At 40.6% G+C, this 72089-nt stretch overlaps 3 protein-coding genes across 3 annotated transcripts; all 3 read left to right on the plus strand.

Annotated features, from left to right (window-relative positions):
* The first annotated feature begins 4951 nt into the window (after positions 1-4951).
* Positions 4952-19638, plus strand: LOC121394508 (mucin-3A-like). The gene is made up of 2 exons (XM_041565676.1): positions 4952-5101; positions 10973-19638. Exons 1-2 carry the CDS (start codon positions 5041-5043, stop codon positions 19636-19638), a joined length of 8727 nt encoding a protein of 2908 aa, XP_041421610.1. The 5' UTR covers positions 4952-5040.
* Positions 19639-19678: 40 nt separating this feature from the next.
* Positions 19679-33857, plus strand: LOC121394509 (mucin-2-like). The gene is made up of 3 exons (XM_041565677.1): positions 19679-26912; positions 31694-31767; positions 33089-33857. The coding sequence occupies exons 1-3, from the start codon at positions 19679-19681 to the stop codon at positions 33197-33199; spliced, it is 7419 nt and encodes a 2472-aa protein (XP_041421611.1). The 3' UTR covers positions 33200-33857.
* A 19816-nt stretch (positions 33858-53673) lies between these two features.
* Positions 53674-66315, plus strand: LOC108718617 (mucin-2). The gene is made up of 4 exons (XM_041567008.1): positions 53674-53846; positions 57919-62934; positions 65395-65468; positions 66057-66315. Exons 1-4 carry the CDS (start codon positions 53786-53788, stop codon positions 66171-66173), a joined length of 5268 nt encoding a protein of 1755 aa, XP_041422942.1. The 5' UTR covers positions 53674-53785; the 3' UTR covers positions 66174-66315.
* The last annotated feature ends 5774 nt before the right edge of the window (positions 66316-72089 follow it).

Genomic DNA, 72089 nt, shown 5'->3' on the forward strand with positions numbered 1-72089 from the left:
GCCTAACTGCCAGTTGATCCAGAGGAAGCAAAAAACCCATCTGAAGTCTCTCCAATTTGCCTCAGAGGGGAAAAAATTCCTTCCTGACTCCAAGATGCAATGGGACCAGTCCCTGGATCAACTTGTACTATGAGCTATCTCCCATATCCCTGTATTCCCTCACTTGCTAAACACCATCCAACCCCTTCTTATACCTATCTAATGTATCAGCCTGTACCACTGATTCACTTCCCAGCTCTCCCTGTAACACCCCTTTCCCTCCTCTAATCTCATTGGCTCCCTCCTGTCTGCTGGGAGGAGCTACTGGTGAATAAAGCATCCGACCCTTCCTTGTACCTATCTAATGTATCAGCCTGTACCCCTGATTCACTTCCCAGCTCTCCCTGTAACACCCCTTTCCCTCCTCTAATCTCATTGGCTCCCTCCTGTCTGCTGGGAGGAGCTACTGGTGAATAAAGCATCCAACCCTTCCTTATACCTATCTAATGTATTAGCCTGTACCACTGATTCACTTCCCAGCTCTCCCTGTAACACCCCTTTCCCTCCTCTAATCTCATTGGCTCCCTCCTGTCTGCTGGGAGGATCTACTGGTGAATAAAGCATCCAACCCTTCCTTATACCTATCTAATGTATCAGCCTGTACCCCTGATTCACTTCCCAGCTCTCCCTGTATCACCCCTTTCCCTCCTCTAATCTCATTGGCTCCCTCCTGTCTGCTGGGAGGAGCTACTGGTGAATAAAGCATCCGACCCTTCCTTGTACCTATCTAATGTATCAGCCTGTACCACTGATTCAGGGAGACAATTCCACATCTTCACAGGTCTCACTGTAACAAACCCCTTCCCAATATTTAGCTGGAACCACTTTTCTTCTAATTGGAATGGGTGACCTTGTGTCAGCTGGAAAGACCTACTGGTAAATAAATCATTAGAGAGATTATTATATGATCCCCTTATATATTTATACATAGTTATCATATCTCCCCTTAAGCGCCTCTTCTCCAGAGTGAACATCCCCAATTTGGCCAGTCTTTCCTCATAGCTAAGATTTTCCCTTTACCAGCTTAGTTGCCCTTCTCTGTCCCCTCTCTAATACAATAATGTCCTGTTTGAGTGATGGAGACCAAAACTGTAGGGCATATTCTAGATGGGGCCTTACCAGTGCTCTATACAGTGGAACAATGACCCCTCCTGTGATGTACCAGTTTGGTCCCCAGTGGGGTCAGGAGGCAGAGAGAGACTTTATTAAACTGTAATCCCATTTATTTGGCCCAGGGCCCCAAGCAGAGAATTGACATGAACATGTGAGTGGTTTGTGTGTATTTGGTGTCAGAATTGCTTAGAAACCCGTCTGTTTGTCCAGCGTTACTGTGTTTGGCACATTCCACATTTACTGAGGCTTTGGCACAATGAGTTTATTCACCCCCTGCGGTGGCACCGCTCCATCAACAAACACAAGGAAGTCACTTTAATATTTACTGCCAGTTACTCATTAAGCCGGTAAATCGGCATCTATTTAATCGTTACTTTATCTTTTATGGCAGATAAACTGATAAATTGATGCCATTATGTTCCCCACCCCAGAGCTGATGTCACTCGCCTGGTGGTTCAATAGGATATAATGGGTTATCTGAAAGCTGGAGTAACCTAATCCTAAACTAGTAAAGATGGAATATCTTGGGTTAGGAGAGGAAAAAACACAGATATTTTCTAACAGATATAAGAACAGTTTTGGCAAATCTTTGGAAGGGTTATGTTATGGGAATGCAGAAAAAATTTGCAAGAAGGTTTCAGTTGAATAGGGTGGGAGGTCAGGGAGAGGGTTTGGGTCGGTGGGGTCCCTCTGGATTTTCCCAATATCCCACTGGCCCAGTCCGACCCTGCTATACTATACCTGCTATACTATAGTGGCACTCGCTGACATTAACATAAGGTTGCCACCTTTTTACTGGCCAGGATCTGGGCAGGGGGCAGGTTGGTAACATCACGGGGGCAGGTCAGTAATGATTAATGAGCGTCATGTCAATCGAGGGGGGTCCTGCCCTGTTAGTCTTGACCCAGGCAACCCTTCTGAAAACCAGGCTGTCCCAGACAAAACTGAACATTAACAAAAGAATTAAAAAAAAGCTTCTATGTGTTTGTTTCTATATAATCTATAAAGACTATTAATAAAGATCCAATTTAAATGAAAATACAATTGGAAGGGATACTGGGGGCTGTAGTTCAATGGGAGCTGGGGGCTTCAAGTTTGACATCCCTAAATTTTATCTCCCAAGGTGGAGGTGCTCTATCCTTCCTGCACTGGGAGGTGCACCCTTCTCTGGCACCCACCTCTAGGGGTCTCTACACTGTCACATGGACCCAGAGCAGCCAATCAGCTCTTTGTTTTCACTTTCAATCCTGTTTGAGCCTGATGAAGAGCACTGGCTGGTTGGTTGCTGTTGGTAAGTGCACTGTCGGGGGTTAAAAAGCGTAGTTGCACCTTTGTACTCGAGTCACATGAGTGACATGTGCTAGAGCCTCGGCTGATGGAAGAATGTGATTATTATGGGCTGGTCAGAGATGTATGTAGGGGTCACAGAGCTGACAATCATGTTTCATAGTGAGCAGTAGAGATGGGAAACAAAGCACATGGGACAACCCCGCGAGTTTGTATATAGAGGTGAGACCTTCTGGTCACATGACTTTATCTACCCTCTCTACCTTGTACTTACCTCCCTGTTTCACTTGCAATTAAACGGACACCCATTGACTTTAATGTGCGTCAGATTACACCGGCGTTGGAATCGTCGCTGGCGTCAGATCCCTAACAGCACTCATTATGTATTCAGTGGAACCTCAATTTCACATGCCCTGATTATAAACTTTGTATAATGAATTTCAGTGGGTCCTTTTCCCTGATTTTACAGCAAAATTGTGTATCCTTGCAGTGCTAAAATGTAAATCGCCGGCGGGGAGGCAGTTAGGAGAGATTAGTCGCCCGAAGAGCGACTAATCATCCCAAATCTACCTGTGTGGGCCTGTGAGTTGAGAGACCTGAGGCAATTGCTTTATATGAATGACTCAAGGCCATAAAATCTAATGTAGAGACAAAAGAGGTTTCTATGGGAGTAAAATGAGAACCTGGAAAACCTGTTCAGGGAGATAAAGAGTATTTGTGTGCTGGTACTGACCCAGTCACATTCAGTGTCCTGCCTGTAACATACACCTGTGACTGACTTCTTGCTCATATCTGTTGTGTATTTAATGTTTTGTAACATTACAGGGTCCCGTGCAGCTCAGTGTCAATCAGTGGTTGCTGTGGTTTTGGTTCTGGTCTCTCTCATAACAACATTAAAGATATAAGAAACACTCATGTGTCAGCCATTGTTCCAATAATATCTATGGAATCCAAGAGCAGTCCAGTCTGTCTACATGAGTGATACTCAGAGTTCCCTGTATAACTCAGCCTGCAGCCTTGTGTCTTTATATGGTCACAGAACAACCCCTCAGTGACTTCTAATATCCTTATCATTTACAGTAGGGGGTACATTATCCCTTATAATACATGAGTGATACTCAGAGTTCCCTGTATAACTCAGCCTGCAGCCTTGTGCCTTTATATGGTCACAGAACAACCCCTCAGTGACTTCTAATATCCTTATCATTTACAGTAGGGGGTACATTATCCCTTATAATACATGAGTGATACTCAGAGTTCCCTGTATAGCTCAGCCTGCAGCCTTGTGCCTTTATATGGTCACAGAACAACCCCTCAGTGACTTCTAATATCCTTATCATTTACAGTAGGGGGTACATTATCCCTTATAATACATGAGTGATACTCAGAGTTCCCTGTATATTTCAGCCTGCAGCCTTGTGTCTTTATATGGTCACAGAACAACCCCTCAGTGACTTCTAATATCCTTATCATTTACAGTAGGGGGTACATTATCCCTTATAATACATGAGTGATACTCAGAGTTCCCTGTATAACTCAGCCTTGTGCCTTGTGCCTTTATATGGTCACAGAACAACCCCTCAGTGACTTCTAATATCCTTATCATTTACAGTAGGGGGTACATTATCCCTTATAATACATGAGTGATACTCAGAGTTCCCTGTATAACTCAGCCTGTAGCCTTGTGTCTTTATATGGTCACAGAACAACCCCTCAGTGACTTCTAATATCCTTATCATTTACAGTAGGGGGTACATTATCCCTTATAATACATGAGTGATACTCAGAGTTCCCTGTATAACTCAGCCTGCAGCCTTGTGCCTTTATATGGTCACAGAACAACCCCTCAGTGACTTCTAATATCCTTATCATTTACAGTAGGGGGTACATTATCCCTTATAATACATGAGTGATACTCAGAGTTCCCTGTATAACTCAGCCTGCAGCCTTGTGCCTTTATATGGTCACAGAACAACCCCTCAGTGACTTCTAATATCCTTATCATTTACAGTAGGGGGTACATTATCCCTTATAATACATGAGTTTCTTTCATATGAATAATTTTATGGTTTTAAACTCATTATCCGCTCGTTTCTCCAGCTCCTCGTGTTCGCACAGTTACTAATGTATCACTATTGCCCGGGGCACGGGAAAGGCCCCTGATACCTGAGTGTCCCGTGTATAGACTGAACGATCACTGCAATATCTCATTACACCGTGTTCTTTGGCAGCAGGAATGGAAAAAATGTTATGTAAGTTAAAGTTCCCTCTAAACCCCCAGTGTGCCAGAGATCTAATATTCTTCCTTCTCAGAGGGACAGTCCAGAGAGAAATAAAGGACAAGTTTGGAGCAAAAGGGCAGGTAATTCCAGTTCTGCAACACTGTGACCATCACTATTTGTTTTCCTTTTTTCCCCAAAGGCGGGTGATAACATTCCCTTCATGTGGATATAATTACAGGTTGTGACACGGGCCGGCCCACCCAGAGCCTGGACTAATAAGCTGAACTGCAATGCCCTGCAGTAAGGATGAACTCATGACACTGAAAGGAAACATTTGGGGAAAGGAGCTCGATACTTGTGTGCATCGCTGCATTGAACCATGGACTTCAAGCTGGACCTCTGTGTTTGGATCATGGTGTTCTTCCCTTTGCTTTTACATGGTACGTTCCATTTGTCTCCTTATGTATTTCAAAATCTGCTAATTATAATAATTAATTGCAATCATACTCTTTACTGGTGTGGATTGACTTTCCCTTTACTTTCTTATAACTGTACATTAAAGCACACAGACTTGTGTTATTCTTCCTTAGCTTTGTCTTTTGATTAATATGGAAATAAAAGAAATAGATTTCAGGCATATGGGCTGCCCAGATTCTGCTGAAATTCATATATAAAGCAGAAAAATGAGTTTTTGTCCTTTTTTATATATTTAATCTGTGTCTATAGCTCATGACATTGTTTGTTAGTGGAGTTACAATTCCCTGATTAGTGAGTCGGGTGTATAGAAATATAATAAATAACATAAACGTGTGATTACTGAGAAAAGGGAACTGCACCCAAAAACTGTATTTGATAAGTTTACGTATAAATGTAAAACACATTCTGTTCTCTGGTTCCAACTCAGTTCTCCATCAGGTCTGCTGGTTATTGCTAACTGCTTTCTGGAGTCAGAACCAGCAGTGCAAAGACTAAAACCGACACGTTTAATATTGGGAAGTTGCACAGAATCCTCTTATCTGTTATTCTCTATGGGGCAGGAATAACACGACTAGTGACGAGCGAATCTGTCCTGTTTTGCCGAAAAATTTGCGAAACCCGCCATAACAATTTGCAAAGTGGCAAAAAATTCGTAAAACGCATTGAAATCAATTAGCTTTTAACGCGGACAGTTTTTTACGTGAACGACAATTTTTCTCTCTCCAAATGCATTAAAGTCAATGGGCGTTTTTTCTTAAGGCGACTTCTTTGTCCTAATGCATTAGGGAAGAGACACACGCTCAGATTCGGGGAGATTAGTCGCCTAGCAACAATTCTCCTCTTCTTCAGGGTGACTAATCTCTCCGAACTTCCTCCCGCCGGCTAGAAACGAAATCGCTGACGGGATGGTACTGAGAGCACTTTGTTATCCGAAGTCGCCTGAAGTTGCCTCATGAGGAAAGATTGGGCGACTTCGGAAAATGAAGTGCTCCAAGTGCCATCCCGCTGGTGATTTAGATTCTAGCTGGTGGCATGAGGCAGTTCGGGAAGTTTAGTCGCACTGTAGAAGAGGCGATTTATCGTCGGGCGACTAAATCTCCCCGAATCTAAGCGTTTGTCTTTGCCCTTAAAGTCAATGGGTGTTTTTTCTTATGGCGACTTTTGTCACGTTGCATTAAAATCAATGGGTGTTTTTCTTATGGCGACTTTTTTGTCCTAATGCATTAAAGTCAATGGCTGTTTTCTCTTATGGCGACTTTTGTCACATTGCATTAAAGTCAATGGGCGTTTTTTTGGGGTTTTTTATGGCGACTTTTTTGTCCAAATGCATTAAAATCAATGGGCGTTTTTTTTCTCTGCAGATTTTTTACGCAATAATTCTCACATGATGAAATTCGGAATTTTGCCGCAAATCCATGGCTGGCGAATAAATTCTCTCATCACTAAACACGGAATACTCTGTGTATTATTCAGCACTGAGCACAGTCATATAGAAATGTATAATTCATATATACGAATATATATATATATATATATAGTAATCTGCTATGGAGTCATACCAGTACTCACGAGAAAAGTGATTAACTTCGACTGGCTGCAAGTAATATTATTAGAACTGTCAATTCGTTTAAAATACCGCAATTATAATTTATTACACTTAGCGGACTGACGTTTCGGCTGTAACAACAGCCTTTTTCAAAGTGTTAATTAACTATATTTGAGTGGGCACTGAACAGTTAATTAACACTTTGAAAAAGGCTGTTGTTACAGCCGAAACGTCAGTCCGCTAAGTGTAATAAATTATAATTTTTTAAGTCCTGTGAGTGCAGTATTTTGAACTATATATATATATATATATATATATATATATATATATGTATATACATAGTAATAGTTTGTATTTTATTTAGCCATGTTATTTTGCAAACTGAAATATTTTTATACTATGACTTTAGCAGTCCCCAGTTTAAAGACCACAAATAGAATATGTTGGGGCAGGAATGGGGAATACATAGAATACATAGAGGGTGCAGGGAATCCTTTATTCAAAGATGGGGCAGACTAGATCATTCTGATGGTATTTTACAGGGGGAGGGGCAAGGAGTCCATAATTCCAGGAGTGGGTGGGACTAGATCACTCTGATAGTATCTTACAGGGGGAGGGGCATGGAGTCTAGAATTTAAGGAGTGGGTGGGACTAGAAAACTCTGATAGTAGTTTAAAGAGGGAGGTGCAGGGAGTCTAGAATTTAAGGAGTGGGTGGGACTAGAACACTCTGAAGGTAGCCTTCAGTGGGAGGGGCAAGCAGTGGGCCGGCCTAAAAAACAATGATGGTAGTTTATAATTTGAGGAACATGGAGCCTTGTGAGGCTGATAGAAAGTGACAAATGTTCAATTTTCTCCATAGAACAATGTCTATAAAAAGCCCCAGTCAGAGGTGGAGAATTAGAGATTAGAACTCAGGTGGATCATGACAAGTGAGCAAAGGGGAATTTACATGTGAAAGCATTAAAAGGTATCACTACAGAGATTAACTGGCCCCTGCATTGTTTAGACCTCAAATTCATAATTGAATCCTCTGTATTGTTCACACCTGTAACACCTCTATTGTTTATATCCTAAATCCCTGTACTGTTCCACCTGAGACCCAGAATGAAACTGCCACATTGTTCTCCTGTTCTCACTCTTATAAACTGATCAAGGGGCACCAGCCCTGTGTCACTGTATGTAGTACAGTATTAACTGTCCAACTAAATCTGGTCATAGACACAAAGATCTGATCGTTGGAATCCTCGAACCATCGGACGTCCCCATCTCCCGACCTGCCACTAACCATTCAGATGAAATAAAGTAGTAAAAGAACAGATCAGCTGAAATTCTGCCCCTGACAGTAATCGTATGATATCTATGTCCGACCAAAGCTAGTGACAATCTCCCACTGAAAATCGTATGATCGGCAATACACACAGAGATATTATCGGCAGGCGACAGAAATTATGTAACCTGTCCGATGGACCAAACAACGATCTCCACCGGACGAAAATGTCGGGACTCTCCACACACAGTCCGAAAATCCTTTGAATCCTCAATTCGTATGATCGGATCTTTGCGTCTATGGCCAGCTTTAGAGTCCTGATAGGTTACCCTGTCTCCTGCTGTGTTCTGCCTTCCCTATGCTCCCTGTGTGTGCCATACTCTGCTTGCCCAATGCTGCTTGTGTGTGCCATTCCCTGCTTCCCCAGTGCTGCTTGGGTGTGCCAATTTCTGCTTGCCCAGTGCTGCTTGGGTGTGCCATTCTCTGCTTGCCCAGTGCTGCTTGTGTGTGCCATTCTCTGCTTGCCCAGTGCTGCTTGGGTGTGCCATTCTCTGCTTGCCCAGTGCTGCTTGTGTGTGACATTCTCTGCTTGCCCAGTGCTGCTTGTGTGTGACATTCTCTGCTTGCCCAGTGCTGCTTGTGTGTGACATTCTCTGCTTGCCCAGTGCTGCTTGTGTGTGACATTCTCTGCTTGCCCAGTGCTGCTTGTGTGTGACATTCTCTGCTTGCCCAGTGCTGCTTGGGTGTGCCATTCTCTGCTTGCCCAGTGCTGCTTGTGTGTGACATTCTCTGCTTGCCCAGTGCTGCTTGTGTGTGACATTCTCTGCTTGCCCAGTGCTGCTTGGGTGTGCCATTCTCTGCTTGCCCAGTGCTGCTTGTGTGTGACATTCTCTGCTTGCCCACTGCTGCTTGTGTGTGCCATTCTCTGCTTGCCCAGTGCTGCTTGGGTGTGCCATTCTCTGCTTGCCCAGTGCTGCTTGGGTGTGCCAATTTCTGCTTGCCCAGTGCTGCTTGGGTGTGCCATTCTCTGCTTGCCCAGTGCTGCTTGTGTGTGACATTCTCTGCTTGACCAGTGCTGCTTGTGTGTGACATTCTCTGCTTGCCCAGTGCTGCTTGTGTGTGACATTCTCTGCTTGCCCAGTGCTGCTTGTGTGTGACATTCTCTGCTTGCCCAGTGCTGCTTGTGTGTGCCATTCTCTGCTTGACCAGTGCTGCTTGTGTGTGACATTCTCTGCTTGCCCAGTGCTGCTTGGGTGTGCCATTCTCTGCTTGACCTGTGCTGCTTGTGTGTGACATTCTCTGCTTGACCAGTGCTGCTTGTGTGTGACATTCTCTGCTTGCCCAGTGCTGCTTGTGTGTGACATTCTCTGCTTGACCAGTGCTGCTTGTGTGTGTCATTCCCTGCTTGCCCAGTGCTGTTTTGGGTTTGCCATTCTCTGTTTGCCCAGTGCTGCTTGTGTGTGACATTCTCTGCTTGACCAGTGCTGCTTGTGTGTGACATTCTCTGCTTGCCCAGTGCTGCTTGTGTGTGACATTCTCTGCTTGCCCAGTGCTGCTTGTGTGTGACATTCTCTGCTTGCCCAGTGCTGCTTGTGTGTGCCATTCTCTGCTTGACCAGTGCTGCTTGTGTGTGACATTCTCTGCTTGACCAGTGCTGCTTGTGTGTGACATTCTCTGCTTGCCCAGTGCTGCTTGGGTGTGCCATTCTCTGCTTGACCAGTGCTGCTTGTGTGTGACATTCTCTGCTTGACCAGTGCTGCTTGTGTGTGACATTCTCTGCTTGCCCAGTGCTGCTTGTGTGTGACATTCTCTGCTTGACCAGTGCTGCTTGTGTGTGTCATTCCCTGCTTGCCCAGTGCTGTTTTGGGTTTGCCATTCTCTGTTTGCCCAGTGCTGCTTGTGTGTGACATTCTCTGCTTGACCAGTGCTGCTTGTGTGTGACATTCTCTGCTTGCCCAGTGCTGCTTGTGTGTGACATTCTCTGCTTGCCCAGTGCTGCTTGTGTGTGACATTCTCTGCTTGCCCAGTGCTGCTTGTGTGTGCCATTCTCTGCTTGACCAGTGCTGCTTGTGTGTGACATTCTCTGCTTGACCAGTGCTGCTTGTGTGTGACATTCTCTGCTTGCCCAGTGCTGCTTGGGTGTGCCATTCTCTGCTTGACCAGTGCTGCTTGTGTGTGACATTCTCTGCTTGACCAGTGCTGCTTGTGTGTGACATTCTCTGCTTGCCCAGTGCTGCTTGTGTGTGACATTCTCTGCTTGACCAGTGCTGCTTGTGTGTGTCATTCCCTGCTTGCCCAGTGCTGTTTTGGGTTTGCCATTCTCTGTTTGCCCAGTGCTGGTTGTGTGTGCCATTCTCTGCTTGCCCTACACTACCTGTGGGATTTAAGCCTGGTAGGGGTTTGTTCTGGGGGTTGTTAGCATTTGGAAATAGTTGTTAGGGGCCCCTAAGGTGTTTAATCATGTGTTGGGGGACTTCAATTTTTCACATGAATGATAAGGGATCACCAACCATTTGGTTTTTTGGTGTGTTACCACCGTTAATGTGGATATGATCTTAAAAGTTCTTGGGGTAATGTGGGTGTGGTTTACAGTGGGTGTGGTTTAAAAGGGGGAGTAGTCAACACTGACTTCCATTATCGGCCCACGCTACCACAGAGGTCTTTGCTCACTAGTTTAATGGAATACAATTTGTTCAATGGTCTGTGTGATTGGAAGAGAATATCAGTCTAAGTTGATTTATACCTGCAAAGAATAGGTGATATATGTGTAATATACCAATACTATTATATACAAATATTATTTACATGGTCCCTTTGTGGGTTTGTATAATTTGGTGAAAGGTCTTATATAGTGGGTTAAATGTTAGTTACTCAATGGCTCTCTTTAAGGAATCTCTCAGATCTCTATAAACAAACAATTTCAAAATATGGGCCTCCTCCCTATCTTCAAGTCAAGTTGGAATGTTGTGATGGTTTAGTTCAACCCTTTATTAAAAACATATTTTTCTTGATTTGACAGAACTTTCCACCGAGGGGACAAGTGAAGTCAGTGCAAGTTTTTCTGATACAGATTCTACCAGTACAGCACCATATACACCTGTACCTGCAAATTCATTTTCAGAGTCTATAGCAGTGAATGAATCTGGGTTAAATATAGTTACAACAACTGCCAACACTGAAACAGAGAACTCTACTGCAATGCCATCAACTAACAGCTCCTCATCAGAACCCGAGACTTTGCCAACAACACAACCTACCACTGATGCTCCTTCTACAGTGTCTGAAAGTGGGTTTTCTACAGCAGATCTGTATTCTATGAGATCTACTGATGCAGCAACAACTGAATCCACTACAATGGAAAGTACTGAGCTCCCCAGTGGTGCACCTTCTACTACACTTTCCACCACAGGACATATTATAATGGCATCAGCTAATGCCCCCACATCAGAGACTGTTCTGGTAGATACCAATGAATTGAAAACCAAAGTTCCTTCAACAACTGAATTTCCCACAGAAATCACTTCTAAAACTAGTGAATTTGAACATTCAACTATAGAACCTTACATAAAGGAAACACCTAATGCCTCACCATCAGAATCCACTTCAGGAGGAACAACTGAAGAGCTTTCTCCAACCATTGGAACTGAAGTTGCAACATCAGAACCTTATACAAAGGAATCAACTGATGCCTCAACATTTGCTACCGTGGAAATAACAGAATATTCCACAGCATTGCCTTTTACAACTGGACAAACCGATTATTTCACTGACAAACTTTCTAAAACTTCTGAGAGTTTCACTACAGAACCTTATACAATGGAATCAGCTGATAACTCTAAATCAGACTCTGCTTCTGAGGGAACAAATGAATTTACAAAAACTCCAGCAACTGTCTTTTCCACTGTGGAATCTTCTTCAACAGAATTAACAGCGACATTAGAATCGACTACAAAGGAAACAACTGAGCATATGATTGAAGAACCTTCTATAACTGCTGAATTTTATACTACACAAACCTATACTATGGAATCAACTGATATTTCAGCCTCAGAATCAGCTACTGTGCAAACAATTGTGACAGAGGTATTGTCTATTACTACAGATCTTTATACAATGGAAACCAGTGATACTTTAATATCAGAATCTCCTACAGTGCAAACAACTGACCTGCCCACAAAAGAACCTTCAATGACTCCAGTCACCAACATTCCTACTACAGAATCATATACAGTGGAAATAGCCTCAGAATCTCCTACTGTGGAAACAACTAAGACTTTGACAGAAGAACCTTCTGTTACTACTGAAGTTTTTACTACAGAACTTAATACAATGGAAACAACTTCAGAATCTCTTACTGTGAAGACAACCGAGAGTTTGACCAAAGAACCTCCTACTATGGAAACCACTGAGAATTTGACTGAGGAGCCTCATTTTAGTACTGATTCTTATACCACAGAAATAGCTTCAGAATCTCCTACTATGGAAACCACTGAGAATTTAACAGAAGAAACTTTTATGATTACTGAAGTTTTTATTACAACAACTGAGATTTTGACAGAAGAACCTTTGTTTACTACTGAAAATTTTACTACAGAACTTAATGCAGAAAAAACAACCTCCGTTGACACAATTGGGAATTTGACTGAGGTACCTCCTACTGTGGAAACAGCTGGGACTTTAACTGAAGTACCTTCTGTTACTACTGAAGTTTTCACTACAGAATTTTATACAATGGAAACAACCTCAGAATCTCCTACTGTGGAAACAACTGAGACTTTGACAGAAGAACCTTCTTTTACTACTGAACCTTTTACTACAGAATTATTTACAATGGAAACAACCTCAGAATCTCCTACTATGGGATCAACTAAGAATTTTACTGAAGAGCCTCCTACTATGGAAACAACTGAGAATTTTACTGAAGAGCCTCCTACTATGGAAACAACTGAGAATTTTACTGAAGAGGCTTCTTTTTCTACTAAACCTTTTACTGCAGAATTTTATACAGAATCTCCTTCTGTGGAAACAACTAAGACTGAAGAACATCCTTCTATGGAAACAACTAAGAGTTTGACTGAAGAGCCTTATTTTACTACTGAACTTTTTACTACAGAATTTTTTACAATGAAAACCACTTCAGAATCACCTAATGTGGAAACAACAGAGACTTTGACAGAGGAGCCTTCTTTTACAACTGAAATTTTTACTAAAGAAGAAACAACCTCAGAATTTCCTACCATGGACACAACTGAGCATTTGACTGAAGAACCTTCTGTTACAACTGATGTTTTTACTACAGAATTTAATACAGAAGACACAACATCAGAATTTTCTACTATGGGAACAACTGAGAATGTGACTGAAAAACCTCCTACTGTGGAAACAACTGAGAAATTCACTGAAGAAACTCCTACTATGAAAACGACTGAGAATTCGACTGAAGAGCCATCTTTTACTACTGAACTTTTTACTACAGAATTGTATACAATGGAAACAACCTCTGAATCTACTACTATGGAAACGACTGAGAATTTGACTGAAGAGCCTTCTTTTACTACTGAACTTTTTACTACAGAATTTTCTGCAATGGAAGCAACTTCAGAATCTTCCACTGTTGAAAAAACTGAGAATTTGACCAAAGAGCCTTCTTTTACTCCTGAACTTTTTACTACAGAATTTTTTACAATGGAAACAACTTCAGAACCTCCCTCTGTAGTAACAACAGCGACTTTGACAGAGGAGCCTTCTGTTACTGCTGGAAGTTTTACTAGGGAAGAAACAACCTCAGAATTTCCTACCGTGGAAACAACTGAGAATGTGACTAAAGAATCTTCTGTTACTACAAGTGTTTTTACTACAGAATTTATTACAGAAGACACAACCTCAGAATTTTCTACTATGGAAACAACTGAGAATGTGACTGAAAAAACTCCTACAATGGAAACAACTGAGAATTTGACTGAAAAGCCTCCTTTTACTACTGAACTTTTTTCTACAGATTTTTTTACAATGGAAACAACCTCAGAATCTCCTACTATTGAAACAACTGAGAATTTTACTGAAAAACCTTCTGTTACTACTGAACTTTTTACTACAGAACATTATACAATGGAAACAGCCTCAGAATCTCCTACTATGGAAACAACTGAGACTTTGACAGAAGAACCTTCTGTTACTACTAAACCTTTAACTACAGGATTTTTTATAATGGAAACAACCTCAGAATCTCCTACCATGGAATCAACTGAGAAATCTAATGAAGAAACTCGTACTATGGAAACGACTGAGAATTTGTCTGAAGAGCCTTCTTTTACTACTGAACTTTTTACTATGGAATTGTATACAATGGAAGCAACTTCAGAATATCCTACTGTGGAAACAACAAAGATTTTGACAGAAGAGGCTTCTGTTACTACAGAACTTTTTACTACAGAATTTTATACAATGAAAACAACTTCAGAATCTCCTACTGTGGAAACAACTGAGACTTTGACTGAAGAACCTTCTTTTACTACTGAAATTGTTACTACAGAAGAAACAACTTCAGAATTTCCTATCGTGGAAACCAATGAGCTTTTGACTGAAGAACCTTCTGTTACTACTGATGTTTTTACTACAGAACTTAATTCAGAAGACACAACCACAGAATTTTCTACCGTAGAAACAACTGAGAATTTGACTGAAGAACCTCCAACTATGGAAACAACTGAGAATTTTACTGAAGAGCCTTCTTTTACTACTGAACTTTTTACTACAGAATTTTTTTCAATGGAAGCAACTTCAGAATCTCCTACTGTGGAAACAACAAAGACTTTGACAGAAGAGCCTTCTGTTACTATTGAAATTTTTAATACAGAAGAAACAACTTCAGAATTTCCTACCGTGGAAACCACTGAGCTTTTTACTGAAGAACCTTCTGTTACTACTGATTTTTTTACTACAGAACTTAATACAGAAGACACAACCACAGAATTTTCTACCGTGGAAACAACTGAGAATTTGACTGAAGAACCTCCTACTGTCGAAACAACTGAGAATTTTACTGAAGAGACTTCTTTTACTACTGAACTTTTTACTACAGAATTTTTTACAATGGAAGCAACTTCAGAATCTCCTACTGTGGAAACAACAAAGACTTTGACAGAAGAGCCTTCTGTTACTACTGAAATTTTTACTACAGAAGAAACAACTTCAGAATTTCCTACCGTGAAAACCACTGAGCTTTTGACTGAAGAACCTTCTGTTACTACTGATGTTTTTACTACAGAACTTAATACAGAAGATACAACCACAGAACTTTCTACCGTGGAAACAACTGAGAAATTGACTGAAGAACCTCCTACTATGGAAACAACTGAGAATTTTACTGAAGAGCCTTCTTTTACTACTGAATTTTTTACTACAGAATTTTTTTCAAGGGAAGCAACTTCAGAATCTCCTACTGTGGAAACAACAAAGACTTTGACAGAAGAGCCTTCTGTTACTACTGAAATTTTTACTACAGAAGAAACAACTGCAGAATTTCCTACCGTGGAAACCACTGAGCTTTTGACTGAAGAAACTTCTGTTACTTCTGATGTTTTTACTACAGAACTTAATACAGAAGACACAACCACAGAATTTTCTACCGTGGAAACAACTGAGAATTTGACTGAAGAACCTCCTACTGTCAAAACAACTGAGAATTTTACTGAAGAGACTTCTTTTACTACTGAACTTTTTACTACAGAATTTTTTACAATGGAAGCAACTTCAGAATCTCCTACTGTGGAAACAACAAAGACTTTGACAGAAGAGCCTTCTGTTACTACTGAAATTTTTACTACAGAAGAAACAACTTCAGAATTTCCTACCGTGGAAACCACTGAGCTTTTGACTGAAGAACCTTCTGTTACTACTGATGTTTTTACTACAGAACTTAATACAGAAGATACAACCACAGAACTTTCTACCGTGGAAACAACTGAGAATTTGACTGAAGAACCTCCAACTATGGAAACAACTGAGAATTTTACTGAAGAGCCTTCTTTTACTACTGAACTTTTTACTACAGAATTTTTTTCAAGGGAAGCAACTTCAGAATCTCCTACTGTGGAAACAACAAAGACTTTGACAGAAGAGCCTTCTGTTACTACTGAAATCTTTACTACAGAAGAAACAACTTCAGAATCTCCTACCATGGAAACCACTGAGCATTTGACTGAAGAACCTTCTGTTACTTCTGATGTTTTCACTACAGAACTTAATTCAGAAGACACAACCACAGAATTTTCTACCGTAGAAACAACTGAGAATTTGACTGAAGAACCTCCAACTATGGAAACAACTGAGAATTTTACTGAAGAGCCTTCTTTTACTACTGAACTTTTTACTACAGAATTTTTTTCAATGGAAGCAACTTCAGAATCTCCTACTGTGGAAACAACAAAGACTTTGACAGAAGAGCCTTCTGTTACTACTGAAATTTTTAATACAGAAGAAACAACTTCAGAATCTCCTACCATGGAAACCACTGAGCATTTGACTGAAGAACCTTCTGTTACTTCTGATGTTTTCACTACAGAACTTAATTCAGAAGACACAACCACAGAATTTTCTACCGTAGAAACAACTGAGAATTTGACTGAAGAACCTCCAACTATGGAAACAACTGAGAATTTTACTGAAGAGCCTTCTTTTACTACTGAACTTTTTACTACAGAATTTTTTTCAATGGAAGCAACTTCAGAATCTCCTACTGTGGCAACAACAAAGACTTTGACAGAAGAGCCTTCTGTTACTACTGAAATTTTTACTACAGAAGAAACAACTTCAGAACTTCCTACCGTGGAAACCAATGAGCTTTTGACTGACGAACCTTCTGTTACTACTGATGTTTTTACTACAGAACCTAATACAGAAGACACAACCACAGAATTTTCTACGGTGGAAACAACTGAGAATTTGACTGAAGAACCTCCAACTATGGAAACTACTGAGAATTTTACTGAAGAGCCTTCTTTTACTACTGAACTTTTTACTACAGAATTTTTTACAATGGAAGCAACTTCAGAATCTCCTACTGTGGAAACAACAAAGACTATGACAGAAGAGCCTTCTGTTACAACTGAAATTTTTACTACAGAAGAAACAACTTCAGAATTTCCTACCGTGGAAACCAATGAGCTTTTGACTGAAGAATCTTCTGTTACTACTGGTGTTTTTACTACAGAACTTAATACAGAAGACACAACCACAGAATTTTCTACCGTGGAAACAACTGAGAATTTGACTGAAGAACCTCCAGCTATGGAAACTACTGAGAATTTTACTGAAGAGCCTTCTTTTACTACTGAACATTTTACTACAGATTTTTTTACCATGGAAGTAACTTCAGAATCTCCTACTGTGGAAACAACAAATACTTTGACAGAAGAGCCTTCTGTTACAACTGAAATTTTTACTACAGAAGAAACAACTTCAGAATTTCCTACCGTGGAAACCACTGAGCTTTTGACTGAAGAACCGTCTGTTACTACTGATGTTTTTACTACAGAACTTAATACAGAAGACACAACCACAGAATTTTCTACCGTAGAAACAACTGAGAATTTGACTGAAGAACCTCCTACTGTGGAAACAACTGAGAATTTTACTGAAGAACCTTCTTTTACTACAGAATTTTTTTCAAGGGAAGCAACTTCAGAATCTCTTACTGTGGAAACAACAAAGACTTTGACAGAAGAGCCTTCTGTTACTACCGAAATTTTAACTACAGAAGAAACAACTTCAGAATTTCCTACCGTGGAAACCACTGAGCTCTTGACTGACGAACCTTCTGTTACTACTGATGTTTTTACTACAGAACTTAATACAGAAGACACAATCACAGAATTTGCTACACTGAAAACAACTAAGAATTTGACCGAAGAACCTCCTACTGTGGAAACAACTGAGAATTTTACTGAAGAGCCTTCTTTTACTACTGAACCTTTTACTACAGAATTTTTTACAATGGAAGCAACTTCAGAATCTCCTACTGTGGAAACAACAAAGACTTTGACAGAAGAGCCTTCTGTTACTACTGAAATTTTTACTACAGAAGAAACAACTTCAGAATTTCCTACCGTGGAAACCACTGAGCTTTTGACTGAAGAACCTTCTGTTACTACTGATGTTTTTACTACAGAACTTAATACAGAAGATACAACCACAGAACTTTCTACCGTGGAAACAACTGAGAAATTGACTGAAGAACCTCCTACTATGGAAACAACTGAGAATTTTACTGAAGAGCCTTCTTTTACTACTGAATTTTTTACTACAGAATTTTTTTCAAGGGAAGCAACTTCAGAATCTCCTACTGTGGAAACAACAAAGACTTTGGCAGAAGAGCCTTCTATTACTACTGAAATTTTTACTACAGAAGAAACAACTTCAGAATTTCCTACCATGGAAACCACTGAGCATTTGACTGAAGAACCTTCTGTTACTACTGATGATTTCACTACAGAACTTAATACAGAAGACATAACCACAGAATTTTCTACCTTGGAAACAACTGAAAATTTGACTGAAGAACCTCCTACTGTGGAAACAACTGAGAATTTTACTGAAGAGCCTTCTTTTACTACTGAACTTTTTACTACAGAATTTTTTACAATGGAAGCAACTTCAGAATCTCCTACTGTGGAAACAACAAAGACTTTGACAGAAGAGCCTTCTGTTACTACTGAAATCTTTACTACAGAAGAAACAACTTCAGAATTTCCTACCGTGGAAACCACTGAGCTTTTGACTGAAGAACCTTCTGTTACTACTGATGTTTTTACTACAGAACTTAATACAGAAGACACAACCACAGAATTTTCTACCGTAGAAACAACTGAGAATTTAACTGAAGAACCTCCTACTGTGGAAACAACTGAGAATTTTACTGAAGAGCCTTCTTTTACTACTGAATTTTTTACTACAGAATTTTTTTCAAGGGAAGCAACTTCAGAATCTCTTACTGTGGAAACAACAAAGACTTTGACAGAAGAGCCTTCTGTTACTACCGAAATTTTAACTACAGAAGAAACAACTTTAGAATTTCCTACCGTGGAAACCACTGAGCTCTTGACTGACGAACCTTCTGTTACTACTGATGTTTTTACTACAGAACTTAATACAGAAGACACAACCACAGAATTTGCTACACTGAAAACAACTAAGAATTTGACCGAAGAACCTCCTACTGTGGAAACAACTGAGAATTTTACTGAAGAGCCTTCTTTTACTACTGAACTTTTTACTACAGAATTTTTTACAATGGAAGCAACTTCAGAATCTCCTACTGTGGAAACAACAAAGACTTTGACAGAAGAGCCTTCTGTTACTACTGAAATTTTTACTACAGAAGAAACAACTTCAGAATTTCCTACCGTGGAAACCACTGAGCTTTTGACTGAAGAACCTTCTGTTACTACTGATGTTTTTACTACAGAACTTAATACAGAAGATACAACCACAGAACTTTCTACCGTGGAAACAACTGAGAAATTGACTGAAGAACCTCCTACTATGGAAACAACTGAGAATTTTACTGAAGAGCCTTCTTTTACTACTGAATTTTTACTACAGAATTTTTTCAAGGGAAGCAACTTCAGAATCTCCTACTGTGGAAACAACAAAGACTTTGGCAGAAGAGCCTTCTATTACTACTGAAATTTTTACTACAGAAGAAACAACTTCAGAATTTCCTACCATGGAAACCACTGAGCATTTGACTGAAGAACCTTCTGTTACTACTGATGATTTCACTACAGAACTTAATACAGAAGACACAACCACAGAATTTTCTACCTTGGAAACAACTGAAAATTTGACTGAAGAACCTCCTACTGTGGAAACAACTGAGAATTTTACTGAAGAGCCTTCTTTTACTACTGAACTTTTTACTACAGAATTTTTTACAATGGAAGCAACTTCAGAATCTCTTACTGTTGAAACAACAAAGACTTTGACAGAAGAGCCTTCTGTTACTACCGAAATTTTAACTACAGAAGAAACAACTTTAGAATTTCCTACCGTGGAAAACACTGAGCTCTTGACTGACGAACCTTCTGTTACTACTGATGTTTTTACTACAGAACTTAATACAGAAGACACAACCACAGAATTTGCTACACTGAAAACAACTAAGAATTTGACCGAAGAACCTCCTACTGTGGAAACAACTGAGAATTTTACTGAAGAGCCTTCTTTTACTACTGAACTTTTTACTACAGAATTTATTACAATGGAAGCAACTTCAGAATCTCCTACTGTGGAAACAACAAAGACTTTGACAGAAGAGCCTTCTGTTACTACTGAAATTTTTACTACAGAAGAAACAACTTCAGAATTTCCTACCGTGGAAACCACTGAGCTTTTGACTGAAGAACCTTCTGTTACTACTGATGTTTTTACTACAGAACTTAATACAGAAGATACAACCACAGAACTTTCTACCGTGGAAACAACTGAGAAATTGACTGAAGAACCTCCTACTATGGAAACAACTGAGAATTTTACTGAAGAGCCTTCTTTTACTACTGAATTTTTTACTACAGAATTTTTTTCAAGGGAAGCAACTTCAGAATCTCCTACTGTGGAAACAACAAAGACTTTGACAGAAGAGCCTTCTATTACTACTGAAATTTTTACTACAGAAGAAACAACTTCAGAATTTCCTACCATGGAAACCACTGAGCATTTGACTGAAGAACCTTCTGTTACTACTGATGTTTTCACTACAGAACTTAATACAGAAGACACAACCACAGAATTTTCTACCGTAGAAACAACTGAGAATTTGACTGAAGAACCTCCAACTATGGAAACAACTGAGAATTTTACTGAAGAGCCTTCTTTTACTACTGAACTTTTTACTACAGAATTTTTTTCAATGGAAGCAACTTCAGAATCTCCTACTGTGGAAACAACAAAGACTTTGACAGAAGAGACTTCTGTTACTACCGAAATTTTTACTACAGAAGAAACAACTTCAGAATTTCCTACCGTGGAAACCACTGAGCTTTTGACTGAAGAACCTTCTGTTACTACTGATGTTTTTACTACAGAACTTAATACAGAACATACAACCACAGAATTTTCTACCGTGGAAACAACTGAATATTTGACTGAAGAACCTCCAACTATGGAAACAACTGAGAATTTTACTGAAGAGCCTTCTTTTACTACTGAACTTTTTACTACAGAATTTTTTACAATGGAAGCAACTTCAGAATCTCCTACTGTGGAAACAACAAAGACTTTGACAGAAGAGCCTTCTGTTAATACTGAAATTTTTACTACAGAAGAAACAACTTCAGAATTTCCTACCGTAGAAACCACTAAGCTTTTGACTGAAGAAACCTCTGTTACTACTGATGTTTTTACTACAGAACTTAATACAGAACACACAACCACAGAATTTTCTACCGTGGAAACAACTCAGAATTTTACTGAAAAACCTTCTTTTACTACTGAACTTTTTACTACAGATTTTTTTACAATGGAAGTAACTTCAGAATCTGCTACTGTGGAAACAACAACGACTATGACAGAAGAGCCTTCTGTTAATACTGAAATTTTTACTACAGAAGAAACAACTTCAGAATTTCCTACCATGGAAACCACTGAGCATTTGACTGAAGAACCTTCTGTTACTACTGATGTTTTTACTACAGAACTTAATACAGAAGACACAACCACAGAATTTTCTACCGTGGAAACAACTGAGAATTTGACTGAAGAACCTCCTACTGTGGAAACAACTGAGAATTTTACTGAAGAGCCTTCTTTTACTACTGAATTTTTTACTACAGAATTTTTTTCAAGGGAAGCAACTTCAGAATCTCCTACTTTGGAAACAACAAAGACTTTGACAGAAGAACCTTCTGTTACAAATGAAATTTTTACTACAGAAGAAACAACTTCAGAATTTCCTACAGTGGAAACCACTGAGCTTTTGACTGAAGAACCTTCTGTTACTACTTATGTTTTTACTACAGAACTTAATACAGAAGACACAACCACAGAACTTTCTACCGTGGAAACAACTGCGAAATTGACTGAAGAACCTCCTACTGTGGAAACAACTGAGAATTTTACTGAAGAGGCTTCTTTTACTACTGAATTTTTTACTACAGAATTTTTTTCAAGGGAAGCAACTTCAGAATCTCTTACTGTGGAAACAACAAAGACTTTGACAGAAGAGCCTTCTGTTACAACTGAAATTTTTACTACAGAAGAAACAACTTCAGAATCTCCTACCGTGGAAACCACTGAGCTTTTGACTGAAGAACCTTCTGTTACTACTGATGTTTTTACTACAGAACTTAATACAGAAGACAAAACCACAGAATTTTCTACCGTGGAAACAACTGAGAACTTGACTGCAGAACCTCCTACTGTGGAAACAACTGAGAATTTTACTGAAGAGCCTTCTGTTACTACTGAATTTTTTTCAAGGGAAGCAACTTCAGAATCTCCTACTTTGGAAACAACAAAGACTTTGACAGAAGAGCCTTCTGTTACCACTGAAATTTTTACTACAGAAGAAACAACTTCAGAATTTCCTACCGTGGAAACCACTGAGCTTTTGACTGAAGAACCGTCTGTTACTACTGATGTTTTTACTACAGAACTTAATACAGAAGACACAACCACAGAATTTTCTACCTTGGAAACAACTGAGAATTTGACTGAAGAACCTCCTACTGTGGAAACAACTGAGAATTTTACTGAAGAGCCTTCTTTTACTACTGAATTTTTTACTACAGAATTTTTTTCAAGGGAAGCAACTTCAGAATCTCTTACTGTGGAAACAACAAAGACTTTGACAGAAGAGCCTTCTGTTACTACCGAAATTTTAACTACAGAAGAAACAACTTCAGAATTTCCTACCGTGGAAACCACTGAGCTCTTGACTGACGAACCTTCTGTTACTACTGATGTTTTTACTACAGAACTTAATACAGAAGACACAACCACAGAATTTGCTACACTGAAAACAACTGAGAATTTGACCGAAGAACCTCCTACTGTGGAAACAACTGAGAATTTTACTGAAGAGCCTTCTTTTACTATTGAACTTTTTACTACAGAATTTTTTACAATGGAAGCAACTTCAGAATCTCCTACTGTGGAAACAACAAAGACTTTGACAGAAGAGCCTTCTGTTACTACTGAAATTTTTACTACAGAAGAAACAACTTCAGAATTTCCTACCGTGGAAACCACTGAGCTCTTGACTGACGAACCTTCTGTTACTACTGATTTTTTTACTGCAGAACTTAATACAGAAGACAAAACCACAGAATTTTCTACCGTGGAAACAACTGAGAATTTGACTGAAGAACCTCCAACTATGGAAACTACTGAGAATTTTACTGAAGAGCCTTCTTTTATTACTGAACTTTTTACGACAGATTTTTTTACAATCGAAGTAACTTCAGAATCTCCTACTGTGGAAACAACAAAGACTTTGACAGAAGAGCCTTCTGTTACAACTGAAATTTTTACTACAGAAGAAACAACTTCAGAATTTATTACCGTGGAAACCACTGAGCTTTTGACTGAAGAACCTTCTGTTACTACTGATGTTTTTACTACAGAACTTAACACAGAAGACACAACCACAGAATTTTCTACCGTAGAAACAACTGAGAATTTGACTGAAGAACCTCCTACTGTGGAAACAACTGAGAATTTTACTGAAGAGCCTTCTTTTACTACTGAATTTTTTACTACAGAAATTTTTACAATGGAACTAACTTCAGAATCTCCTACTGTGGAAACAACAAAGACTTTGACAGAAGGGCCTTCTGTTACTACTGAAATCTTTACTACAGAAGAAACAACTTCAGAATTTCCTACCGTAGAAACCACTGAGCTTTTGACTGAAGAACCTTCTGTTACTACTGATGTTTTTACTACAGAACTTAATACAGAAGACACAACCACAGAATTTTCTACACTGAAAACAACTGAGAATTTGACTGAAGAACCTCCTACTGTGGAAACAACTGAGAATTTTACTGAAGAGTCTTCTTTTACTACTGAACTTTTTACTACAGAATTTTTTACAATGGAAGCAACTTCAGAATCTCCTACTGTGGAAACAACAAAGACTTTGACAGAAGAGCCTTCTGTTACTACTGAAATTTTTACTACAGAAGAAACAACTTCAGAATTTCCTACCGTGGAAACCACTGAGCTTTTGACTGAAGAACCTTCTGTTACTACTGATGTTTTCACTACAGAACTTAATACAGAAGACACAACCACAGAAATTTCTACCGTGGAAACAACTGAGAATTTGGCTGAAGAACCTCCTACTGTGGAAACAACTGAGAATTTTACTGAAGAGCCTTCTTTTACTACTGAATTTTTTACTACAGAATTTTTTTCAAGGGAAGCAACTTCAGAATCTCTTACTGTGGAAACAATAAAGACTTTGTCAGAAGAGCCTTCTGTTACTACCGAAATTTTTACTACAGAAGAAACAACTTCAGAATTTCCTACCATGGAAACCACTGAGCTTTTGACTGAAGAACCTTCTGTTACTACTGATGTTTTTACTACAGAACTTAATACAGAAGACACAACCACAGAATTTTCTACCTTGGAAACAACTGAAAATTTGACTGAAGAACCTCCTACTGTGGAAACAACTGGGAATTTTACTGAAGAGCCTTCTTTTACTACTGATTTTTTTACTACAGAATTTTTTTCAAGGGAAGCAACTTCAGAATCTCTTACTGTGGAAACAACAAAGACTTTGACAGAAGAGCCTTCTGTTACAACTGAAATTTTTACTACAGAAGAAACAACTTCAGAATTTCCTACCGTGGAAACCACTGAGCTTTTGACTGAAGAACCTTCTGTTACTACTGATGTTTTTACTACAGAACTTAATACAGAAGACACAACCACAGAATTTTCTACCGTGGAAACAACTGAGAATTTGACTAAAGAACCTCCTACTGTGGAAACAACTGAGAATTTTACTGAAGAGCCTTCTTTTACTACAGAATTTTTTACTATAGATTTTTTTACAATGGAAGCAACTTCAGAATCTCCTACTGTGGAAACAACAAAGACTTTGACAGAAGAGCCTTCTGTTACTACTGGAATCTTTACTACAGAAGAAACAACTTCAGAATTTCCTACTGTGGAAACCACTAAGCTTTTGACTGAAGAACCTTCTGTTACTACTGATGTTTTTACTACAGAACTTAATACAGAAGACACAACCACAGAATTTTCTACCGTGGAAACAACTGAGAATTTGACTAAAGATCCTCCTACTGTGGAAACAACTGAGAATTTTACTGAAGAGCCTTCTGTTACTACTGAACTTTTGACTACAGAATTTTTTACAATGGAAGCAACTTCAGAATCTTCTACTGTGGAAACAACAAAGACTTTGACAGAAGAGCCTTCTGTTACTACTGAAATTTTTACTACAGAAGAAACAACTTCAGAATTTCCTACCATGGAAACCACTGAGCATTTGACTGAAAAACATTCTGTTACTACTGATGTTTTTACTACAGGACTTAATACAGAAGACACAACCACAGAATTTTCTACCGTGGAAACAACTGAGAATTTCACAGAAGAGTCTTCTTATACTACTGAACTTTATTCAATGGAAACAGCCTCAGAATATCCTACTGTGGAAACAACTGAGACTTTGACAGAAGAACCTTCTGTTACTACAGAATTGTATACAATGGAAACAACCTCAGAAGCTCCTATTATGGAAACAACTGTTAATTTTACTGATGAACCTCCTACTATGGAAACGACTGAGAATATGACTAAAGAGCCTTCTTTTACTACTGAAATTTTTACTAATTTTTTTTCTACAACAGAAACAACCTCAGAATCTCCAACTGTTGAAACAAATGAAAATTTGACTGAAGAACCTCCTACTATGAAAACAACACACAGTTTGACAGTAGAGCCTTACGTTACTACTGAACCTTTTACTACCAAACTTTATTCAGTGGAAACAGCCTCAGAATCTCCTACTGTGGAAACCACTAAAAATTTGACCAAAGAACCCTCTATAACTACTGAACTTACAGCTACTTTAAAAAACCCAACTACTACAGCAACAACTGGGACTAATAATTCCACCGCAGCAACCATGTCAAAACCTGCAACACTGACAGAAACAGTGCCCTTTACCATACCAGTATCTACCAGTAGCACTACAGGATTACATCCCGCAACCGTGGCAACTACTACAAAACCAACAACAATATTATCTACTAATGCCACTGCAATATTACAGCCCTCGACTATTGCTACAAATCCAACAACTGCAATGGGAACTGCTATGATCTTAACACCAGAAACCACAACACTTTCCACAACAATGTTAAGGACTACAGTGCCAACTATTGTACCTAATCAAACTACTGTTGATGCCTTAACCTTAAATACTACTACAGCAAGGACAGCTTTTAATAATGTTACTTCAACATTTCAACTTACAACACTGGCAATAACGGAGTCTTCAACTACAATGCCAACTACTGTAGCAACAACTAAAACTACTTTAATAAATCCTACTACTATAGCTATAACTGAGACTCCAAATTCCACACCAATAACTACAACGGCATCTACCAATGGCATTACAGAATTAAACCCCACAACAATGGCAACTACTCTAAAACCAGCAATATTATTTACTAATGCCACCACAACATTTCAGCCCACAACAATTGCTACTCTTACAACTCCATCAACAGCAACTACAACGATCTTAACATCAAAATCCACAACCACAATGGCGCCTTCCACAACATCATCAGCAAGAACTACAGAAACTACTATTGCACCTAATCAATTTACAGAGAACACCCTAACCAGTCAGAAACCCAATACAAGTTCAAAATCCACCCTTCCTACTCCAGCACCAGCAGGCATACCAATGAGTAAGTAATGTAATTTGTTAGTCTGATACTTCTCTGTTCTCCCCCTCATTGATATTAACTTTTCAAAAACATATAATTTTTTTCTTATTTGTGATTGCCATTGATAGCAGTAATATTTGCAAACAGCTGTATGCTTTTATGACAGTATAACCACTAGAAGCTTTTTATGTTTAGCTTGCCATATATTTCCAAATTTGATTGGGGAGACTGATAGATGTTGGCTATACTGCCCCACAATACCAGTGTATATTGGGCCTGGGAGATACTTTATCTGATCATCCTGAAATCAATCCTATTAGATCACAGATTACTGGAAATATTTTATAAAAATTATTTGATGATGATAAGTGGGAGCTTAGGGAGCTAAATGTGTGGCTCAAGTTACATAATAACATAGTAAGTTAGGTTGAAAAAAGACACATGTCCAAAAAGTTCAACCTTTCAACTTTTTTAAACTTGCCTAACTACCAGTTGATCCAGAGGAAGGCAAAACAACCCATCTGAAGTCTCTCTAATTTGCCTCAGAGGGGGAAAAAATGCCTTCCTGACTCCAAAATGGCAATGGGACCAGTCCCTGGATCAACTTGTACTATGAGCTATCTCCCATATCCCTGTATTCCCTCACTTGCTAAACACCATCCAACCCCTTCTTATACCTATCTAATGTATCAGCCTGTACCCCTGATTCACTTCCCAGCTCTCCCTGTAACACCCCTTTCCCTCCTCTAATCTCATTGGCTCCCTCCTGTCTGCTGGGAGGAGCTACTGGTGAATAAAGCATCCGACCCTTCCTTGTACCTATCTAATGTATCAGCCTGTACCCCTGATTCACTTCCCAGCTCTCCCTGTAACACCCCTTTGCCTCCTCTAATCTCATTGGCTCCCTCCTGTCTTCTGGGAGGAGCTACTGGTGAATAAAGCATCCGACCCTTCCTTGCACCTATCTAATGTATCAGCCTGTACCAGTGATTCACTTCCCAGCTCTCCCTGTAACATCCCTTTCCCTCCTCTAATCTCATGGGCTCCCTCCTGTCTGCTGGGAGGAGCTACTGGTGAATAAAGCATCCGACCCTTCCTTGTACCTATCTAATGTATCAGCCTGTACCACTGATTCACTTCCCAGCTCTCCCTGTAACATCCCTTTCCCTCCTCTAATCTCATTGGCTCCCTCCTGTCTGCTGGGAGGAGCTACTGGTGAATAAAGCATCCGACCCTTCCTTGTACCTATCTAATGTATCAGCCTGTACCCCTGATTCACTTCCCAGCTCTCCCTGTAACACCCCTTTCCCTCCTCTAATCTCATTGGCTCCCTCCTGTCTGCTGGGAGGAGCTACTGGTGAATAAAGCATCCGACCCTTCCTTGTACCTATCTAATGTATCAGCCTGTACCACTGATTCAGGGAGACAATTCCACATCTTCACAGCTCTCACTGTATCAAACCCCTTCCCAATATTTAGCTGGAACCTCTTTTCTTCTAATCGGAATGGGTGACCTTGTGTCAGCTGGAAAGACCTACTGGTGAATAAATCATTAGAGAGATTATTATATGATCCCCTTATATATTTATACATAGTTATCATATCACCCCTTAAGCGCCTCTTCTCCAGAGTGAACATCCCCAATTTGGCCAGTCTTTCCTCATAGCTAAGATTTTCCCTTTACCAGCTTAGTTGCCCTTCTCTGTCCCCTCTCTAATACAATAATGTCCTGTTTGAGTGATGGAGACCAAAACTGTAGGGCATATTCTAGATGGGGCCTTACCAGTGCTCTATACAGTGGGACCCCCTCCTCCCGTGACTCTCTGCCCCATTTAATACAACTCAAGCCCTTATTTGCCCTTGATGCTGCTGACTGGCATTGCTTGCTACAGACAAGTTTATTATCTACAAGGACTCCAAGCTCCGTCTCCATTATGGATTTGCCTAGTGCAGTCCCATTAAGGGTATAAGTGGATATTGTTACATCCCAGGTGCAGGACTTTACATTTATCAACATTGAATCTCATTTGCCACTTAGCTGCCCAGATTGCCAGTTAGTCAAGATCCTGTTGCAAGTGCCACATCCTGGATGGAATTAATTGGGCTGATAGTTTTGTCTCATCTGCAAACACTGATACATTACTTACATCCCCTCCCCTAAGTCATTAATGAACAAGTTAAATAAAAGTGGCCCCAATACTGAGCCCTGGGGGACCCCACTAAGAATCTTACTCCAAGTAGAGAATGTCCCATTAACAACCACCCTCTGTACCTGATCCTGTAGCCAGTTTCCTATCCATGTGCAAACGACTTCATTAAGCCCAACAGACCTTAGTTTAGAAGCAGTCGTTTGTGGGGCACAGTATCAAACGCTTTGGCAAAATCCAAATAGAACTACTGCCCCCCCCCCCACTGTCCACCATCTTACTTTTAAAGTTTGCCTAATAAAAGAAGCAACTTTCTAATATACATTTATTAAAAAAGTCAGCGCTTTTAAAGTTTTTTGTAAAAACAATTGCTATTGAAATTAACTGCTGCTTGTTCGTTTTTAAAAAATGTTACAACCACCAGTGCAGAGAACAGAAAGGGACGGATACTATAGCAAGACATACACAAATAACTTAAAAACTATAGACAAATTACAATAAATGTATATTGGAAAGTTGCTTAGAATTACGTTTTCTTTTATTAGGCAAAAACATTTTTGGGGGTTGACGTTCTCTTTAATAATAAGTATTTATAAAGCACTAACTCATTCCCCAGTGTTGTACAACATTGATCATACAGATTATATACAAATACTGATACAAGAGGGAAAGAGGGCCTTGTTCATCAGAGCTTGCAATCTACATTTCTAGGCATTTTGTAAGATTCCAGTATTCTTATTTCCACTACGATTTTACTACTATTATAATTCACAGGCAAGTTTACATTGTCTGTATAGAGCAGTCTATGTTGTATATACAATTGATTCCTTCACTCCGTGCAACCGGCTAATACTTAACCAGAGAGAGTTTAATGTTGTCTGTTTATTGGCCAGTTAGACAAGAATGTGGCCCTGCAGGTTCCGGCACATTCCCCATTAGAATTTACTTAGGGCAGGGCAATTCTAACCCCCTGCAGCGACTTGTTAAATCCTGTGTTAAATAATCCACCTGCCAATGACGCAAGAGACACTGGGGCTCTATATAAATGGATAGAACATTGAATGCATCAATTTGATTGGTTGCCATGGGTTACTGCCCATGGGCAAATTTGCCCAGTGTTGATAAATAAGCCCTACAGTGACTTGTGCAGCTGGTTGGAAAAACTGAGCACTGACTGTTGCTGCTATTGACCCAACCCACTGCGTGAACCCCTGGAGAGGACTTGCCCTGCCTCCCTGAGTGACATTCGTGACATCGTGATCTGCGCTCGATAAGTTAAAGGGGTATTAGCATTTGGCCCAAATTGCAAATGAGCCTGTGGGTCTAAATGGAAGGGCCTCCTTCAATTGCGTCAGTTTTGCTCTCAAAATAACACAATAGTACGGGTATAGGATCCCTTATCCGGAAACCCGATATCCAGAAAGCTCCGAATTACGGAATGGATGTCTCCCATAGACTCCATTTTATCCAAATAGTCCAAATTTTTGAAAATGATTTCCTTTTTCGCTGTAATAATAAAACAGTCGCTTGTACTTGATCCCAACTAAGATATAATTAATCCTTATTGGAGGCAAAACCAGCCTATTGGCTTTATTTAATATTTACATGAATTTCTAGTAGACTTAAAGCCAGGGGCGCTCCACCAATGAGGTGAGTTCAAATGCTCGCCTCAGGCGGCAGCGCCAGAGAGGATTCCAGGGGCGGCAAAAAGCCACTCCTGCACCTTTAAGAGCCGAATTTCCGTTTTTTAAACCGGAAATTCGGCTGCGCTATTGCGAGAGAGCGCAATTGCGCTCTCCGCAATAGTGTTCCTGCCTCCCCTCCCGACAGGTAAGTTGGAGCGGGGGGGCGGCATTTCAGGAGCCGCCTCAGGCGCCTTCCTTCGCCAGAACCGGCGCTGCTTAAAGCATGAAGACCCAATATACGGAAAGATCCATTATCCGGAAAACCCCAGGTCCAGCATTCTGGATAACAGGTCTTATATCTGTATAACTCTTCCTACAGTATTCTCATGGGGGTATTTAATAAATTAAAACAAATTCCCATCCACAAATTTAACTCATGTATCAAAAAATCAACCCGAAAATGCCTGGGCAGGAAAAGTCTAGAAACTTATAGAACTTGACACCCAAATCGCACTATTTTTCCGAGTTGTCGCCAGATTATCGAGCGCAGATCCCGATGTCCAGAAATATCTTCAAATTGTAAAAGGGAAATCTGCCATTGACTTCTACATGACCTTGTATTTTCTGATTCGGATTTTTGAATTTGAGTTTTCCACCTAAAAAAACAGAAAAAAAAGCAAGGTTTCATAAATGGGCCCTTAAGTGTCACTGCGTGTCACAACTGTCAGGTCTTTAGGTGAGTTTGGTGCAATATATGTCCAAACTCCTGAAACTATGGGTCCGGTTGTGATTTGTTGGGCATCTGTACCATTTAATAATGAATAACAAGTGTCCTTTGATGCTAATAGTCAATGTGATTCTGTCAATCTCTGTGCCCTTTTCTGCTCAGAATCACTGTGTGATGTAATTCCGTGATCTCTGTGTCATCAGATACTGGGAGTCACTGTGTGATGTAATGATTTCTGCATTATATTATTATTATTATTGTTATTATTATTCTGCATTATTACTATTATTGTTCCCTCCACAGATTCTGCTCTGCTCAGATTTACAACATCTTCTCCTCTAACCTCTGCTGCTGAAATGGACGCACTTGTGCTAAAGGTAATAAATAACTCGATATTCCATGTACCATTTAATAGCTGGATTGTACAAGTGTCAGCAGGTCTGGGTTTCCCATCTGTGGCACCTCTAGGCTTCATGGTCCTGGCTCCCGCCTTAAAGGAACAGTAAGATCAAAAAATAAAAGTGTTTTAAAGTAATACAAATATAATGTAGTGTTGCGCTGTATGGGTTAAACTGGTGTGTTTGCTTCAGAAACACTACTATAGTTTATATAAACAAGCTGCTGTGTAGCCATGGGGGCAGCCATTCAAGCACAGGATACACAGTAGATAACAGATAAGTACTACTATAGTTTATATAAACAAGCTGCTGTGTAGCCATGGGGGCAGCCATTTAAGCACAGGATACATAGTAGATAACAGATACGTACTACTATAGTTTATAGAAACAAGCTGCTGTGTATCCATGGGGGCAGCCATTCAAGCATAGGATACACAGTAGATAACAGATAAGTACTACTATAGTTTATATAAACAAGCTGCTGTGTAGCCATGGGGGCAGCCATTCAAGCACAGGATACACAGTAGATAACAGATAAGTACTACTATAGTTTATATAAACAAGCTGCTGTGTAGCCATGGGGGCATCCATTCAAGCACAGGATACACAGTAGATAACAGATATGTACTACTATAGTTTATATAAACAAGCTGCTGTGTATCCATGGGGGCAGCCATTCAAGCATAGGATACACAGTAGATAACAGATAAGTACTACTATAGTTTATATAAACAAGCTGCTGTGTAGCCATGGGGGCAGCCATTCAAGCACAGGATACACAGTAGATAACAGATAAGTACTACTATAGTTTATATAAACAAGCTGCTGTGTAGCCATGGGGGCAGCCATTCAAGCACAGGATACACAGTAGATAACAGATAAGGACTACTATAGTTTATATAAACAAGCTGCTGTGTATCCATGGGGGTAGCCATTCAAGCACAGGATACACAGTAGATAACAGATAAGTACTACTATAGTTTATAGTCTACTGTATGTGTACTGTATATTGTGAGTGGGTCCCTAAGCTCAGTAAGTGACAGCAGCACAGAGCATGTGAATCAGTGAATCAGCAGAAAAGAAGATGGGGAGCTACTGGGGCATCTTTGGAGACACAGATCTTTACTGCTAAAGGGCTGTGGTTGCCTTGGGCTGGTACAGAAGCACAAAACATCATGTACAACATTTCTAGCTACTTCTTTAGTTAGGATTTAGTTCTCCTTTAAGTCCATCAGCCAATACACACCCAGATATCAGAAACGTCTCATATAAACTGGGCTTTTTCCCCCTATTTTTCCAGATTTGTTCCACTTTTCTTCCAAAATACCAGAGAAGTGACATCACAGTGACCTTGAGGCCAAGCGGCACCGCAGTGAATTGTGCGTCTGTGATTCGCTCAGTGACCCAGTGAATTCTGCCCCCGGGTTCTTTATGGACAGGAGTCAGGACGCTGCAGAACTGACATAAATGCTCCACATCTCCGAGTCACAAGAGAATTACAAAGTATCAGAGTGACTATGAACAATGAAAACACATTTATACACATATTATACACAAAAGCCATGAATATCTTGTAAATTATATCCTTATAAACGGTGAGTTCTGATGTCATCAGTTATAAACGGTGAGTTCTGATGTCATTTCTGTCACATGACTCACTGAAACTTGTGTATTATAATAAATAAAGTCCCCGCTGTTGCAAAATATGAGGATATTAGAAGTTACCTCGGGGGTTCCATGACCTGTATAAAAACACTCAGCCTTCGGCCTCGTCATGAAACTCCCCGGTAACTTATAATATCCTTATAATTGACAAGAGGGGGTACTTTATTCACTATATATTACAGTATATTGATGTAAGGCGGGGGAGGCTTATACCTGTGCACTGTATTATTGTAATTTATTTGTATTTATGGCCTATGTGTGATTAAAGTAAAGTATAGTAAGGGAACGTATGAGATTTATGCTGTGCATATAATAGTATCATTAGTATCAGGTTTCCATGTGATATTTGTAATATGGTTTTTAATAACCCAATGAATAAACGTATTTTTTTCTCTATGGAATCTCTCCCTGTGACTGCTCTGTGCCATAGTTTCCTCCATAAAAGCTAAGGCTGCTGTGCATGCTGGGACTTGTATTCCAACAGGATTGTGCAATGAGCGCTTTGTATTTCTGGTTTGTCAAGCTGTAGCCGGAGCAGGATTAACCCCCACAGTCCTAAGACTACGTGACTGTCCCTTCCTTACCTGTCCATTATCTGCTCAGACCAGGGACGTCTGTGATGAAATGAATGGGGGGTCACACGGTTACAATGTCCTTCTTTTTGCATTAGAAATAACAAGTAATGAAGGGCATGCAGGGTCAGTCTTATCAACTGTGGGACTAATTGGTCCAATAATCTGGAGGCATGTAATGCTTATGCAGGATACAGACAGTTAACATTAATTAAGCTCCCCATAGACGCGACGATTCTTCTTGCCGAACGACCGATTTTAGCGAAGTCCGACCAATCCTTCAAAATTATCGTGCGGTTAGTGGGATTCGAACGATCGTACATCTTACGATTTTTCGGCCGACATCTGTCATGAAATTGATCGGCCAGGTCAAAAAATCTTTGTCGGTCCCAGTGCAATGTATCTACAGTATGTCTGCAGGGCCAAGCAGCTCCCCTTTGTTTTCCTGCCAAATTGGTCTTTTTAGTTGATGGTAAATTCGTACGATCGTACAATCGTTCTGAGAAGATCATGGTCTCACTATCAGGATCTGATCTTTTAAAAATCTCAACATCTATGGCCAGCTTAAGACTTTCCCCATCCTCCTGCCCACTTCCCGCCTGCCTCTGCCCCGCCCACTCCCAGACCTGACTCCGCCCACTCCTGCGCGACTTGCGTCTCCTCCCTCGTTGGTAAGAGAGCGGCTGGGGAGGTGGTTTTTTTTATATTAACTATAGAGGAAACAGACCAGTCCAGGCTCCCCTATTCCCTGGGCTCCCCTGCAATTGTGGGGTCTGATTCGTCTATAGTTACACCACTGTTCAGCACTCAGCACCCCCAGCACATTTTCTATCCATGCAGATTGCAGTCTGTATCTTCTGTGGGCAAATGGGCTTTTGTGTGGGCTCTGAGGGGCTGCATATTGCACCTCGTACCCCTTAGGGCAGAGACACACGTTGACAGCGCCGGATTTCTTTGCAGGCCGCCCCTAGGCCGCACGGTCCGACCAGGCGGCCGCGCAGTCCTATCGCCCGCCTACACTTTCCCTTCCCAGCGCGCCGACGAAAAAACGCCAGCGCAGCTGGTGTAATTGAATGGGGACCCACACGTCCCTATAATGCGGCTGGGCGGAATGCCGTCCCTATTTTTTGCAACCCTAGGCCCGGGCCTATGTGGCCTTGCCGCAAATCCGGGCCTGCACGTTGAGATTCGGGGAGATTACTCACCCAGCGATAAATCGCCTCTTCTTCTAAATCGACGGCGGGATGGCACTTCATTTAAGAAGTCGCCCGAAGTTGCCTCACAAGGAAACTTCGGACGATTTTGGAAAATGAAGTGCTCCGTAATCGCCCGAAGAAGAGGCGATTTGTCGCTGAGCGACTAATCTCCCCGAATCTCAACGTGTGTCTCTGCCCTTATAATGGCAAATGAGCCCTACATTTTTTTAAATGTTATTAAGACATAATATATGTCCCGCGGCGTCATGCGGAAACGAAACATTATTTCCTTAAATCTGTTACCTGGGTGTTTCCCTTTAATACTCACCTACTGCTCATTAAGGGGCTTTTACTTGCCAGAGAGTAACATTTAGGAGCCTAATTATCATACTGGGTAAAACACTGGAGAGAAACATCGCTGGTGCTGTTGCCTATAGCAACCAATCAGCAATTAGATTTCAAAACTCACCTACAAGTTAGAAAAGGATCTGATTGGTTGCTATGGGCAACAGCACCAGCGATGTTTCTCTCATGTGTTTTACCCAGTAAGATAAATAGGCACTTTAGCTAGAAAAGCCGTCACTTCCAAAGAGGAGTTAAAAAAGTTCTGCACTTGGGATGTACAAGCTCCGATATAGGAATCTGTATCTACGAAACCAAAAAACAACCTATTGTTTAATATTGGGGAAGCACCGGATCCAGGATTCAGTTTGGGATTCGGCCTTTTTCAACAGGATTCGGATTCCCCTGAATTCTTCTGCCTGGCCGAACCGAATCAGCATATGCAAATTAGGGGCGGGGAAGGGAAATTTTGTGACTTTTTGTCGCAAAACATGGAAGTAAAAAATATTTTCCCCTTCCCACCCCTAATTTGCATATCCTTTCGCGGAGGATTCGGCCAAATTCAAAATAGTGGATTTAGAGAAAGTAGGATCTCCGTAGCAGGGCTGCCATCAGAAATAACGGGGTCCAGTACTAGAAACTTGGGGTGTTCTTACGCTCTGCCTTTAACGAATTCAAGTCCAAGTGCATCAGTCCTTATCCAGGGCACCGCTATCCCTCGATTTATCTCAAACCCAATAATTGAGGAGAGAACTTCAAGCAAAACTGCTGTGATTCAATTTATTTGTGGCCTACACTTCACACAACATGTTCAACTTGAGAAAGGGCACGAAAGGCCCGAAACATGTTGTGTGAACTGAATGACAGCAGTTTTGCTTGAAGTTCTCTCCTCAATTATTGGGTTTGGGGTCCAGTACTTGAACATTTTCTGGGCCCTTTCCACACCCAACCCACAGCTCCACCCCCACATTAAAAACTATTGGTGGTTAAGAACCTGACATGGTAAAAAAAAACATTGGTGGCCAGACTCTACCCCCCCTCACATGTTTATGTAAAAAAAAAATGTGGCCAGCCCCCCAGAATTTTTAAAAAAATTGGTGGTGGCCAGGGCCCACCCTTCTGAAGTTGCAGTACTACAAGTAAGTACAACACGGCCGGGCCCCCCGGTAAGATCTAACGCCCTCTGGGCCCCAGGACAACACTCCCCCCTGATCCATAGTTCCAGGGTGCTACAGTCCAATGGCTTTAGTCCATCAGAAGAAATGTACTGAAAAGATCTAACACCATCTAGTGGCAGCATTTAGCACTACAAATGGTGAAAGTACTACTATAGTTTATAGTTTAAAGTACTACTATAGTTTATAGTCTACTGTATGTGTACTGTATATTGTGAGTGGCTCCCTAAGCCCAGTAAGTGACAGCAGCACAGAGCAGTATACGGGGGGCTTCATATTTAACATTCTCAGCATCATTGTTTGTCTCAATGATAACTTTATTAAATGTTTCTTTTGCTGCCGTTGGGTCATTACTGTTCATATTCAATTATCTCTTCACTACATCAGTACAGACCCCCCACCTTGTATCTTTGAATAAGGGGGTGCAGATCTGAGTTATTTCCAATAATCAAATGATTCTTCAGGCTTCTTTGATCGGACGGGTTATTATACTAAGCACTGTGTCTAATACATCCCTAACAGCTGCATCTTTCAAACGGGTTTCCATTGAGTAAATTCCTTAAAGGAGAACTAAACCCTAAAAAGGAATGTGGCTAAAAATGTCCTATTTTCTATAGTGAACTTATTGCACGAGGCTAAAGTTTGAGCTTGTCAATAGCAGCAATGATCCAGGACTTCAAACTTGTCACAGGGGGTCACCATCTTGGAAAGTGTCTGTGACACTCACATGCTCAGTGGGCTCTGATTGGCTGTTGAGAAGCTAAGCTTAGGGCTCGTCACTAATTATCCAGCAGAAAATGAGCTTCCCTGGCTGTAATATAAGCTGATGCTATAGGTTTGCTGATTATTAAATTCTGATGCTAATTGCACTGGTTTCTGTGCTGCCATGTAGTAATTATGTGTATTAATTACTAATCAGCCTTATATTGTGACATTTCTATTCTATGTGTACTGTATATTGTGAGTGGCTCCCTAAGCTCAGTAAGTGACAGCAGCACAGAGCATGTGAATCAGTGAATCAGCAGAAAAGAAGATGGGGAGCTACTGGGGCATCTTTGGAGACACAGATCTTTACTGCTAAAGGGCTGTGGTTGCCTTGGGCTGGTACAGAAGCACAAAACATCATGTACAACATTTCTACCTACTTCTTTAGTTAGGCTTTAGTTCTCCTTTAAGTGCATCAGGCAATACACACCCAGATATCAGAAACGTCTCATATAAACTGGACTTTTTCCCAGATTTGTTCCACTTTTGAACATTTCAGCAACATCAGATACCACCAGATTTATTTGAAGAACTATATCAGTGTATAACACATCAGTATATTATATAAAAGTGAGACGACTGTTGATGAATCAGTTTTAGGGAACTCAACAATGAAATCTTCATGAACAGCCTAATGATCTTAACAATCAAATAACTTCCCCTTTGTATATAATAAGTCTGGTTACATCAGCAGGTATAGGATATAGACTTGCCTTATGTATCTCTGAAGTATTTGTCACTAATAAATTGATTTATTTCAGTAACGTCCTCATCACAAAGTCACTGTAGTCATAGGAATAAAGACCCCCCAAAACCCCTTCTGTAACCCCCCCATGTACCTGCTCTGTTCTATCAGGAGGTCGGGGGCACAGTGACTTGGGCAGTAGGTCTGGGCCCATCAGGTTTTCCTCGGTGTCCCACAAGCCCAGTCCAACTCTACAGAGAAACCAAACGTTGCCCAATGAGGAAACACAGGGATGTCCCTTGTTTTATTAACATTTGACTGAGTCCTAAGGTGAAAGTGCAACTCTACAGCTTTGTCTGGAGAATTAGAAAAACAGGAATAAGTTTCATGGCAGTTGAAGGTTCCAGTTTTGTGTCGAGAAACGGAAAATGACATTTTGTTTATTCCACATTATGAGCCATGGAAACTCCTTAAACCACGACATTTGCACCATCTTCTTCCCTGTCAGTGTCCGACTCCTGCTGCTTCTCTTGTGCTTTTTCCACTACAGGATCCAAAGGTTTCCTCCATGGGCTTGTCCCGTCTTCATATCACCTGCCAGAGCAGAAATGTGCAGTGGAATTAGACTCGGCAGAATTTGTAGTGGAATTAGACTCAGTAGAATGTGCAGTGGAATTAGACTCGGCAGAAATTATAGTGGAATTAGACTTGGTAGAATTTGCAGTGGAATTGAACTCGGCAGAATTTGTAGTGGAATTAGACTCAGCAGAATGTGCAGTGGAATTCGATTCGGCAGAAATTATAGTGGAATTAGACTCGGCAGAAATTATAGTGGAATTAGACTTGGTAGAATTTGCAGTGGAATTAGATTCGGCAGAAATTATAGTGGAATTAGACTCGGCAGAAATTATAGTGGAATTAGACTTGGTAGAATTTGCAGTGGAATTAAACTTGGCAGAATTTGTAGTGGAATTAGATTCGGCAGAATTGTAGTGGAATTAGACTTGGTAGAATTTGCAGTGGAATTAGACTTCATAGAATTAGTAGTGGAATTAGACTCTGCAGAATTTGCAGCGGAATTAGACTCAGTAGGATGTGTAGTGGAATTAGACTCGGCAGAATTTGTAGTGGAATTAGACTCGGCAGAATTTGTAGTGGAATTAGACTCGGCAGAATTTGTAGTGGAATTAGACTCAGTAGGATGTGTAGTGGAATTAGACTCGGCAGAATTTGTAGTGGAATTAGACTCGGCAGAATTTGTAGTGGAATTAGACTCAGTAGGATGTGTAGTGGAATTAGACTCGGCAGAATTTGTAGTGGAATTAGACTCGGCAGAATTTGTAGTGGAATTAGACTCAGTAGGATGTGTAGTGGAATTAGACTCGGCAGAATTTGTAGTGGAATTAGACTCAGTAGGATGTGTAGTGGAATTAGACTCGGCAGAATTTGTAGTGGAATTAGACTCGGCAGAATTTGTAGTGGAATTAGACTCAGCAGAAATTGTAGTGGAATTAAACTCGGCAGAATTTGTAGTGGAATTAGACTCGGCAGAATTTGCAGTGGAATTAGACTCAGTAGAATGTGGTAGAGTCCTGCGCGGGTCCATTTTTTGGAACCTGTACCCGACCCGTATCCGCAAACTGCAATCCGCAACCCGGACCCGCAACCCACATTCTTACCCGCTACCCGACCCGCAAGTACCTTATCTGCGACCCGGACCCGCGACCCGCTGACCATCAAGAATCAGGAAGTGCTGTCATTGTAAACCGGAAGTGACATCATCGGACGTAGACGTGATCAGAAAAAAGGAGTAAATGTCACTTTTGATTCCCAAAGTTGCTCTGTCACTGGCAACTGCTGTATATGGAAATGTCAGGCTGAGAGCAGGACAACGGCTAATGAATTATTTATTGGGCATCCACACGACATGTTTGGGGCAGCGAGGGCCCTTTGTCAAGTGTGTATAAGCCACAAATAAGACAGTGTGTTAAAGAACCACACAGGAAGTCCCACCCCTTAATTAAGTGAAGGAGATCACGATTAACCCTTTACAGTGTGGGATACAGTTCAGTTAAGTCCAATGAGTCTTAACAATTCATATTGCCATAAAGGTGACATGAAACGTCATCCAAATCCATCCGCCGTGTATCAGTTCTGGTGTTTGGGTGAATCTTCCCAAGGGAGACCCCAATTGTAGTGATGGGCGAATTTATTCGCCAGGCGCGAATTCACGGCGAATTTGAGCGATTCGCTGCCAGCAAATAAATTTGCGAAACACCCTGGAAAATTTGCGGCAAAAATTCGCCGGCGTCAAGATTTTTTTTTCGAAAAGACGGACGCTGGCGTCAAAAACGGGCGCCGGCGTCAAAAACGAGACACCGGCGCCGTTTTGCTAATTTTTCGCCGTTTCACAAATTTTTCGGCGAAGTGAAACGGCGCAAATTCGCCCATCACTACCCAATTGTACAGTGAAAAGAAACGAGACATAAAAAAATCCATCAGGTAATTACAAGAAGGAACTGCTCAATGTAAGAGACAAACTAGAGATCTCCTTGTTGCAACTGCCCAATCAATCTACATTGAGCTGCCCACGTTTAGCATTAATTGTTACCATCTGAAATGTTCTAGAGCCACTGCTCCATGTTTTCTGATCAGGAGTCAATATGTGAGAAGGAAAAGGATATGAGCAATCTATCATCAAAATGGAGATCAACTCCACTAATCATTCATGAAATTGTAGCAAGACTATAGGGAGAAGTGATGGGCGAATTTGGGGCGTTTCGCTTTACAGAAAAATTTGCGAATTTCCTGCGAAATTCGTGAAACATGAAAAATTTGTTTTTAACACCGGCGTCCATTTTTTTTTTTATTGCCTTTTTTATTGCCAGCAAATTTTTGCGGCGGTTTCGCGCCTGGCGAATAAATTCGCCCATCACTAATAGGGAGAGATCATGATAGAGTCCTGCACGGAACCAATTTCTAAAACCTGGACCCGCATATTCACCCACTTTGATCCGCTGCCCGACTCGGACCCACAACTGCCTTATCCGCAACCCGACCCACAACCCGCTGACCGCCATCAAACAGGAAGTGATGGTGCTGTAAACCGGAAGTGACATCATCAAAAGTAGGCGGGCAGAAATACGTTTTGTAAAACTTTAATAGGAGTAAAATATAGACAATATTACATAAGATAAGAAATTTAGATGAGACCCGCAACCCGACCCGCATCTATATCCGCACCTGAAAATCCTCCCCTCATTCCGCAGGGTGTTTTTGTGGGTAACTCACGGGTACCTGATCCGCTGCCGGACTCTAGATCATAATGCAGAGAGTGATATTTGGAGACAATGTTTTGTTTTTATCATTTCATTATGTGGTTGCTAAGGTCCAGTTTACTATAGCAACTCAGCAGTGACGCTGCCTAAATGCTATAGCCATTTTTTTTTTCAACTTGCCTTCTGTCTTCAAACTTTGAAATGGGTCACCGACCCCGGCAGCCAATACTATTGCTCAGTGGCTAAAACTTTATTGCAGTTGTTGCTTTTCATTAATCTTCCAGCCCCTCATTAAATTCACTAATGAATGGAAAGCTCAATGCAAAAGCCACAATATAAAAAAAAAAAAATCAAGACCAATTGAAAATTGCTTTGGAATTTCACTGTCTGCATCATATGAAAAGTTAATACTATTAATTACTCCTTTATAGTGAACTTTGATTTTTAGGTTTTTTTTGTGCTGCTATTTTCTATCGTATGAGATTTCCTAGTGCGACTCAGTGATTAATTCATTAGCAGACTGAAGGGAAATTAAATGGGGGGTTCACTTTTAAGTTAACTTTAAGTATGTTATAGAATAGCTAATTCTAAGCAACTTTTCAATTGGTCTTCATTTGAAAAGTTGCCTTTGTTATTCTTCTTCTGACTCCATTACTCATCTTTCTATTCAGGCCTCTCCTATTCATATTCCAGTCTCTTATACATATCAATGCATGGTTGCTAGGGGAATTTGGACCCTAGCAACCAGACTGCTGAAATTGCAAACTGGAGAGCTGCTGAATAAAAAGCTAAATAACTCAAAAACCACAAATAATAAAAAATGAAAACCAATTTGAAATTGTCTCAGAATATCCCTCTCTACATCATACTAACAGTGTGTGTTTTTACCTCTTTTTCCTCCAATGATCAGGGAGAGGGGACAGTCCAGGTGGGACGAGGGGATGATCTTGGTGGAGGAGCTGGTCTGGGACAACGAGGCCCACAAAGGCTGGGGACCTCCAGGGTTTTTTCCAGAGTCCCAACACTGGTTACCAAAGCCAGTTTAACTAGTCCTGTTTATAAATAAAGTGCTCATGGCAACTAACCCGACTGCCCTGAATATGATCTATTCTTCTGAACCCCCATCCACCATGATTAGAGAACCCTTGTTGTAATCCTGACAATAGTGAATGTAGTTGTGTTGTGTAGAGAGACGTCTATTATACATTTGTGCAATTCAGTGGTTTGAACTTGCATAATATTTCCTACAGAAAAGACATTCGTTTCCCACACATTGAATGATACATGAATGGAAATATAGGAAACGGCACCCCCAAGTAACACTCACCTTCACAAAGTCCAAAAGAAGATTTGGGGATCCTGCAGAGAAGCTGTAAGTGATTGAGCCGTCAGATGATTTGACTTGGCTTTAATTTGTAGCAGAGATTGTGCCCAGCGGCACTCGAAGTCAAATGGCCCCTAAAAAAACAGAAATATTCAGGGGCCCCTTTCATTGCTCTTTGGTTATTTCCGTGAAATTGCAGAGGTTGAAATTAGAGACTGAGATATGAATAGGAGAGGGTCTAAGGAGAGGGGGTAAGTGACCCCAATGTGACAGCTGGAATGAGGCAGAAGAGGTAAAAAATAACCCAAAACAATTGTGAAAAAAAAAGAAGTTGCTACAAGATGAAAATAAATAAAAGAAAAAACTACAACTCCCAACATGCTCACTATTAGACACACAAAAAGGTCATCAACTTGATATACTGTGTTGTTAATGTAAGTCTATAGTGAATTAGGGCAGCACCTTTCCTCCTGGACTATGAGCTTTATTATTTACTTGCCCAGACTCCCTGTCCCAGGCCCGAGCCCTCGCTGTATTGCAGGCAGGGTGCAGTTAAACTACAATCTTAAGTATCTCATAATAATTTGTGTTGGTGCTTCTTATAGAACCAGAACAGTTTTATTAAAAACAATCCACAATGGAGGTCACAGAGTAACATAAGATCATAAATCCTCATACTCACCATAGAACATCCACCTGTATAGAGCACTTGGACAGGACCAATGAATGTATGTAGAGTTCTCTTTCCTTCTCTTGGAACCTCTCTGGAGTAGAACTATCTCGTCCCTAGATCTTGCACTCTTTTACATTCTCTGTGCATTAATGTCACATGGTCCTTCTAATACTCCTTAGTGGAGCCCAAAACTTCTCATATAAATAGCCCTGAACTAACTGTCGCTCCTAGAGAGACCTATAATAAGAGATAACTTGCCACTCACTAAATCCTGCACTTGTCTGGGCTCCAGTCTTGAGTCTTTTTCACTAGGAGAGTCTCTGGCAAATGCTCTGAAACCGCATGGCTTCCACATCTATATTATATCACACTGACACCTGGTGGTTAAACTGGGGAATAGACTTGACCCAGGAAGAGGAGCCTCTTTCTCCTTCATAAACTAAGGTGCCCTTTTTGGGACAAACTTTAAGGGACTGCAATATAAAAGGGGAAACCATTTACCAGTCCCCTGACTGGGAGTTATATCTGAAGAATGAACAGAACACATGAGCTGATAAAGGTCTCACAATCCATAATGCAAAAGCATTTGCAAAATGTAAATAAAAAACACATTTTCAGCTTCGAAATATATTTTGCAAAAATATTTCCAATTTTAAACATTTCCATTCTAAAGTCCAAAGTTCTGTCGGCATGATCTGTTGTACATCAAACGCTCCTTATAATGTTCTTCTAAACGTACTCAATTCAGTTGTATATGTTCTGACATAGAGAAAGCAAGATTTTTCTTAAAGCACAGGGTTAAAATACTTTATAAAGGAAACTGCAAAGATCATGGTAAGACCTGCCAGTCATAACAATTGTGACATCAACCAACCCAGACACTCAACACCCCAATCTTCTTGGAACCTGACCAGCTAAATGTGAACCAGCCTCCAACTAGTCTAGACCCAAAAGGTGTATTGGCTACAGAACCTATAAGAATTGTAAGAATCAAAACGTCAAGCATGATAGAGACCTTTAGTGACTACACAATACATTTTTTCATGCTGTTTTAAAAATTCCATTTATTGTATCAAATTAAAATACATGAGCCCACATGGAGCCATAGCAGATCATCACTCCATGAGACAAGCAGCCTTATCTAACGACATATTACATCATTTGTAGCCCAAGCAAAGTTGCAGAATGTCCAAAGAAAGTATGGCACCTCCATGAATCGGCTGTCAGGGCCATGTGAGGACTAATGGGCTGGGGCAGCTCTGGAAGTGGCCACTGGGCCCTCTGCATGTGTAAACAGCTGAATTAAGGGGTGACATGCCCCCCCCAACCTCTGCTACCTTTTTTTTTTACCAATATCGCAAAATTGGGAGCACAGGCACGGTCGGACTGGGCTGCGAGGACACCGGGAAAAAACCTGGTGCGCCCCGCTGGCCCAGACCTCCCTCCTGGCCCCTGGTCGGATCAGAAAAAAGGTAGGCAGGGGGGCCTGAGGTATCTGTGTCTTCACCTCTGTGGTGGGGGCCCAAGGGATGCCTGGGGCCCCTCAGTCCGACCCTGAGCACAGGAGATTGAAGTCTCCTGCCCCCTGTCCTGAAATCAGAGGCGTAGGAGAAGCAGCAGACGTGTGGGGAGCGGAAGGAGTGTGACTTGGCCTTTGGGTGCCCAACTGGTAAATCCAGGTCTAGGGACCATGTGGGGCTGAAATGAAGCCAGAAACATGTGACTCAGGCAGAGTTCTGATGTCTATGGATTATTTCTTTCTCCTACTTGCCCTTGTGTGATTGGCCCCAGTTACACTCCCTCTGCTGGGGACATTATTCATATTTATAATTTGTGTCCAAAGAGCTCAAAAAACTCCCAGGAGCACAGGCAGGGGTGTAACTATAGATGAAGTGGTCCTGTAGCTGCAGGGGCCCCCAGAAGGCATAGGGGGCCCCATGAGGCCCAAATAATAAGCGATTTCAACATTTATTGCTAAAATAAGGCAATCTCTGGCTATCTCTGAATTTGCTGTGGGGCCCATAATATCTAGCTACGCCACTGAGCACAGGGTTGCCATTAAATCCTGGGGCCCCAAACTACTTAATTAACTACTTAATCAGACTATTAATCCACATCAAGTATTTAAATGGTATACAAGACACCCCCCTTAAAAACATTAACCATTGCCATACTAGACACATATGTACCACTAAAGAATCCCAAGTGAAGGGCATGCCCACCTCAAAGTTATACATATATTAATTAACTCATAAATACGTATATATTATATAATATTTTACATGGACTAAATAAGTAAAAGGACAAGAGTTTACAATGACACCAGGAAACGAATTCCCAATCATGATTTAATCCTCCGTATATTTCTATAGTCTTGCACTGATACGTGGCAGTTGTCTCTATCACCCCCTCATACATTATGTTTTGGACCATCAATGATCTGAAAAGTTATCCTGGACACACTGGGGCAAATTCACTAAAGGGCCAGATTTCACCTGAGAAGACTTCGCCACACTTCGCACAACTTCACCAGACGTTAATTTATAACGCATGTGCTAATTCATCAAAATGTGAAGTTGCGTCTCGGCAGCAGAACGCTGGTGAGATTGTGAAATCGTGAATTCATCAGCGCGAGCATTTTTATAGAGAACTTTCTCTAATAATTATTCCTGCCTAGTAATACTTCATTAGTATTACTGAATTCAGTTTGAATAGGGCGGGTACATACAGGTCATATATATGTGTCTTTATTAGAGATGTTGGTGCAAATACTTGAAGTGGCCACTTATTATTACACATGTCCAAGGAATCCAAATAGAAGAGGGGGATGGTGGTCAGTAGGAATTTCAAACAAATTGCGTCCAATTCCTTTACGGTTGCTCTGTGCTGCAACTGCTACATACGATCCAAAAATGAAGAAGGAAAAGGAACTGAAGCAGAATTACAGCAGAAAAACGTTAATTCCAAGTAGTGGCAAACAAGAGTTTTTGCCACCACTTGGAATTAGAGTTTTGTTGCAGTAATTCTGCTTCAGTTCCTTTTCCTTCTTCAATTTTGGATGAAATGTCCAAGGAAACAAAATAAAGACAAAAAAGATCCTCTAATGCCCCAGACATGAGCCCACCCTAAAACATATGTGGAATGACCCTCAAATGGTTACAAAAAAATGTTACAACTAGGGATGCACCGAATCCACTTTTTTGGATTTGGCCGAACCCCCGAATCCTTCGCGAAAGATTAGTCCGAATACCGAACCGAATCCGAACATATGCAAATTAGGGGTGGGAAGTGGAAAACATTTTTTACTTCCTTGTTTTCAGACAAAAAGACACACAATTTCCCTCCCCTCCCCTAATTTGCATATGCAAATTAGGATCCAGATTCAGTTCGGCCAGGCAGAAGGAATTGGCCGAATCCGAATCCTACTGAAAGAGGCCTAATCCCGAACCGAATCCTGGATTCGGTGCATCCCTAGTTACAACTTTTAAACACAATTCCACTTTAAAATATGAAATAAACGTTTTTTTTTTTAGAATTGTTTTCGGCATACAGGATATGATGTCACTGACATTAGATTGAGGAGGATGTAGCTTCATCTTATCAGTTCGCCAGGTCTAAGGTGGTGAAGTCAACTCTGGCGAAAGTAATCATCATACTCAATATTAATGTAGTCAGGCAACAGAGACTTTAGGCTAAAGGCCTTCTTAATGCAACATCTATTTACCCAAGGAAAATCAAACAGTTCTCTAGCTTTACGTTTGGTGGCACCTTGTTTAACTAGGAGATTCATTGGGACATGCGCCAACTTAAAATCCTTAGATTCCATGTGCCATGTAGGAGGCTGTAACCTCACAATCATACACACTGTGTCAACCCTTTGTCAGCCAAGAATAAACACATTTGCCACAAACATAGTAATAAGGAGAGAGTAAGGTGTAAGGTAGTAAGTATTGGAAGAAAGAAGCACTTAGTGGCAGGATAACTGTAACTGGCATGAAAGTAAGGGTTCTTGCCTCTTTGGGTATTCAATTCATTTAATCCAATTATGGAAACCTAGACTGATGGAAGTAGTGGACATATTAATACAGATGCCATCAGAACTTATCTGTACCAACTTACAGCAATACTTCTAGTAGCCATATGGATGAGAGTGGTATTGTACTGTAGTGTGACATTACCTTTAGGCATCTTAACTATGTCCTCAGGTGTGAGAGGTTCTGCAACATAAGTCAAGTGTCACGTTGGGCACCCTATATCCAGAACCCAAGCTAAGCTCCCTGGTCTCTGCTCTCACTTCTGCCTTTAACCGCCGCCTTTCACCTCGGGAGGAGCCCTCGGCTAATTGGATGCTGCCAGGTCTTAACAGAGAGAGGAGCAAAGTTAACGGGTCTGGACGAGCAAAAGGGCACGATCATCTCACCAGGATACTGGAAGGAAGAACCACCACCAGGAACAGGCAGGCTGGGCCAGCACAAGCAGTTTGAATAGTCAGACAGGCCAGAATCAGGATAGAGATCATAGAATAGTGGGAGGACAGGCAAAGGTTTCAGGATTGGAGAGGTCAACGTAGTTTCAGACAGGCAAGGTCAGGGTTGGAGAGGTCAGAATAGTAAGCAGGCAGGCAAGGGTCAAACACAGAAGATCAAACAGGAATCACAAGTAATAAACACCCAGGAACAAGCTAATTGAACCTAACAATAGAGATGTCGCGAACTGTTCGCCGGCGAACTTGTTCGCGCGAACATCGGGTGTTCGCGCTCGCCGGAAGTTCGCGAACGTCGCGCGACGTTCGCCATTTTGGGTTCGCCATTGTTGGCGCTTTTTTTTGCCCTCTCACCCCAGACCAGCAGGTACATGGCAGCCAATCAGGAAGCTCTCCCCTGGACCACTCCCCTTCCCTATAAAAACCGAAGCCCTGCAGCGTTTTTTCACTCTGCCTGTGTGTGCTGAAGAGATAGTGTAGGGAGAGAGCTGCTGCCTGTTAGTGATTTCAGGGACAGTTGAAAGTTTGCTGGCTAGTAATCGTTTTGATACTGCTCTGTTATTGGAGGGACAGAAGTCTGCAGGGGTTTGAGGGACATTTAAGCTTAGGTAGCTTTGCTGGCTAGTAATCTACCTTCTACTGCAGTGCTCTGTATGTAGCTGCAGTGGGCAGCTGTCCTGCTTCTGATCTCATCTGCTGACTGCTGCAATAACAGTAGTCCTTGTAAGGACTGCTTTTATTTATTTTTTTGTTGTTTTACTACTACTACTACTACTACTACTATAAGAGCCCAGTGCTATTAGTCTAGCAGTGTTGGGGAGTGGGACTGGTGTGCTAATCTGCTGCTCCTAGTAGTTCAGCAGCACCAACTTTAATTTTTTTTTTTAATATTCATTTTTTTTTATTTTACTTTTTTTTATTTTACTACCGCTGTAGTAGTGTATAAGTTGACCTTTTAGGCATTATTTGCCCTGTAGGCATTATTTGCACAGTGTTTTCTTCAACCCGCCATCGAGCTGTGTGACCTTGTTCACATTCTGTCTAAATATCCATAATATTACCGTCTCCAGAAAAAACACCGGAGTCACTTTTTTCAAGCAGCCATAATATATTTTACGTAATCCGTATCCACCGCTGTAGTAGTGTATACGTTGGCCTTGTAGGCATTATTTGCACACTGTTTTCTTCAACCCGCCATCGAGCTGTGTGACCTTGTTCCCATTCTGTCTAAATATCCATAATATTACCGTCTCCAGAAAAAACACCGGAGTCACTTTTTTCAAGCAGCATTCATATATTTTACGTAATCCGTATCCACCGCTGTAGTAGTGTATACAATGCCTACAAGGTCAACGTATGGCAGTTGTTTAAAGAGAACAGTAGATTACTAGCCAGCAAAGCTACCTAAGCTAAAATGTCCCTCAAATCCCTGCAGACTTCTGTCCCTCCAATACAGAGCAGTATCAAGCAGATTACTAGCCAGCAAACTTACTATCATCTGTCCCTGAAATCACTAACAGCTCTCCCCCTACACTATCTCTTCCAAGCACACACAGGCAGATTTTTCAGATACATTTTTGCCCTTGATCCCCCTCTGGCATGCCACTGTCCAGGTCGTTGCACCCTTTAAACAACTTTAAAATCATTTTTCTGGCCAGAAATGTCTTTTCTAGATGTTAAAGTTCGCCTTCCCATTGAAGTCTATGGGGTTCGCGAACCGTTCGCGAACCGCTCGCGTTTTTGCGCAAGTTCGCGAATATGTTCGCGAACTTTTTTTCCGACGTTCGCTACATCCCTACCTAACAACGGGCAACTTGCTGAAAACTAAATTCCGCTTAAATACTGTTTGAATTTAGCGCCAATGCGCGTGACGTCATCACGCCGGCGCATAAACCAGGAAGCGGCAGAGCAGGAGACAGGAGCAGCGCAGCGGGCGTCCACGTCGAAGGAGCGGCGTTGGACCCCGCTGCCCACTAGACCACCAGGGTAAGGTTCCCTTACAGCAAGCTACAAGCTGTAAAGGGAGAGTGTGTGTGTAGCCAACAATGAGAAACTTCAAGAGTGGCTGCTGCCATGATATGTATTTTAACCAGAGCATTATCATTATCATAAGTCTCTTTTGACCACTTTAACATGACAAGTCAATGAGGCATTGACATCAGACCCAGGAGCAGTTGGTGTGGCTGATGCTTCATTGTTGGAGTGTACGTGACAGATGGGAGAGAGATCCACAAGCACAGAGATAATCACATTAAAAACCACAAGACAAAACATCCAGGCCACACAAAGCAACAGTGTAATGTCTGGGGCCAAAGCATCTAGTCCACAGGGACTTCATAATGGGAAGGTCCCAGGTGGAGTGACAGGACCTAACTGCCTTACCACTGGACACTGAGGTTCCTGGGATTTAGGTGGAGCAGGTAAAAGAGGCGTTATTGTGTCCTGCGCTTACAGGAGAAGGAAAGGTTAAAAGTAAGTGAGCTTTATGAGAAAGGTCTATATAAATACACCAGTAAACCCTCAAAGTAATGCTGCTCTGAGTCCTCTGTCAAAAGAAACAGCACATTTCTTTCCTTCTATTGTGTACTCATGGGCTTCTGTATCAGACTAACTGTTTTCAGCTTAAACCTCCAGGGCTAGGGCTTGAGCATGCTCAGTTTGCTCCTCTCTCCCCCTCCTCTGCTGTAATCTGAGCCCAGAGCTACGAGTGAGCAGGAGAGACTCAGACAGGAAGTGATGTCACACCAAGCTAATATGGCAGCTGCTATCCTAAACAAACAGAGAGCTACTAGAGCTGTTACTCAGGTATGGTAAAGCATTCTGCAGAATAAATATAGCATTCTGTCTTGCACCATTGTGGCAATCTGTTGGCAATAAACTGTCTGGGAGCTTTCCTTCTCCTTTAAACACATCTTACAGTGTGACGCGTGGAGACAATTGGGCTTTGGCTCCACTTTCACTTCAGTATCTGTAATGAGAAGCACTTGAGGTGGTCGTAGCCATGGCTGGAGGGCCTTGGCTACGTGACTTTTGAGGAGGACCCAATCTCCTGGAACAGGGGTGTGTGACCCTGGTACATCTGCTGGATCTCGTAATGAAGAATAAACTTGAGAATGCAGTTTGGTCAGTTCCTTATGTAATACTGAGTTAAACTCCCATAGTTCATGCACAGCAGATCAGCAGGAGGAAAGTATTGGTCCATGTTTGCTGGTCTCCCAAAAAGTATTTCATGGGGTGTGAGCTGTTAGACTGTGAGGAGTGTGTCTAATAGACATGAGAACTAGGCCCAAAGCATCAGGCCAAACAAGTTTAGTTTCTGCACACACTTTGCTGAGTCTATTTTTAATGATACCATTTAACATTTTAACGTTCCCATTAGCTTGTGGATGGAATGTGAAGCTTAGTGTATCCCAATGTCTTTGCAGATTAACTGTATTACCTGTTCTGTGAATGTGCACCTTGATCTATAGACAATACCTCAAGTAACCCAAATCTGCACACAACCTCTGCTAATTGCTTCTTAGCTGTGGCTTCTGCTGAAACCTTCTCAACTGGCCAGGCTTCCGGCCAACCAGAGATTTATTAAACACATACAAGTTCATATCCATAAGTGCAACACTTGGGCAACTAAATATAATCTGCAACATCTGGAATGTAAATACACACAAATAGGAACAAGGGCAAACTCACTGCAATGCTTCTGCGACAACTCAAATCTTTTTCATTTTTATTTCTGGTGAGATCTCAGCATTGGCACAGTCTCCCCTGGATTATATTGTGTACAAATAACACAAACATTTTCAGCTGCAATAGACGTGAACCCTGGAGCAAACTCAAGACTGTGTCACAAATCCCTCCTTGTGAAATGTGGGAAAGACCATGTGAGGCAGCTGCTAAATATAACCAGAGAGTGTGAGATGCAACTGGACAATCGTGAAGGCACCAAACTTGGTGGTGACCATCTTACACTGGTGTATATTGGGCCTTAAAAACCAGTTCAGTGTAAAAATAAAAACTGGGTAAATAAACAGGCTGTGCAAAATAAAAAATGTTTCTCATATAGTTAGTTAGGCAAAAATGTAATGTATAAAGGCTGGAGTGACTGGATGTGTAACATAATAGCCAGAACACTACTTCCTGCTTTTCAGCTCTCTTGCTTTCCACTGATTGGTTACCAGGCAGTAACCAATGAGAGACTTCAGGGGGAGGACACATGGGACATAACTGTTGCTTTTGAATCTGAGCTGAATGCTGAGGATCAATTACAAACTCACTGAACAGTTATGTCCCATGTGGCCCCCCTTATAGTCACTGACTAACTCAGAGTTAGAGAGCTGAAAAGCAGGAAGTAGTGTTCTGGCTATTATGTTACACATCCACTCACTCCAGCCTTTATACATTACATTTTTGCCTAATTAACTATATTAGATACATTTTTTATTAATTATTATTTAATATTTTCTATTTACCCAGTTTTTAATTTATTAACAATTCCTTTAAGCCATTCTTCCTTCTCTTCAGGCACAGCTTGCTCCTATAGGGTTGATAAAACAGCACTAGAAAAAACAGGTATATGGTCACAGAACAACCCCTCAGTGACTTCTAATATCCTTATCATTTACAGTAGGGGGTACATTATCCCTTATAATACATGAGTGATACTCAGAGTTCCCTGTATAACTCAGCCTGCAGCCTTGTGTCTTTATATGGTCACAGAACAACCCCTCAGTGACTTCTAATATCCTTATCATTTACAGTAGGGGTACATTATCCCTTATAATACATGAGTGATACTCAGAGTTCCCTGTATAACTCAGCCTGCAGCCTTGTGCCTTTATATGGTCACAGAACAACCCCTCAGTGACTTCTAATATCCTTATCATTTACAGCAGGGGGTACATTATCCCTTATAATACATGAGTGATACTCAGAGTTCCCTGTATAACTCAGCCTGCAGCCTTGTGCCTTTATATGGTCACAGAACAACCCCTCAGTGACTTCTAATATCCTTATCATTTACAGTAGAGAGAACTTTTTTTTAACTTTTTATCCAAGACTTTCCTTATTTGTTGTTACAACCCATTTAACAGAACATTCTGCTTACTCACTCTTTCTCATTTCTTTCATGTCAAACACTTTATGGCTTTAGACTCATTACTCGTTTCTCCAGCTCCTCGTGTTGGTAACATATTTGTACAAATCCTAATGTATCATTATTGCTCGGGGCAGGGGAAAGGCCAACTTATACCTGAGTGCCGCCATCTAAATACAATATTCCATTAGATCATGTCCAGCCAACAAGTGTTTGTTATCCTCTCAGCTGATACTTTGTATTCAGCACCAATATGTGAACATTGCACAATGTAATGGCAAAGGATAAACATTAGCAATTAATGGGTCACTTCTGGTGCTCATATATACAGTATATATATAATATATAGAGACACAGATGGAAAGCTCAATAATCAGTAACCACATTAGAACGTAGGAACCATTTCTATCATTATCTTGGGATAGAACAAAAATCCCTGAGTCGGGTGAGTAAAGGACAAGTCTGATGAACTGGTTTGATTGGAGTCTAAGGGCAGGTAATTCCAGTTCTGCAACTCTGTATAGTGACCAGCACAATTTGTTTTCCTTTTTTAACAAAGGCGAGTGATAATGTTCCCTTGATGAAGTGGAGACTGGCCCCATGCTCTCCATTACATGGGCCGGCCCACCCAGAGCCTGGACTAATAAGCTGAACTGCAATGCCCTGCAGTAAGGATGAACTCATGACACTGAAAGGAAACATTTGGGGAAAGGAGCTCGATACTTGTGTGCATCGCTGTACTAAACCATGGATCCCAAGCTGGACCTCTGTGTCTGGATCATGCTGATCCTCTCTCTGGTTCTACATGGTACGTTCCATTTGTTTCCTTTTTTAAGACTCCATTAAATAAATGCTAAAAGCTAATTATGATAATCAGTTTCATCCACTGTTTATGGATGATTTTACTTTCCCTTTACTTATAAATGTTCATTAAAACATGCAACTTTCTTCCTTAGCTGTGACTATCGATTAATATGGGAGTGTGGGAGCTGCACACGGGTAACCTAAATACATGTCAGCCCCATGAGGTCCCTTTGCCCAAATCCATATGTACAGCAGAATTTTAGTAAATTTGTGATGGTCCATAAATGTCATCTGTTTCCTTGGCTCAGCTCTCTGCGTTAATGGGGCTGCAATTCCTACCAACTCACCTGTATAAACATATCCCAATGACAATAGCCATAAATATGCTATTAAAGGGGAAAATCACCCAAAAAACATGCTGCACAGTTCTCTGGTCCCAACTCTTGATATAATGTACCAACAGTAAGTTCTCCTCTGGCTCCGTTAATCAGTCGGCTTCTGCCACATACTGAAGCTTAAAGGGATACTGTTATGGGAAAAAATGTTTTTTCCAAAATGAACCAGTTAATAGTGCTGCTCCAGCAGAATTCTGCACTGAAATCCATTTCTCAAAAGAGCAAACAGATTTTTTTATATTCAATTTTGAAATCTGACATGGGGCTAGACATTTTGTCAATTTCCCAGCTGCCCCTGGTCATGTGACTTGTGCCTGCACTTTAGGAGAGAAATGCTTTCTGGCAGATGCTGTTTTTCCTTCTCAATGTAACTAAATGTGTCTCAGTGGGACCTGGATTTTACTATTGAGTGTTGTTCTTAGATCTACCAGGCAGCTGTTATCTTGTGTTAGGGAGCTGCTGTCTGGTTACCTTCCCATTGTTCTTTTGTTTGGCTGCTGGGGAGGAAAAGGGAGGGGGGTGATATCACTCCAACTTGCAGTACAGCAGTAAAGAGTGATTGAAGTTTATCAGAGCACAAGTCACATGACTTGGGGCAGCTGGGAAATTGGCAATATGTCTAGCCCCATGTCAGATTTCAAAATTGAATATAAAAAAATCTGTTTGCTCTTTTGAGAAATGGATTTCAGCGCAGAATTCTGCTGGAGCAGCACTATTAACTGATTCATTTTGAAAAAAAAAATTTTTCCCATGACAGTATCCCTTTAAGGATATTCGAAAAGGGCCGCACTCCAAAATTACTTTTAAAAGCCTTTATTTTTGCCATCTTAATGGCAGGGCAGCATTACAGCAACATTTCGAGCCTGGCACGGCTCTTTATTAAGCTTGATTGCCAGACTCAAAACATTGCTGTAATGCTGCCCTGCCATTAAGAAAAAAGGCTTTTAAAAGTAATTTTGGAGTGCGGCCCTTTTCGACTATTTACAAGTGTTACCTAGTGTGAAAGGACTGTGGGAGGTGCACCCAAACCAACAAGGCTTGAACAAGGTGTGTGCTACCTGAATTTAATTGAAGTACATCGTTTAAGGAGTCAGAACCAGCAGTGCAGAAAATCAAAACAGTCAAATGAATTCTGCTTTCAGTTGCAAATAACATACAAGCATGGAAATGTTTTAATTCATGTCTTTCGGAAAGTTGCTTTGAATTATATTTTGCTCAAAAACACAATAAAAAAAATCAGAAAAAATGTAATTCTAATAAAAACCCTGGTTTCTTCCTTGATTGCTTATAACTATTTAATTAAGACAAAGATATGCAGAGAGCAACATTATAGATGAGTACATTTAGCTAAAATTCAAATTTATTTAATTTTTTTTATTTAAAAAAGTCAACCTAACTCCCATCCATGAATTTAACTCATTTATCAATAATTCTTCTTCTCAAAAAAAGTCGGTGTGAAAAAACATTGCAACAAACTCGTGCTCCAATTCGAATCGTCCAACGTTTTTTTTAACCGAAGCTCAAATTAAGCAGCGACAACTCAAATTTATCTTATTATCAGATGGAAACCAACGTGGATCATGATGTTAAGAAACAACTTCAGGGACATCTGCCATTGACTTCTACATTGACTTCTACATTGACTTCTACATTGACTTCTACATTGACGTCTACATTGATTTCTACATTGACTTCTACATTGACTTCTACATTGACGTCTACATTGACTTCTACATTGACTTCTACATTGACTTCTACATTGACTTCTACATTGACGTCTACATTGACTTCTACATTGACTTCTACATTGACTTCTACATTGACTTCTACATTGACGTCTACATTGACTTCTACATGATCTCTACAGACCTCTGAGATGGAGTATTTTCGGATTTTGAATTTTAGCAGCTTTGAGGATAATAGATCCTATAGGAACAATTAGAGATGAACATATGGGAAAACCAGTAGCAACCAACAAGATTTTTGCTTTTAAGCAGGTGTCCAGCAAAATCTTCCTGCTGATTGGTTGTCATGAGATACCACTTCTGGGAAAACGTAGGGGTCTATTTAATAAACCTTGAATTTTTCTGGGTCGAGTTTTTAAAGAAAAAATTAGAGAAAAAAAATATTTTTAGTGATTTATTATACCCCAAAGCTGCTAAAAATCGGAAAATAGTCCATCTCCAATCTGTCGAGGTCATGGCAGAAGTCCCTGAAGATGTTTCTTGACATCAGGATCGAAATTCAAGTTGTCAAGGCGGCAATTCGATTAATTTTTCAGAGCGTCAATTCGGAAAAGAAGCACGATTCAAATTCAAAAAAAGTTTTTTTGCACTGACTTTTTGGAGCTGATTTTTTGATAAATGAATTAAATTCATGGATAAGAGTTAGGTCGACTTTGTTTTAATAAAAAATTAGATACATTTGAGTTTTAGCAAACACATCCCTCAGGGGCAGATTTACATAGGGTAGAATATCGAGGGTTCATTAACCCTCGATATTCGACTGCCGAATGTAAATCCTTCGACTTCGAATATCAAAGTCCAAGGATTTACCGCAAATAGTACGATCGAATGATCGAACGATCGAACGAAAAATCGTTTGATTGAACGATTAAATCCTTCAAATCGTTCGATTCAAAGGATTTTAATCCATTGATCGAACAATTTTTCTTCGACCAAAAAATTGCTAGGGACCTTCCCCATAGGCTGACATTGCACCTCGGTAGGTTTTTGGTTTGCGAAGTAGGGGGACTAAGTTTTTTTAAAGAAACAGTACTTCGATTATCGAATGGTCGAATAGTCGAATGATTTTTAGTTCGAATCGTTCGATTCGAAGTCGAAGGTCGAAGTAGCCAAAAAAAACCATTCAAAATTCAAAGTATTTGTTCTTCTATTCCTTCACTCCAGCTAAGTAAATGTGCCCCTTAGGGTCAGATTTACATAGGGTCGAATATCGAGGGTTAATTAACCCTCAATATTCGACTGCCGAGTGTAAATCCTTCTACTTCGAATATTGAAGTCGAAGGATTTACCGCAAATAGTACGACGAACGATAGAACGAAAAATCATTCGATCGACCGATTTTAATCCATCGATCGAACGATTTTTCTTCTACCAAAAAATTGCTAGGAAGCCTATGGGGACCTTCCCCATAGGCTAACATTGCACCTCGGTAGGTTTTAGGTGGCGAAGTAGGGGGACAAAGTTTTTTTTAAAGAGACAGTACTTCGGTTATCGAATGGTTGAATAGTCGAACGATTTTTAGTTCGAATCGTTCTATTCGAAGTCGCCAATTTGATGGTCGAAGTAGCCAAAAAAAACATTTGAAATTCGAAGTATTTTTTCCTTCTATTCCTTCACTCGAGCTAAGTAAATGTGCCCCTTAGTGTCTTTTATTACATATCCCCAAAAAAGTATTCTGTAGTTATAGCAGCAAACAATGGGTGATCTAATATACCCTAATCTTCATTTTAAAATGCTTAATTGGAAAGTCTATACATCCGACCAAGTCAGATATTATAATTTAATAATAATTTCAATTCTCTCTGGAAGGTCATATACATTAGTTTAATAGATATTTACTCACATAGTTATACGTTAGATAACAATCTACTGCCCAAGTTGGAATTTACTGTTTTCTTTGTGACAGATTAAAGTGTCAGCTTTTTTAATTTGACAGAACTTTGTGCAGAGGGGACAACTGATGTTGACGCAAGCTCTTCTGATACAGATTCTCTCTGCACAGCACCAGATACACCAGATCCACCAGATCCATCCTCGGAGACTATATCAGTGAATGAATCTGGGATTCATTTAGTTACAACAACTGCAACCATCATAACAGAGAATTCTATTGCAAAGCCATCACCTAAAAACTCCTTGTCAGAATCTGTGCCAATGTCCCAGCCTATCACCAAAACACCTACTGAAAAGTCTGAAATTGCATTTCCCACGACAGATGTTTATACTCTCAGTTCCACTGATGCAGTAACACTTGGATCTACTATGAGGGAACGTACAGAGCTCCCCACCGGTGATGCACCTTCTACAACTGCTAAAACTACACTTTCAACCACAGAACTTTTTACTTATGACTCAACATCAAAAGCAATTTCTGTAGTTGTAGAAAATGCAACTAATACAATAGAAACACCAGAATCCTCAACAGCAACCTCAACTGTTACACGCCAAACAACTGACCTTGGGACTAAACCTCCTACAAGTAATGAAAAGTATACTTATACGATTGATTCAGCAATGACTTCAACATCAGAGTCTTCTACAGCAGATACCAATGACTTTAGCACCAAAGCACCTTCAACAGTTGAATTTCCCACAAAAATCCTTTCTAAAACTAATGACCTTGAAGATTTTACTACAGAACCTCACACAATGGAAACAGTTAATGCCTCAGAATCTGCTACAGGAGGAACAACTGAACTTACCACTGAAGCACTTTCTCCAACTACTGAAGCTGAAGGTGCAACAACAAAGCCTTATACAATAGAATCAACAGATGTCTCAATTTCAAAATTTGCTACTGCAGAAACAATTAATTATTCTACTAAATTACATTCTTACGCAGTAGAAACAATTGGTCCCTCAACTCCAGATTTTACTACAGAGGTAACAACTGAGCTTCCCAAACCTTCTACAAAGGCATTATCTACATTTACTACTGAAGTAAAAACTGCTCAAACAAAGTATTTTACTACAGATGCTTATACAATGGAACCAGCTAAACATTTCACTACAGAACATTATACACAGGAATCAAATATTGCTGCAACATCAAAATTTTATACAACAGACTCAACTGAACTTACATCTGAAGCACATTCCCCAACTGATGTTACAACTGCAAAACCTTATACAATGGAATCAACTAATGCCTCAACATCAGAATCTACTACTAAGGAAATTGCCACATCAATGCCCGCAGAACCTGTCTTCTCTACTTCAGAACCTTACACATTGCAAACTGTTGCCTTAATATCAGGGTCTCCTACAACAACTGGGGTTCTCTTAGAAGAACTTTCTACAAAAGTAGAACCTGAGTTTTCTACTGCAGAACCTAACACAATGCAAACAACTGCAGTATCAACATCAGAATCTGCTACAACAGAAACAACTGAGTTTATCACCGAATCAACTGGTAAAACTACAATTCATACTACAGAAACATATACAATAAAACCAAGTGATGCTTCAACCTCAGAATCTGCTACTGTGCAAACAACTGTGTTTTTGACTGAAGAACATTCTCTTACTACGGAACCTTATAGAATGGGATCAACTAATGCCTTAACATCAGTATCTTACACAATCCAAACTGCTACTGTCCAAACAACCAAGTTTCCCAGAGAAGAACCTTCTACTACTACAGAAGCTGACTTTTCTCCTGCACAACCTTACACAACTGATTCAACATCAGAATCAACAACAGAGAAAATTGCCACATCAATGCCCGCAGAACCTGTCTTCTCTACTTCAGAACCTTACACATTGCAATCAACTGCTGCCTTAACATCATTGTCTCCTACAACAACTGGGGTTCTCTTAGAAGAACCTTCTACAAAAGTAGAACCTGAGTTTTCTACTGCAGAACCTTACCCAATGCAAACAACTGCAGTTTTAACATCAGAATCTGCCACAACAGAAACAAATGAGTTTATAACTGAATCAACTGGTAAAACTACAATTCATACTACAGAGACATATACAATAAAACCAAGTGATGCTTCAACCTCAGAATCTGCTACTGTGCAAACAACTGTGTTTTTGACTGAAGAACATTCTCTTACTACGGAACCTTATAGAATGGGATCAACTAATGCCTTAACATCAGTATCTTACACAATGCAAACTGCTTCTGTCCAAACAACCAAGTTTCCCATAGAAGAACCTTCTAGTACCACAGAAGCTGATGACTTTTCTCCTGCACAACCTTACACAACTGACTCAACATCAGAATCTACAACAGAGGAAACAACATCATCAACTACTGTAGAGGAAACAGAGTATTCGACAGAACAATCTTCTTTAACAATTGAATATTTGACTGAAGAACATTCTGTTACTGCAGAACGTTATACAATGGAAACAAGTGATACCTTAACATCACAATCTGCAACAATGCAAATGAATAAACTACCCACAGACTTTTCTACTGTAGATCCTGCTACAATGAAATCCCATGAAGCTTCAACCTCAGAATCTGCCACTGTAGAAGCAGCAAAGTCTTTGACTGAAACTCCATCTATTAATACTACAAAAGAAATTGAAATTTCTACTGCAGAACTTTACACAGCACAATCAAATGACTCAACACCAGAACCTACTACAGAGGAAACAACTGAAAAATTGACTGAAGACATCACTGTAACTACTGATCTTTTTATAACACAACCTCATACAATGTACACAACCGATACCAAAACATCAAAACCCGCTCCTGTGGAAATCACATTTACTACTGAATTTTATACTAGAGAATACTACACGAGGGAACCAACTGATATTTTAACCTCAGAATCTGTTAATGTCCAAACAATTAAGTTTTTCACTGAAGAACCTTCAGAACATTATACTAATTTGACTGAACAATCTTCTACACCTACTGATACTTTCACCACAGAACTTTATACAATGGAAAAATCCTCAAAATCTCCTGTTGTGGAAACGACTGAGATTTTAACCAAAGAACCTTCTGTTACTACTGAACTTTTTACTACAGAACTTCATACAATGGAAACAGCATCAGAATCACCTAGTATTCAAACAACCAATAGATTCAACAAAGAACCTAGTACTACTAAATGGTTTACTACAGAACTTTATTCAATGGAAACAACTTCAGAATTTTCTACTGTGGAAAAAACCAGGACTTTTACTGAAGAACCTCCTGTTACTACTGAATTTTTCACTACAGAACTTTATTCAGTAGAAACAGCATCAGAATCACCTACTGTGGAAACAACCAAGACTTCAACTGAAGAACATTTTGTTACTACTGAACATTACACTACAGAACTTTATATCATGGAAACAGCCTCAGAATCTCCTACTGTGGAAACAACTAAGAGTTTGACTGAAGAACCAACTGTTACTACTGAACTTTCTACTACAAAACTTCATACTATGGAAACAGCCTCAGAGTCTCCCACTGTGGAAACAACAAAGACGTTAACTGAAGAACATTTTGTTACTACTGAACTTTACACTACAGAACATCTTACCATGAAAACAGCCTCAGAATCTCCAACTGTGGAAACAACTAAGAGTTTGACTGAAGAACCAACTGTTAATACTGGACTTTTTACTACAGTACATTATACAATGGAAACAGCCTCAGAATCACTTACTGTTGAAACAACCAAGACTTTGTCTAAAGAACCTTCTACTATGAAAACAGCTGAAAATCTGACCAAAGAACCATCTGCTGCTACTGAACTTTCTACTACAGAACTTCATACTATGGAAAAAGCCTCAGAATCTCCTACTGTGGAAACAACAAAGACGTTAACTGAAGAACATTTTATTACTACTGAACTTTACATTACAGAACATCATACCATGAAAACAGCCTCAGAATCTCCTACTGTGGAAACAACTAAGAGTTTGACTGAAGAACCAACTGTTACTACTGAACTTTATACTACAGAACTTCATACTATGGAAACAGCCTCAGAGTCTCCTACTGTGGAAACAACAAAGACGTTAACTGAAGAACATTTTATTACTACTGAACTTTACATTACAGAACATCATACCATGAAAACAGCCTCAGAATCTCCTACTGTGGAAACAACTAAGAGTTTGACTGAAGAACCATCTGTTACTACTGAACTTTCTACTACAGAACTTTATACAATGAAAACTGCCTCAGAACCTCTTACCGTGGAAACAACTAAGAATTTGACTGCAGAACACGTTTTTACAACAGAACTTAAATCTACTTTAATACAATCTACTACTATTGCAACAACTGAGACTCCCACTTCCATACCAGCAACTGCATCACAACCTGCAACTGTGATAAAAACAGATCTCATTACCACACCAGTAACAACAATAGTATCTACCAGTAGCACTTCACAATTACATCCCACAACACTGGCAACTACTACAAAACAAACAACAATATTATCAACAAATGCCATTGCAACATTAGAGCCCACAACAATTGCTACTACTACAAATCTAACAACTGAAACTACAATGTCATCTACCATATCAACAACTAAAGATACTTCAGTAAATCCTACGATTATATCAACAACTGAGATTTCCAATTCCACACCTTCAACTACATCAAAACCTGTAGCACTGACAAAAGCAGAACCCTTCTCCACAACCAAAACAACATTAGTATCTACTAATGGATCTACAAAATCACTATCCACAACAGTGGCAACTACAACAAAACCAATAACAATATCATCTACCAATGCCACTACAACATTACAGCCCACAACAAGTGCTATTACAAATACAACAACTGCAATGGAAACTACACTGACTTTAACCATAGGAACCACAACCATGATGGCACCTACCATGAGACCATCAGAAAGTACTATGATAACTACTGTTGTATCCAACAAATCTACACAGGAGACCCTAACCAGCCAGAAACCCACTACAAATACAAAAACCATCCTTACCACAGCAGCATCATCAAACATACCAAAGAGTGAGTGTTATTCTGATATTTGTCTTTACCTCCCTTGATATTCTCTCTTCAATAACATTCAATGTTAGTTAGTTGTGGACTGACACAAACTGGTGCAAACAGCTGAATGTTTTTGTAATAATACAACCACTATGAACTCTTTTCCTACATTTTGGCCACATTCTTAGGTTTACTCTTCTCTGATCTGCCTGTTTCTGTTTGTAAAAGTATATTGGGACCTGTTGTTGAGATGTGAGTCATAGAGAAGTCAAAGTCCTTGGAACATGTAGGGGTGGGGTAAAATATCATCCATGTGAAGTACGTCACTCTGTGTTATGAAACTCAGTTATACCTTGTGTTTTATTTATAAAGCACCAACATATTCTCCAGTGTTGTACATGGGAAGGGTGTATATGTCAAGTGTACAGACTTTATACTGGGGGTCCCCAAATTTTTTCACCCGTGAGATATATTCAGATGTAAAAAGAGTTGGGGAACAACACAAGATTGACAAATGTTAATGGGTGGTGGAAAATAAGTGCTGTGATTGGCTATTGGTAGCCCCTATGTGGACTGGCTGACTACATGAGACTCTGTTTGGCAGTACACCTGGTTTTTATGCCTCCCAAATCTTCCTCCAAGTCAGGAATTTATAAATAAGCACCTGTTTAAAGGGCATGTAAATTCTAAAATAGAATAAGGCTAAAAATGCTGTATTTTGTATACTAAATATAAACATGAACTTACTGCACCACAAGCCTAATCAAACATGATTTATGCTTTCAAAGTTGGCCACAGGGGGTCACCATCTTGTAACTTTGTTAAACATGTTTGCAAGACTAAGACTAAGTGCACATGCTCAGTGTGGTCTGGGCTGCTTAGGGATCGTCATAAACAAAGCTGCTTGAGTTCTGCATGGCTGGGAAGTAAGGTGGGGGCTCCCCCTGCTGTACATAAGTATGATTGTTTCCCTGCAGAGCAGTTAGGGGCCGTCTGACAATTCCTATCCACAGCAGTAAATGAAGGGAGAATTTCACTGCATACAGTCAGGTTTCTTATAAAAACGGTACATATTTTTTTAATGAAAGTATATTGGACATAGGTTTCTTTTTCATTAAATAAAGTAAAAATGGGATTTTATTTTTTTGCCTTTACATGCCCTTTAAAGGGGTTGGGGAGCAACAACTTGTTCACAAGCCACTGGTTGGGGATCACTGTAATATTGACTTATAAGAGGTCAATTGAAACCTGCTCCTTAGAGCTTACATTCTAAAATTGCATGCATTTTTTTCAACATTGTTCTATTTTTACTTCCCCTGCTTTTATTACTATTATAATAATAATCTCCCGGGATGTTTACATTGTGTGTATAGTGGAATCTGTGTTGTATATACAAATAATTCCAGTTAATACATAACAATGGCATTTACTGTTGGTGAATTAGACAAGAATGTGGCCCAGCAGGTTCCGGCATATTCCTCAGTAGAGTTTACGTTGGGCAGGGCACTTCTAACCCCCCCAGCAACATGTATTATCCACCTGATAATGATGGAGAGACACAAAGTGATGTGATATACGAGTGATCAGGAGAATTGGGCACTAACATCAAATCTCCAAATCTCTAGTCATTGCTGGGGGTTGTGGTGTTTAGGATATTAGCATTCCATTCACTTGATACAAGTCAGTTTGGCTATTGACCAAAACCAGTAAGGAAATCCCTGGAATGACTGGTTGATCCAAACTGCTGATAGTTCTAGGCTTTCCTTACACCAGTGAGTGCAATTCAGCATGATGGGGCTAAAGGGACATTAGTACTTGAAACAAGTTGCACAAGAACATGTATGGGTGCAAATACCTCCTGAATTGTATCAATGTGAGCTCAATTTTGCATCCAAATCAGAACTTTGCACTTCACACAGTTGAATTTTGGACCCGCGCAATATTGCATGTGCCATGAACCGTCAGTTTTTTTGTGTTTTTGGGGGCAATATATGTCCTTATGTGTCAGGTTGCCATTTGATGGGTCTCTGGGCTTTTTGATACCATATAACAGGTGTCATGTGATGCTGGGAGTCTCTGTCTCATGTGATGCTGGGAGTCTCTGTCTTATGTAATGCTCTGTGTAGTCTCTGTGCCATGTGATGCTGGGAGTCTCTGTCTCATGTGATGCTGGGAGTCTCTGTCTTATGTGATGCTGGGAGTCTCTGTCTTATGTGATGCTGGGAGTCTCTGTGCAATGCGATGCTGGGAGTCGCTGTCTCATGTGATGCTGAGAGTCTCTGTCTCATGTGATGCTGGGAGTCACCGTGCCATGCGATGCTGGGAGTCTCTGTCTCATTTGATGTTGAGAGTCTCTGTGCCATACAATGCTGGGAGTCTCTGTCTCATGTGATGCCTGTGTGCCATTTGTCCTTTAATTATTACACCATTGACATGTTATACCTGCCTTCTCACACATTACAGTTATTGTTCCTTCCGCAGATGCTGCTCTGCTAAGATTTAGGAGCTCTGTTCCTCTAACCTCTGCTGCTGCAATGGACGCACTTGTGCAAAAGGTAATGACCAACATTCGTTGCACCATTTAACAGCTGGATTGTTCCATCAGTGTCTGTAACTCTCTGCCAGCTCACTACTGCCATCAGCTGGTCACTTTGACTAAATGGGCAGAGATAAAAGATAACAGAAATAACATCTATGTTACAGTTAATTTGCTTATTGGTTGCTTGTATCACGGAGAATATTCTTAATAACTTTAAAATAGAGCTCAAATGACTTCTAAACTCTAGGGAAAAAGTGAAGACAAAATACAACAGGTAATATTAGTAATGAGATGTATAATTACTGTATATGTTCCTCCCTGTCTGGTTACACAAACACAACAATAATGTTACACTTGTTGTATACACAGCGCTGTACATTTCTGTCATACCTTAATAGAACAGACATAGGGCAGTGCTTTTATTTCCAGAGACAGGGGAACACTGTGTAACTGAATATGTGAAGGTAAAATACAGATATGAGGAGACCCCCCCCATAGAACCCCCAATTCTCCATCATTCAGTTATTATATGTCACATGGTACAGCTGAATCCACCAATACACACCAGGAATGTAAATGTTACTTTACTTTCTTTCTTTTCAAGATTTGTTCCACGTTTCTGCCCAAATACAAGAGAAGTGACATTACATTGACTTGGGGTTCGGGCAGCAACACAGTGAATTGTGAATCTCTGATAAACTCAACGACTGCGACCCAATGAATTCTGACCCGGGTTCTTCTTTGATGAAGAGCTACAGAATAATGACATCATTAAATGGGTGGTTCACCTTTAAGTTTTTGCTCACATTTTTCTGTTTTTTTTCCAAATCGCTTACATTTTTCTAGCTTTTTTTGAACTCGCTTACATTTTTCTAGCTTTTTTTTTCGAATCGCTTAAATTTTTCTGGCTTTTTTCCAAACCATTTAGATTTTTCAGGCTTTTTTCTGAATCGCTTAAACTTTTTTGCCTTTTTTCCAAATAGCTTATATTTTTCTGGCTTTTTTCCTGAATCACTTAAAATTTTCTGCCTCTCTTCCAAATCTCTTTATTCCCTGACGTCTCATCCGGCAGCAACCGTGAGATCTATCTATCTATCTGTTAGGTAGGACAAGTGGCCAATCACAATTTAACTAACCCCGCCTATAGTTACGAGTTAACTCCCCCTCCTCATAAGTATTTTCTTGTCCTACCTGCGGTAGGAAAGTGGTTTTCAGTAACTGATTTTTTTTTCTTTTCTCTTTTCAGTATGTAGCTGTCCAGGTCCTAAGGGGGTTTGATGACCGCAGGCATGACACCCAAGGGGTAAATTGCCGGGGGTAGATTACTGCCCTTAGCTGTTGGTCTATCTTCTCATTATGCAGCCTTAGGGTTGCCAGTCCCAACGATGGCCGATGGAGATGTAGTGATCATTCAGCAGTTAACTCCTTCCAGGAGCATGCTTTTTTGCGAGTTGAGTGGGCACCTCACAGTGACTGTATGCTTGAGTCAGCTGAAATCCCCCAACATAAATGTGATAGTAGGTGCAGGTACCATCAGTGGTCCATGCTCCACCATTAATCCAAAAGAAGGTTTTTCGCACAGCACCAATAGGTTAAAATGCCTTTATTGGTAAATGACATGGCAAACAGCCTGGTCTGCGACGTTTCAGGCCATGAGGCCTTTTATCAAGCTCTAGATAAAAGAGCTTGATAAAAGGCCTCATGGCCTGAAACGTCGCAGACCAGGCTGTTTGCCATGTAATTTACCAATAAAGGCATTTTAACCTATTGGTGCTGTGCAAAAAATCTTCTTTCACCTCACAGTGACGTGTAAGGCCGATGTGCACTCTGGAGAGGAGTTACTGGTGGTCTGAGGACGCCGGAGTCTCAAGGAGTCAGGAGGGTTCTGATGTGCACAAAAGTTGAGCGCGGTGTGGAAATTGTTGCATGCTGGAAATAGTAGTATGTGCTGAGAATTGTCATGCACTGGGAAAAACTGAGCGTCCCGTGAGTACAAATCATGATGCTGTTTACCCGCGTCGCTTCTAGATGTGGAGGAGCACGCCTGGATTGCAGCCTCCTGAATAGGCTATAAGGTACCTTGTGGTGGACCCCCCTTGTTTTTAATATGTTTCACGGAAACTAATGATGTTGTTCTTGTGTTGCAGATGTCCACTGTTAGAAAATATTGAAAAACCTGCAAAGAAGCGCAGGGAATCGAAACATTTTGTGGTGCAGAGCTTGTGTGATCAGCTGCCTGATAATTATGACAAGAGATTCTGTGAGCAGTGCTTTAAGTGAAGGATAAGGAGAAAGGAAATGGTGTTTACCCAGAGACTTCAATTGCCTGGATTAAGGATCTTGTAATATCCACCATGAAGGAGATGTTATCCAGGTCTCAGCATGCGACTAATCTAGAAAGCATCTCAAGTCCGGTGCATTCTTCCTTTTCCAGCACAGTTCAATTAGAAGAGTCAGATAATGATTTTGTGGTATCCTCAGACGAAGAAGAAGCTATCTATTTGTTTCCACCTGATAGTACCTCTAGATTAATTAGAGAACCACAATAAATTACATTTTCCCATTCAGGAAACAGACGTGAGCACCTGGGGGTTGCCTCCCAAGGTGGATGTGGCCAGATTATCCAAAAAGACTTTAGAGGATGGGTCTGGTCTTAAGGATCCCATGGATAGGAAAGCTGAAGGTATCCTGAATGTTGTTATTCCACAGCGGTGGCCCTGTGTAAACCTGCCCTAGTAGCTTCCAGTGTCTCGGGCATCAAAATTCTGGATCAAGCAGTTGGCAGAAGATTGAATAATAAAGTACCCAGAGATAACTTATTGGAATCCCTATCTAAGATTGGGTCAGCAGTAGATTTTTTGTGTGATACTACTATAGAGAGTATAAAGCTGTCTTCAAAGGCTATGGCACTTTTCACAGCAGCCAGAAGAGCTCTATGGCTTAGAACATGGTCGGCTGATGTTACAGCTAAAAACAGCCTGGGTTCCATGGGATTTGAAACTGGGCAATTGTTCGGTTCAGAACTTGACAAGCTTAATGAATCCATTTGGGCTCTAAGGGAGGCAAACATCTTCCTCAGAAAACAGCTAGTGGAAAATAATTTTTTTCATTCAAGGAGATATTCTCCTAAAAGAGAATCTACCTTTCAGAGACCAAGAGGCAGAGCAATACAGAGTTCATTTCGTCTATTCAGGAATACTCCCTCAGGGAAGAATGAAAGAAGAAGTGATGGAGAATCAGCCCAAAGGAAGAAGATTACTTTCTGATGCCAGGCTCTCCCTGCTGGTGGGAGGGAGACTAATCTATTTTCTTCCAGAATGGGAAGAAATAGTCGTAGAACCATGGATACTGCAGCTCATAGAAGGATATCGAATAGAATTTGAATCCTTACCTCCCTCAAGAGTGGTGATTACTACTTTAACAGACCTCCAAAAGCAGAAGGCATTAGAACAGGCCATCTCAGAAAGAATTTATTGCGGCAAGGGTACTGGAACCTGTACCTACTTCAGAAATTGATCTAGAAACTTACTCAAGAGTTTTTTTGGTCCCGAAGCCAGTTGGGAAATTTCGAATTCTGCCTTTGGGATAACCACTGCTCCTCGAATATTTACAAAGATTGTAGCAGTTGTAGTGGCAGTGTTATGGAAAAAGGGAATTCCATGATTCCATACCTAGACAACTGGTTGATTACGGCAATCTCAGAGTCTCTTCTAAAGAAGCACCTAGACAGAACTGTTCAGCTTCTACAAAGACTAGGCTGGTTGGTGAATAGGGAAAAGTTGGTGCTAACCCCAGCAAGATCCATTCAGTTTCTGGGGTTTATCCTCAATACATCAGAGATTAAAGTTTTTCTCCCCAGGAACAAGATAAATCTCATTCTAACAGAGGTTCAACATGTTATTCTTCACAATACTTCTTCTCTTCGAGACCTAATGATGGTTCTGGGGTTGACATCAGCGATAAATGCAGTACCTTGGGCCAGATTTCATTTGAGACAGATTCAAGGAGAAATCCTGTTGAGATGGGACAAAAAGCTGTTCTCTCTGGATACAGAGATCATCATTTCCAGGGAGACCAAGATACAACTAGAGTGGTGGCTTCAGAGGAACAAGCTATCACAGGGTCTCTCTTTTCAACAGTTAGTCAGTACTAACAACCGATGCATCCCAAACATGGTGGGGAGCCCATTGGGGACAACACACAGCCCAAGGTCTTTGGAACTGCATGGAAGCCTCCATGTCTTCGAATTTCAGGGAGTTGAGGGCTGTCTACAATGCAATCTCAGTCTTTCAGGATCAATTGAGAAGGAAAGATCTGAGAACCAAGTCAGATAATGCCACGACAGTGGCATATATCAACAGACAGGGGGGAACCAGATCCGGAGTGCTGAACAAGGAAGTTTCAAAGATCCTCTCTTGGGCAGAGATGAATATTCCTAAAATTTCAGCAGTCTATGTAAGAGGGAAAGACAATATCCTGGCAGATCAACTCGGCAGGAAGATTCTGAGGCCAGGGGAATGGATGCTGGATCAGAATATTTTCCAGAAAATTTCTCATCGTTGGGTCACCCTTGTATAGATCTGATGGCAACCAGATGGAATCGGAGGGTAGACAGATTCTTTTCTCTGAACAGACAGGATCAGCCGAATTACCTGGACGCTAAGTCATTCAGATGGGATTTTCCCCTAGTATACATTTTCCCCCTTTGCCGATGATCCCAAGAGTCTTGCAGAAGATCAGACAAGAACAGGTGAATGCTATCCTTATAGCACCATTTTGGCCCAGGAGGAGCTGGTTCTCCCTTCTAATGAGAATGTCCAGGAACGACTACTGGATACTTCAACAGATTCCCTCACTTCTGATGCAGGGGGTCCTATGGTGCCTGAATCTGCAACTACTTCAGATGAATGCTTGGAGACTGACAGGTCCATACTAGAAGTCCAGGGGTTGTCTTCTGAGGTGATTGACATCCTGATTCAGTCCAGAAAAATATCTACAAATAGAGTTTACTCAAGAATGTGGAAGATCTTTCAAAAATGGGGTGATAAACATGAGTTTGGGAATGAAATACCTTCCACCAATACACTTCTTAAATTTGACAAGGGACTGGCAGTAAATATGCTCAAGGTACAGATTTCAGCTCTATCAGTTCTTATCAATAAGCCACTGTCTTTGTTGGCCCTCATTTCAAGGCCATATCTAAGATTCGGCCCAGGCAGCTCCAACCTTTTCCTATGTGGGATTTATCGCTGGTGTTAGAAAAGTTGTCCGGAAATCCGTTTGAGCCCTTGGAAGAATGCTCCCTAAAATTTCTTTCTTTCAAGACTTTATTCCTGGTAGCTATTACATCAGCTAAGAGAATTGGAGAATTGCAGTCTTTATCCATCAAGGAACCTTACCTGGTGTTTTTACCAGACCGAGTAATCCTGAGACCTCTTCCATCTTTCAGGCTGAAGGTAAATTCCCTTTTCAACAACAACCACGAGATTGCCAACCAAGCAAGGAGAAAAACAAGAAAGGCAATTGCTCCTCCTAGATGTTGGTTGAGCTATCAGGATTTATATTGATCACACTAAGGAGTTTAGAAAGTGTGAGAATCTGTTTGTCTCATTCTCTGGAAAGAACAAAGGTAGGAAGGCAGCCAAATCTACCATTTCTTGATGGATTAAGGAGACAATTCAGATGGCGTATATTAAAGCTGGTCGCATGCCTCCCTTCAGGATCAGGAGCCATTCCACCAGAAACATCTCCACATCGTGGGCAGAAGTAGCAGGGGTGTCTATGGACAATATCTGCAGATCAGTCACTTGGAGTCCCCCGAATACATTCATTCAGCACTACAGAGTGGACATCTTAGCCTCTCAGGAAGCTTTGGTAGGAAAGTTCTCCAAAAGGCGGTGTAACTGGATCCCACCCTTATCTTACTAACTCTCATGGTTGCTGCCGGATGGGACGTAAGGGAATGAGTAAATTTTATACTTACTGAAATGTACTTTCCCTTAGTTGCATCGGCAGCAAACGTTGTCCCACCCTAATAAAAGTCTTGCATTCTGTGTGTATACTTTTTTGATGCACTGGTGAGGAGGCGGAGTTAACTCGTAATTATAGGCGGGGTTAGTTAAATTGTGATTGGCCACTTGTCTTACCTAAAGGGAGGGAGATAAATCTCACGGTTGCTGCCGAAGGGACTAAGGGAAAAGTACTCAATTGCTCTGTTTTTTTCCCGAATTGCTCACATTTTTCTGCCTTTTTCGAATCACTCGATATTTTCAAGTTTTTACCTAAACCCCCCCAAAAAAGTCAGATTTTCGGGCTAAACCCAATGCAGACTACAAAAAACTTCAAATATAGGTGCCTCTCCCATTGACTTATACAGGACAGGTCTGAGATTGACCTATATATATATATACTGTATATACTGATGAATGGCTGGGGAAGGTTTATACCTTTGCACCATATTTTTGTTTTTACTGCATACCTCCCAACTGTCCCATTTTCAGCAGGACAGTCCCACTTTTGACAGCTCAACCTGCAGTCCCTCTTTTGTACTGGAAAGTCACCATTTTATCTGCACTGAACAGCCAGAAAAAGAAACAAAGTTTCTAACTTAATTGGCTTTGGCCCAGTACAGCCACAG

Source organism: Xenopus laevis, chromosome 6L (assembly GCF_017654675.1).
Source record: "Xenopus laevis strain J_2021 chromosome 6L, Xenopus_laevis_v10.1, whole genome shotgun sequence".
Lineage (NCBI taxonomy): Eukaryota > Metazoa > Chordata > Amphibia > Anura > Pipidae > Xenopus > Xenopus laevis.

Coding starts and splice junctions, on each gene's coding strand:
- LOC121394508 (XM_041565676.1), top strand. CDS start 5,041: ATGGACTTCAAGCTGGACCTCTGTGTTTGGATCATGGTGTTCTTCCCT. Junction 5,102..10,972: donor CTTCCCTTTGCTTTTACATG/GTACGTTCCATT, acceptor TTGATTTGACAG/AACTTTCCACCGAGGGGACA.
- LOC121394509 (XM_041565677.1), top strand. CDS start 19,679: ATGGAAACCACTGAGCATTTGACTGAAGAACCTTCTGTTACTACTGAT. Junction 26,913..31,693: donor ACCAGCAGGCATACCAATGA/GTAAGTAATGTA, acceptor TTCCCTCCACAG/ATTCTGCTCTGCTCAGATTT. Junction 31,768..33,088: donor TGGACGCACTTGTGCTAAAG/GTAATAAATAAC, acceptor CTATTTTTCCAG/ATTTGTTCCACTTTTCTTCC.
- LOC108718617 (XM_041567008.1), top strand. CDS start 53,786: ATGGATCCCAAGCTGGACCTCTGTGTCTGGATCATGCTGATCCTCTCT. Junction 53,847..57,918: donor CCTCTCTCTGGTTCTACATG/GTACGTTCCATT, acceptor TTAATTTGACAG/AACTTTGTGCAGAGGGGACA. Junction 65,469..66,056: donor TGGACGCACTTGTGCAAAAG/GTAATGACCAAC, acceptor TTTCTTTTCAAG/ATTTGTTCCACGTTTCTGCC.